This window comes from Mercenaria mercenaria, chromosome 5 (genome assembly GCF_021730395.1).
Source record: "Mercenaria mercenaria strain notata chromosome 5, MADL_Memer_1, whole genome shotgun sequence".
NCBI lineage: Eukaryota > Metazoa > Mollusca > Bivalvia > Venerida > Veneridae > Mercenaria > Mercenaria mercenaria.
Window position 1 is genome coordinate 39,290,936 of NC_069365.1, and position 60,948 is coordinate 39,351,883.

At 34.8% G+C, this 60,948-nt stretch overlaps 3 protein-coding genes and 1 non-coding gene across 4 annotated transcripts; 2 read left to right on the forward strand and 2 right to left on the reverse strand.

The window, feature by feature from the left end:
- Positions 1-9,358: 9,358 nt before the first annotated feature.
- On the forward strand, positions 9,359-28,585 carry LOC123556940 (transmembrane protein 165-like). The gene is given in 8 exon segments (XM_045348040.2): positions 9,359-9,674; positions 13,720-13,960; positions 15,555-15,653; positions 16,837-16,913; positions 17,882-18,000; positions 18,002-18,047; positions 23,621-23,726; positions 24,873-28,585. Coding segments are annotated over 8 exon segments (873 nt in total). The 5' UTR covers positions 9,359-9,557; the 3' UTR covers positions 24,941-28,585.
- Positions 20,965-21,084, reverse strand: LOC123559271 (U6atac minor spliceosomal RNA). Its single transcript, XR_006687928.2, has one exon. It is a non-coding gene; the product is annotated as a U6atac minor spliceosomal RNA (small nuclear RNA).
- A 7,299-nt stretch (positions 28,586-35,884) lies between the features above and the next one.
- LOC123556941 (uncharacterized) lies at positions 35,885-40,777 on the reverse strand. The gene is made up of 6 exons (XM_045348041.2): positions 40,636-40,777; positions 40,189-40,292; positions 39,496-39,633; positions 38,040-38,159; positions 37,256-37,385; positions 35,885-37,053 (listed from the first exon to the last, which is right to left on the reverse strand). Exons 2-6 carry the CDS (start codon positions 40,276-40,278, stop codon positions 36,941-36,943), a joined length of 591 nt encoding a protein of 196 aa, XP_045203976.2. The 5' UTR covers positions 40,279-40,292; positions 40,636-40,777; the 3' UTR covers positions 35,885-36,940.
- Positions 40,778-54,078: 13,301 nt separating this feature from the next.
- On the forward strand, positions 54,079-58,871 carry LOC123556942 (calcium-binding protein P-like). The gene is made up of 2 exons (XM_053543272.1): positions 54,079-54,232; positions 58,555-58,871. Exons 1-2 carry the CDS (start codon positions 54,217-54,219, stop codon positions 58,854-58,856), a joined length of 318 nt encoding a protein of 105 aa, XP_053399247.1. The 5' UTR covers positions 54,079-54,216; the 3' UTR covers positions 58,857-58,871.
- Positions 58,872-60,948: the final 2,077 nt, after the last annotated feature.

Consider the following 60,948-nt stretch of genomic DNA (forward strand, 5'->3'; position numbering starts at 1 on the left):
TTATCTACATCACTGAAGATATTCACCCAATATTTGCCTGTTCGTTGAAGTAACATTTTAAACCTAATACACAATACTGATTACACACCCAAACATGTTATTTTTATGTATTCTGTAAAACTATTTTGATTTTGATTTCTATTATTCATTTTAGCAATACATAAAGATGATTGCCAAGAAAGGGACATGGCACTATATGTAAAATATCAAATTCAATGTAAAATTTAACCTTTATGTCGATATTTCACAAGTATTATCTATACAGTCCTGCTAAATTCCTTATCATTCATACCAATTCTTTACTGTACAATTAAAAACCACTTTTTGTAAATAAACCCTGTACACAAATCACTGCCTGACTTTATTTTTAACATAATCAGCAAATAAAAAATACTTCCCACATCAAGTAAATAATAAATTTGCAGGCATGTCCCTTTAACATTTATTGAATGGTCTCCAAATAAACAGCAGAAAACATAAAACAGACAACAGGTGAGTTAGATTTTACAGCCATTTGAAAACAAGAAGTCAATTTATCCCTGAGAAGAAGCAAAATTGTAAAACATTAATGTGACTGTTAAGAAATCCTCTTTATTTTCACAACCTTCCTTAAACAAGAGCTGTCGGAGGACAGCAACGCTTGACTATTTAACAGCCTTGTCGCTTGAATGAATAAGAAAGTCGAAAAAGGGGCATAATTTAGTAAAAAAGTGAAACAGGGTTATGGAACCTGCATAGTGCTTATCAGCTCATGACAGTGGACAAGTGTATGAAGTTTCAATCCATTCCCATTAGTGGGTACTGAGATACCAGCTTACATATAAGAATTTAACCCAAAAACTAAAGTTCAAAAAGGGGCATAATTTTGTAAAATGCAAAGTTGAGTTATTGACCCTTTGCACTGCATGTCATATCATGACAGTGAACTAGTGTGTGAAGTTTCAATCCTTTCCCATTAGTGGATACTGAGATACCAGCTTACATACAAAAACTTAACCAAAAATTTCTATGCTGAAAAAGGGGCATAATTTTGTAAAAAAGCAAAATAAAGTTATGGGACCTGCTTTGTGCATGTCAGATCATGACAGTGAACAAGTGTGTGAAGTTTCAATCCATTCCCATTAGTGAGTACTGAGATACCAGCTTACATACAAAACCTTAACCAAAAAATTCTAAATCGAAAAAGGGGCATAATTTTGTAAAAAAGCAAAATAGAGTTATGGAACCTGTGCAATGTAAGTCAGTTTATCACAGTTAATAAGTGTGTGAAGTTTCAATCCATTCCCACAAGTGGTTACTGAGATACCAGCTTACATACAAAACCTTAACCAAAAATTTTTAAGTCAAAAAAGGGGCATAATTTTGTAAAAAAGCAAAACAGAGTTATGGAACCTGTGCAATGTAAGTCAGTTTATCACAGTGAATAAGTGTGTGAAGTTTCAATCCATTCCCACAAGTGGTTGCTGAGATACCAGCTTACATAAAAAACTTAACCAAATCGGGACGCCAATGCGGACGCCGACACATGGGCGAGTCCAATAGCTCTACTATTCTATGAATAGTTGAGCTAAAAATGCCCTGTCTGACCAAATGTCCAATATTGGAACTCTTTTTTTTTTTAATTTGTTATAAATACCAGTCTTTTTCAAGAAAAATAAATGCCGTTTCAAACAATTCTTTAAAGGCACTGACCTCCAGATTTGGCTAAAAATAATCTTTCTTTCAAATAGAAGTTTGGTCATATTATGAACATAAGAATACGAGCTTTTGTTTCTAAAATTTTTTAAAAATTCCAAATCAAAAAAAAAAGATGACCACATTGGGAATCGAACCCCGGACTGCTGCGGCAATAAAGACATTTTCCTGTCGTCGTAATCAATAGCGGAATTAGTGAGTTATGACTTCAAAATATAGATATTTATAATCGAGACAGATTACCTGGAGTAAAGCGTTACAAATGCTTTTCGATTTTCATCGTAAAAAGTAGAAAAACAGCAAATTCTCATGAGATTCCGTAACATATAGTTTGTCAGTAATTTTAAAAGTTTTAAAGCCTTCTTAAGAAATATAGCATTTATTTCCAGATATCTAATTTTTTTTTTTTTGTTGTTGTTGTCGAATGCTCTGAGGCCAGTCCCTTTAAAGACAGGACTTTAAAATATGTCTACCGCACTGTGGAGCAAATTTAGTTAATGCAGTCAATTAAAGTATGCAATAATAAATGTAGTAAGTGGTGCTAGGTATACATCTGATTGGGTGTCCAAGCAAGTAAGCATGTCACATTATAATCAAGAATTGCATATTTATGCTTCAGTTTCTACACTTAGTTCAAAATGTTGCAGAGAGCAGACAGAAGTAGTTCATCCAATCAGAAAATTTGATACATGTCTTTTTCATCCACTCAAAGAACTTGATACATGTCTTTCATCCAATCAGAAGACTTGATACATGTCTTTTTCATCCAACCAAAGAACATGATAGTTATGCTCATCTCATCCAATCATGGGTGGATTTACAACCTTTTTGTCTTCATTGATAAAGATACGCACACGATCTTCTCTGTAATCCATTGTAACCATGGAGTTTTCAGGCAACACTTGTATCTGTTAGAAAAAGGTAATGGTAAAACAATTTGTATACATAAAATACCTTTAGCAATAACTTACTGTATCTATTGGTCCCCACAAATGTCAGATGGTCCAAGTATTGTCTAAACTTTCGCAATAAAAGCATAGGGTTTTCTATTCAGTTTTAAAGATGTAATACAGATGTGTTTACTTTCATGGTGCTACTGGATTTTAACTTTGAAACTGCTTCATAGAGTTACTCCAGTATTTCAACTATCACATCCTCAATTATGGAGTTTCAGGATTTACTGTTCTCCTAAAAATCTACAATGGAAAACTGTTAAGTGCTACCCCATGACGTGTACTCGTGCATCATACTGATATAAATGAGGGAGTGTTGTAACTTCTAATTATATCTATTATTAAATGGAAGTTGGTTAAACAAACAGCATTCCTACATTTTATTTCTGCTGTCTGTGTTTTAAGTGTTTAAATGGTATTTTCAAAAATTTATCTCATTCTGCCCTTACCATGATATTTTTAAAGTCCTGCCTTATTTTATCCTCTGCTTCCTTCACTGGCTGAAATATAAAACAGGAGAAATACACTATCAAGTCCTAAAATACTGTGCTAACGAAAGTCAGTGGCACAGAGAGGTTAGCAGGCTGGACTACAATGCTAGTGATCCAGGTTCAATTCCTGGCAATGTCCAGTACTGTGTAATTTACTGAAATGTGTACTGTTTCCAGCAGTATCGACCTAGACTGATCTGTAGAGGTGACACATGCCACAGACAATTTAAATCAAAACTGTACGTTAAAGTGAGATATTTCACTTATTACATGTATGCATAGACAAAACTATAATAGGAGAATTTCAGACAGGTTGGATCACTTTGAATTTTTAACATTTTCTGAAAATTCAGTCATCAAATTTGACAGAACATCACAAATAACCTTCATTTATGCAAGCAGTCTTAAAATCTTCAAGCTGAAACCTGCATTTTTCATTTAAATCATAATTTTAACAGATTTCATATACCCAGCCTGTAAATTTATTGACAGAAAAATCTTTAAATTCATGAATTGTCCATAATTATATTTACAGAATGTCTGTTAAAAACACTGAAATCCTAGACCTGATAATGAAATAACTTCATTGAAAAATAATTAATTCTTAAAAAAATTTATTACCAGATGGCTAGAAAAAAACCCTGTATAATCAGGCGCATCGCGAGGCATCAGGTAATTGGGGTGGGGTGAGACATTGGCGCGGTAGGTATGGGAGGGGTATCCCCTCGCAGGGTGTGGGATTTTGTTTTTGCAAATTGACCATAAATGACACAATTTCCTAGATTTAGATACCATATAATCAATTATATCAAGACATTATTTTAGTAGCTCTATTTTAGCATTGCTTGAAGTAATTCTGAAAGTCACTGAAATTTCAAAATGTTTCATTGTCTTGCAAACTGTAGACATTACAACTCAACACATAGTCACAAGCCTGCTTTAGTCCCAATACAGAGAGACACGTTTGGTTTGATTTTATTAATTTGTTTGCTACTTTTGTCTAAGTCCACATTGTCTGTGTGTTCTCTGTGTACACTGAGACGCTCTTGGACATGTTAGCTCTCAGTCATGTCTTCAGATGACGCAGAGCTGAAAAAGAACACTCACTGGATGCGTTGGTAGCTGGCATCACCAGTATCAACTGAAGCTCTGTTAAATGACGAGCAGCCATCCCACTACTAAAAAAGATAATCCCCAAAGTAACTTATTGATCCACGATTTTTGACACTTGGCGATTCCCCTTATTGACAATACATGTGTCCCTGGTAACGCTCTATCAATTTCCGCCACTTCGCATCTCCAATTTTGCATGAGCGTAGAAAGTTGATAAAAAAATCTGGACATTTTCAAAATAACTGAAACACTGCCCTGCCGTTACTGGCTGAATTATTGGGGCGGCAACTGCCGCCCCTGCCGCCCCAGTCACGACCTCTCTGATAATATGCTTGGCATCTGGTTACCGGACAGCCTACACTAGAGGGCTTTAATGCTGGTCTAAGAAATATATACATATTCTAAATGCCAGTCTTTGTTTTATCAGTTTTTTAAAACTGTGTATAAAGAGACTTTTAGTCTTTTAGAAGTAAATAGTTGTCTCTTGCAAGTGAACTCTAGTGAGGCGTTTACTGAAGACGATGATGATGGCTAGAATGCAGGCTAGGCATCTGTGGTTACTAGGCGGCTTGAGACACTTCGAAGTGTAGCTAAAAAATTTCAGCCTCAGAGATGTTTATATGGCTGTTATCTCTGATGGACACGACTGTCAGAAAATAAAAATAGTGCCAGTTAAGTTATGGTAGCCAGGCAGAACTATTTGTAGTGAAAAGTAATGAAAATAGGTTGGCTAGTTCTGGCTACCATAACTTAACTGACACTATTTTTATATATTTTTATATTCTGATGGTCGTGTCCATTAAGTTATGACGTAACACCATTTGTTTACCTAACCAGGTCGAACTGCAACATTGGCGCACTGACTCTCATGAGAAACTGATGACGTCATGCGAAGTTCATAGCACATGGTTATTTTTGAATTTCAGAATCAAAACTTTTATATTTAATGAATTTATTTTACTCAAAAATGTAAGAATTTTTAACAAAATTCATAAAATCATACCATAGAATATTTGAATTCACAAAAATTCCCATCAATAATGATTCTTTACTGTTAGATTTGTTTTCAAAATGAAGAGTAACTCGATCACGTGACAACTGCCATTGGTGGGCAAAATATTGCAGACAGTGGTACCAATTTGAAACTTTTGGGTATTACTTGTTTTCAAATGGTGTTGCATGGTTCATTTTACGCCAAATCAAAAGAAAAATGGATTAAATATAATTATATTAAACTAGAAAATGCTTTTGTAAAAAAGCGCATGTCTCCCCCAATGCAAAGTCCTATAGGCAAGAAGTCAATAGGGGTCAGGAGTGAAAGTCAAAGAGACACTGATGGTTGGCTGCAATAGGGATCATCTACTTGGCATGTCCAGTCATCCCGCTAAATTTCAACACTCGTGGCCTAGTGGTTCTCAAGTCACTGTTCAGGCTCCTGTGACCTTGACCTTTGATCAAGTGACCTCAAAATAAATAGGGGTCATCTACTCTGCATGTCCAATCATCCTATTAAGTTTCAACATTGTAGGTCAAGTGGTTCTCAAGTTATTTCCAAAAAATGATTTTACATGAACAGGCCACTGTGACCTTGACCTTTAATAGACTGACCCCAAAATCAATAAGGGTCATCTACTCTGCATGTTCAATCATCCTATGAAGTTTCAACATTCTGGGTCAAGTGGTTCTCAAGTTATTGATCGGAACTGGTTATCAATGTTCAGGCCCCTGTGACCTTGACCTTTAACGGAGTGACCCCAAAAACAATAAGGGTCATTTACTCTGCATGGACAATCATCCTATGCAGTTTCAACATTCTGGGTCGAGAGGTTCTCAAGTTATTGATTGGAAATGGTTTTCCATGTTCAGGCCCCTGTGGCCTTGACCTTTAACAGAGTGACCCTAAAATCGTTAGGGTTCATCTACTCTGCATGACCAATCATCCTACGAAGTTTCATCATTCTGGGTCAAGTGGTTCTCAAGTTACTGACCGGAAATGGTTTTCAATGTCCAGGCCCCTATGACCTTGACCTTTCACAGAGTGACCCCAAATATTTAGGGGTCATCTACTCTTTACGACCAATCATCCTATTAAGTTTCAACATTCTGGGTCAAGTGGTTCTCAAGTTACTGACCGGAAATGGTTTTCAATGTTCAGGCCCCTGTGACCTTGACCTTTAATGGTGTGACCCCAAAATCGATAGGGGTCATCTACTTTGCATGTACAATCATCCTATGAAGTTTCAACATTCTGAGTCAAGAGGTTCTCTAGTTATTGATCAGAAATGGTTTTCAATGTTCAGACCCCTGTGACCTTGACCTTTGATGGAGTGACCCCAAAAACAATAGGGGTCGTCTACTCCAGCAGCCCTACAACCCTATGAAGTTTGAAGGTTCTAGGTCAAATGGTTCTCCAGTTATTGCTCGGAAATGAAGTGTGACGTACGGACGGACGGAAGGATGGACGGACGGACGGACAGGGCAAAAACAATATGTCTCCTGGAGGAGACATAATTAAAAGGTGAGTCTGTGGCATTTGATTTGATGAAATTATAGCGTGACACACTTCTGGCACAATATCTGGTTAGGTTTCAATACGGGGTTCATTTCAGCTCAGAGATCCACAACAGCATATAACATCTCTGAAGCTGAATTATTTTAGCTACAATCTACTCGGGTATTCCGAATCAGTCTAAAATGCGGGCCACTCTAAACGTTTTACAGCTGATGACAATAATTACTTCAGCAAAATTAAGAAAATGGTTATGTTTGTAATCTGAAAGCATCTGCGCATATTAAACAACATTAGGTTATATCATTTACCTATTTTTCAAGCGATAAACACAGTTTAAGTATGTTGTATATTGACTCGAGATGCTAATTTTTGCTGATAAAATATAGTCTGCTCTCATCAAGAGACTTACTTAATTGTCAGGTGATGTACACAGATAAATAACACATAGACATGGTGTACAATATATACCTATCACACTATAGATATATAAATATTTTAACATTACATATAAAAAAGTTGTTTATATTAAACAAAAGTCATAAAATATTGGTTATTCCGAATCACTGTACTTATGTCTGTTCTATTCTATACCAAATAATTGTTTATATATAATATTTATACCTCACATCCCTTTCATCACCGTTAAATATTTACTAGTGTTACCCTATTCATTTAAAAATGCCTTGAACTCAGTCTAAACCATTTTACATAATACTATGTGTTACACAGAATGGCGGTTTATCTCCATGTTCAAACTGTAACAATAGATATATATATACAGCTTTCATGGTCTTATTTCCTAATTCAAAATAATTATTTTGTGTGATCTACCGATCATGAAGTTTTTCTAACATTCCGAAGAGCATTTCATTTTAAAACTAGTATCCGTCAGTAAACATCTAAAGGTAGAAATCAGTAAAATAGTGATTCCGAATACCTGGAAATGACTTGATCGAATAGCTTAGGTCATGGAGTTCAGAAAATTGAAATATTATGCAAAGTAAGTGATATTTCAGAATTTTGATAAAAGTTTTTTGTTGGCAAATAAATGGTGTATTCATGAATATGTATAAATGGTAGTGTACATGTTGAAGTTAGACTGGCATCAGTCGTTAGAGTCATTAAATGTAAAGCACTCGGCCATAAAGTCAATCTTCTTTGATAGCACTTTCTGAAAAAATTTACAATATCTCTAACCTCTGACTCTAACAGTTGAGATGAGCCTAGAGAGAAAATGGTTTTCTTAGAAAATATTAGTGTCAGTATGAAGAAAGAATAATCTTTATTACAGATAATTTGATCTCAACAGACTTTGTAAGTCTAATGTTTTAAGGCAGTGGCTACGATTACTGTACCGTAATCCTAGCCTCCGATTCTAGGATTACGGAAGTTCCGTATTCCTAGACACATCTATGAGAATAGGCTAGGATTACGGAAGTATTTAAGAGGCATCAAATATATGTGTTAAGACATGCATAAATGATGTTGTAAACTTACTTTTTTCACTTGAAATGGCGAAAACGAAATACTAAAACGGATACGGATGTTGATTTCGCCCGATTCTTTATGCGAGGAAATCTAAAGTGACTGGCAAAATCAAATCATAAACTTTTAAGGAATAAATATTTAAAAAAAAATATTTTTGAGCTATTATTAAGAATATATATAGATCTAATAATATATAATATACGGATGTTGATTTCGCCTGTTTCTTTAAGATTATACGAACCCGAAATGGCTGATCGATAGCACGAAATAATAGGGCATGCATGAAAAGATAAACACGATATTTTTAGTGAAAAAAGTAAGTTTACAATAACATTTATGCACGCCTAACATACATTTGATGCCTCTTAAGTACTTCCATAATCCTAGCCTATCCTCATAGCTGTGTCTAGGAATACGGAACTTCCGTAATCCTAGAATCGGAGGCTAGGATTACGGTACCGTAATCGTAGCCACTGCCATGTTTTAATTTTTATGAAAACTGGTTCGGATATCGAGTAGACTGTATGTTGGTATATCTACGGGGCATCCCAAATAGCCAAACTGAAAAATCACAGTGCAAATTTAGCATGCTGATCTAGTGGTCGGAATAGCCTGGTATAATATGAATCGAACCCACCTAAGGTCTCCAACTGGGCAATTCAAGAGGGGTATCGATAATGCCACGCCCACTTTTGAAACAGTCATATGTTGACTAGCAGTTTAAGAAATAAAAGTGTTTCTAACCTAATGTTACACTATTTTATTAATGCCTTTCATCTGAAACAAACCTACCATGCCTACAACTTCAGGCCAACTTGTTCGTTCCGAACTTTTTTTTGACATTGTTGTCGTTGTCGTTGTCGTCGTGTAGTGTTGTCCCCCTTGATGCTAATGGGAGAAAGTATTATTTAGTATTAAAATAACCGATTGATGATGGTCAAGTTACAATGTACAAAATAGTTTTCTGTAAGTTATTATCATCTTATATTGTTTAAAGCTATTTGATAGACAAATCGGGGAACAATTAAACTAAAAAAGAAAAAAATATAGTTTTTGTATTGCATTTCAATTAAAGATCCCTCACCGGAAATTCCGGCTAAGGGAAGCAACTCTTGCTGGAAATGTCCACCTTGTCAAAAAGCAAAATTGTGACTTACATTCTCAGTTTAACCTAGATTAATCCGTTTTATCAAGCTAGATTATTTATTCAGTTAGATTATTTGGATAGGTTTGTAATTGTGAAAGTACAGAATTGTTTAGCGTATATAAAAAAATTATTTTTTCCGAACTAGATAAGTTTGAGTCATGGGTGACAGGAAAATTCTGTACGTGTCTCTGTTTATTGTCATATTAGCATCATTTCAACTGGACGTTTGTGGAAGCGAGCATGACCAGAGTGATCATTCTAAAGAAAAGAATAAGGTAAGTTGCGAATTCTTTTCTTTCTTGCTTAGGCCTAAAAAAAGAATAGCTGTGTTTCTGGTGGCCCGACCAACTGTAAATTTTAACTGCTGACCGTAATTTTTTTTTAGCTGAGATTGATTAATGCATGACCACGATAGCGCATTGTTTTGACTTTAAGATCAAACAAAACCTCTGTGCTATTATACCTGCCGTGTCACTAGAATTTACTTGATAATTAAGTCACGCTTAAATGCGTTTGCTCGTGACACGTGTCACTACCTCAAGGATGACAAATACATATAAGGCCCAAAATGTGCACCTATGCACAACTGTGTCCATTTGTAACCTACTATATGCATTTGGTTACTGGGGTTACTTAGTCTACTGCTTTGGTTACTATACTCTTTTTTTCAAAATTTTAATGTCAGTGCACAACAGCACAAGTGTCCATTTACAACCCATTATATTCCTTTGGTTACCAAGGTTACTTACTCTATGACTTTGGTTACTGCAGTTTATTGCAATTAATTATTGCAAAAGACTCCACTGAATATTTTAACTTTTTTCAGGCAGCAACCAAAAATAGCCACCCCAACCCCAGATATAATTCTTTAAATGGTTGAATTTAACGTCGCACTGATACATGATAGGTCATATGGCGACTTTTCTTTAAATGGTGGGCAATGATGACAAATATGTTGCTTTTTCACCAATGAATCTTTCCATTGTATTTTTACACTGCCTGGACGTTTTCTTTGATGCATATTTAACTATTTAAAAGGGTCTTAAGTAAGGTGAGTTGCTTTTTGAATTTGTGAATTTATATATATGAATTCTTCAAAGACTGATTGTCTTTAAAAAGTCTTCTTCAAATAGAACAGAACAGAACAGTTTTGAACCTGTGCTTATGTATACTAACTAATTAGTAATATCCAAAGTATTATTACATAATCTTATGTCATATTGCTCTTATCAATCAGAGGATTGTGATTTATGGATGTTTGATCTGCAGCTGCACTACCTTGGGGCAAACTTTGGTGCTTTATGACTGATTGGTCCTAGCTAACAGCCAATCAAAATAGACTAGAGCATCAAAACTTTTGTGCCATATCTAGACAAATACACAGCAGACTGACTGTTTATGATTGCATTAATTTTATATTAAGCTTACAAAATATAATTTGCACCAAATGCTTGCAAACACGAAAGCTGATGCACGCGACTTTTTAGGCAAGAAATGAACTCTACAGAATACTTTGCGATTTACTTAAAACTTAACTAGATTTACGTCCAACCACGGCTGTATTTTGATCACCTATCTATGTAAATACTATGCTTTTCAGCCTAAAACACTTAAAGTAAACGATGCAAAAACAATTTAAGGCAGACGACATTACGCGCAAGATGGTTCCAGTTCTCTAGAAGACCGGTAGTATGTCATTTACTTGGCTTAAAAATTTAAATAGCGTCATTTTTTACACAATATTACCGATGTTTATCCAACTGCTATAATGATATGCCACTTCCTATCGTGTATTCCATTTGACAAGTGTCATTTTACTCAGTTTGACACGAGTCAGTTCTGCGACTTTGGACTTTCAATACGCGATGTAATACCTTATCGGGCCCCTGTTATAGTTCTATACAGTATTCCGTTTGACAAGTGTCATTTTACTCCGTTTGACACGCGTCAGTTCTGTGACTTTGGGCTTTCAATACGCGATGTAATACCTTATCGGGTCCCTGTTTTAGTTCTATACAGTTTTAATAAATGTTTCGAGTGTTTCCAATATTCAAATATATTAATTTACATAGGTAAATATTTCAATATTAAAATGACAAAAATTTTCCGAAAATTGGGGTTGCAAAACTATGTGACTTACGAACAAAATTCAAAGCTAGCCTTTTGTTTTTGATAAAGTAACAATTTCTGACCTATATTTATGATAAAAGTTATTTTTTTACCAATGATTTATGCTTGTTCGTTGCAGTTTTTCATTGGCATTTCTTAAAATAAATCTACGACCATGTCAGATTTCAAAATTCTTGGTAATAACCGCGAATGTCTAGACTCACCGCGAAATTCGTCGGTCCGACGGACAAGACCGGAAGATTTTGACGCGGACCGCCGTTTTCCGAGTCAAGGCCGGACCGACTGTCCGGTATTTGTGTAAAATTTCACTTGCCCGCCATATTGGCGAGTTAAAGAGCGGACCCCTCTGTGCACTTGGCCGATCGGGCGTATGGTTTTTACGTCATAACTTTACCAAACTAAGAAATTTATCGACACGTACACAAAAAACGCGTGTAGTGCATTCATCTTTAAATAAAATCGCTTCAAATTTTCAACACCATTTATGAAATAATACAGTTCCAATTCTATAATGATTTTAATAAGGTGTCGACAGAAATGTAGGCAAAATTCTATAAAAACGATCGAATTTTCATACAATTATTTGTAAACTTTCAAACAGCGCGATCTTAATTATATATTTATTTTTAAAAGTAAATAAATAATACATGCTATGATCATAAAAATAAGACTTTTGACAAGAAAGTACAAAAAACAGCATTAAAAAAATCTTAAACAATGAAAAAACGACAGCAATTTAAATACGTCGAGTAAAACGATTTTTAGCAAACAGATTACTGTAAGTACGGCAGAATAGGTTACGTGACCTCGCGAATGTAAATAGAGTTGTGGTTTTGAAATAAAGCAGTATGATGTCACTGTGGTTTTTGATAATTTTAATAAGTAAATGAATCTTTGTACATGTATTTTTGACACGACACTAGATAATATATTCTTGTCAAACAATAATGTAGATTCAGTGAAAGCAAATCGGTCACCAAGGTAGGATATCCACTATTATCGTTTAACATATTTACCTATCAGTTTATACGGGTTATTGCACATTCGCATAAAAAACAATAAAGAAGAAACCTTTTTCACTGATTTCTTCTCAGCAATTTAAAGAACCGAGGCGGTAAAATCAGACAGTGATGTGTCACATGGCGCGAAAACATGACGTAATGCCATGACAATCTCGGGCAATTATACTGCTTTGATCTCCACTTCAGATGTCAAGATACTTACACACTTCTTTTAGCTCTTAGACAGAGTGTTGAATACGATCGAACTAACTGGCTTATATTATCAGGTTGCTTTTATGACATGTCGTTTCGACAATTATAGTTAGGGATGGCGAATACACAGCTCAAAGCCTGGCTGTGGGCTACATTTACTTGGTAATAATGCTTCACCAAAAAAAAAAAAAAAAAAAAATACCGACCTACCGACCCTACATTTTTTGGCCATGCCACCAGAAACTCAGCTAATTTTTTTTAGGACTTAAGAGGTAAGCATGCATTATTACATCTTACCTTTAGAAATTAGAGTCACAGCTGATCACCACCATCTAAGGTATCGCCAGCATGCTGATGTCGTTCTGCTTGATTTTTCTAAGGTGTTTGACAAGGTCCCCCATCAGCGAATACTACATAAGCTTGATTACTATGGGGTGAGAGGACCGAATCTTCTGATCTACTTTATCAGTGGAATCCTTAAAGTATTAGTGTATTAGTATCCAGTTTTATTGCAGACTCTGTCGTCTTTAGCCTTAGGTTGAGCTTCTGTTTTTCATATAGCTTGATGATTCATTAGATTTCCTGCCATTTTGACATTTCCTATTAATACATAGCAACAATGTTATATCATCACTTCAGATTTTTAAGTATCCACTTAAATGACATTAAGTTTAGTAACACACTGTTACAATTTCATGATGTGGCATAAATTCCCATTCTGTAAAATATGTCCATGATATTTTCATAGTTCCATAAATAAATCTGTGACTTTCCACGTTTTTGTGCATAATAGGTAGAATATCCGTGAGTTACATGATTTCCATGTTTTATCAACCTCCAACAACGAAAGGTCATTTTTCTGAAATATATGAGTTACAAAAAGCAAACATAAATATAGCTTTCATTTGTTATCACTTAATAGAATTGTGATGCAAAATTAAATGAAAATACATGATGGATTTTATTGATATTTCAGTCGATGCATGGACACAAGGAAGAAGAGTCTTCAGATGATAGGTCATATATTACATACATCAAATACAAGGTGGCTCATTCCGAGTTCCTTCATGGATTTATAGCTTCATTGTCGATGATAATCGTGTCCGAACTTGGCGATAAAACATTCTTTATTGCAGCCATTATGGCTATGAGACATTCTAGAGCAGTTGTGCTTGCTGGAGCTTTAGGAGCACTTGTTGCTATGACAGTTCTTTCAGGTATGAGATAATTACTTTGGTTGTTTTTTCAGGTATAATGATTTTTTTTGGAAATGAAGAAATAAACTTATTATTTCAAGCAATGTGCATTAGGCTTCCTGATAGTGATACTAAATTTGATTTTCGCTTAACACAAAATAGGTACTATGAAGTCATAGATTTACGTGGAAGGGGATGGAGTGGAGTAACTTTCATGGATTTTATTATTAATTATGTCTCCCCCCACACATTGGTGTGGGAGACATATTGATTTACTCCAGTCTGTGTGCGTGTGTGTGTGTCTGTCTGTCTGTCACAAAGCTTGTCCGCACTCTAAGTCGAACATTTCTCATCCAATTTTCACCAAACTTAAACAAAATGTATTTGACCATAAGACCTCAGCCAAGTTCGATAACTAGCCAAATCGGTCCAGGCATATTGGAGTTATGGCCCTTGAATTACCAAAAATCAGCCTTTTTACTCTTGTCCGCAGTCTTTAAGTCGAACATTTCTCATCCGATCTTCACCAAACTTGAACAAAATGTGTTTGACCATGAGACCTTGCCCAAGTTCGATAAATAGCCAAATCGGTTTAGGCATTTTGGAGTTACGGCTTTTGAATTACCAAAAATCAGCCTTTTTACTCTTGTCTGCACTCTAAGTCAAACATTTCTCATTCGATCTTCACCAAACTTAAACAAAATGTGTTTAACCATGATACCTCGGCCAAGTTCGATAACTAGCCAAATCGGTCCAGGCATTTTGAAGTTACAGCCCTTGAATTACCGAAAAATCTGCGTTTTTACTCTTGTCTGCTCTCTAAGTCGAACATTTCTCATCCGATCTTCACCGAACTTAAACAAAATGTGTTTGACCATAAGACCTCAGCCAAGTTCGATAACTAGCCAAATCCGCCAAGGCACTTTTGAATTATGGCCCTTAAATTACTGATTGGATCCACTCGTCCAGACCATCTAATTGGATCCACTCGTCTAAACCATCTAGAGAAACTAGACATTTTTCATAGGGGCAGCTGTGGGAGACATGCGCTTTTCTCAAAAGCATCTCTAGTTAATTTATTGTTTCATCAATGCCCTAAATTAAATCTAAACAAATAGGCAGATCATCTATCTATCTGTCTTCCATATAGTCAAACCCCTGCTGCTGGGGACCTAGACTTTGCGCGTCAACTAGCAAGAATGTTAAACAAGTAAAAAAGTAGTAGTAAAAAGCAAGAAGGAGAATGGTTAAAAACAGGTTAAAAACTATCTTTAAAATTTTAAATCCACAAATTCATGTTCTGACAAAATAACGGTAGTTGTATTTGACAAAACTATGAAATTCAGTACCCATGAAATAACTTGATTATACAGTAGTTTACCAATAAAGATTTAAGTTTAGGAACCTTGATCTGTATTGAAGGTGAAATATACGTCGGTTCTTAAGAATTATTTTTAGTACAAATTCATAGGTAAATAAGAAGTAACTATACATAGTATATACCTACAAAACTAAAGCAAATGTTTCTATACTTATAACCTAAAACTGTGTAGACGTTTTGAGTCAATGTGTTTCTTGTAAATGTTAACTGACATGTTTTTGTTGTTTTTTTCAGCCATGCTTGGGTATGCCACAACAATTATTCCAAGACAAGTTACATACTATGCCTCTTCTATATTGTTTCTTGTGTTCGGAGTGAAGATGATCAAAGATGGTTTGTAACTTTATTTCACACTGAAAATTTTGTAAGGATGCTGCATTGATAATATTTATTTATTAGCTGGTGAAGAGTTATAATTTATGCCTGTACAACTATGCATCAAACACTATGTTGAATTATTCCCCAGTTAACGAAGTTTCGAAGTGTGTATGTTGGTGCATGTGTCCACTCATCGGTGTACTTGTGATAACACATGAAAGATGGCTGGATTGAGTTTATTTTTGTTATTAATGTTTATGATCATAAGATACAGGTCGAGGGTGAGTTTTGTAATAGTCCACTAATTTTTGCCCAAGTTATGACCCTTTTAGACTTAAAATTTAGCAAGATGTCGAAGAATTCATGATGTTAGAATTCAGTTTTGGTGGAAAGGTATATGATTACAAGTTGTATATGGCCACATTCCACCAGTTTTTGGCCGAGTTAAAGCTCCTTTCTTGACTTAAAATTTCGCAAAATGTTGACATATGCTCTGTACTTCTTTTGAGGATGATTGATGGAATTAAGTTTTGGTAGACAAATATCAGATTATAATATACAGTTCAAAAACAACCCACCAATATTTGGTGGAGTTATGGCCCCTTTTGACTTAAAGTTTGATTGTTTGATAACTCTTGAAGTGCTGAATGGATTACATGATTTTTGTTGCACAGGTGAGCATTATATACATGAAAAGTTCAGTTTTAGTGATAGTCCACAAATTTTTGGTGGAGTTATGGCCCTTTTCTGATGTAAGAATTTGCACAGTGTTGGTGTCCATTTGATTATTTTTGAAAGGAGGTGCACAGGTTTATGATTGTAAAATACTAGTACAAGCTTATTGTGATTGACAATCCACCAATCTTTTGCAGGGTTATGAGTCTTTTTTTACTTTAAATTTGATTATCTGTTCAGCAACTTGAATGGATGAACAGATTGAATATATTGTAGATAAATCTTTTACACAGGCATGTTCTTCTAAAAGCCAGGTTCTTTACAGACCTTTTTACATCTGTAAAGAGGTAATTATTTCAATGGGAAGGAGGATGACAGGTTTTATTTAGTCTGCCTGCAGACGGACAGTTCTAGATATTAACTGACATTTACTGAGTTCCTTATGATATTGATCTGGTCCTTTTCTTGTGGTGGATTTTAGAAATTTTTCAGGAGAAGAACTTACAAACATCATATTTTACAGGCTGGTATATGTCCCCTGATGAGGCCCAAGAGGAATATGAAGAAGCCCAAGCAGAAATAAAGAAAAAAGAGGATGAGGTAAAAATTATGGCTTGGGGGCTTCCATGGCCAAGTGGTTAAGGTTGCTGACTTCAAACCGCTTGCACCTCGCCGATTCAGGTTTGAGTCTCACTCAAGATGTTCAATCCTTCATGTGAGGAAACCATCCAGCTGGCTTATGGAAGATCAGTGGTTCTCACCTGCCAACTTGTGATGAAATAATGCATGTAGGGTCAAATGTGGTCTTCCTCCGCTATCAAAGCTGGAAAGTTGCCATATGACCTATAATTGTATTGGTGCAACGTTAAACACAACAAACACAAACAAAAAATTATGGTTTGGTTTTTGAGTACTTGTTCAATACATACATTTATGCTTGTATGTTGAATATATGTTTTTTTTAATACACTACTGAAGAGCATGTATTCATTTTAGCAGGTAAAGTCTCTTGAGTGGCCACTTAGAACTGTCAATGAAAATGTGAAAGTGAAGAAATATCCTAGTAAAATTTAACTGAAACATCCGTTAATTTGATTTTTTTAATGAGGTAAAAATTAGTTTTTTTTAATAATTTGATTGAGTCAGTATGATCATATCTCTTTAACCCTTAGCCTGCTTGTGGCAAGTGATTCTGCCTTTGCGACCAGTGCAGACAATGATCAGCCTGCACATCCGTGCAGGCTGATCATGGTCTGCACTGTTCGCTATTCAGTCAGTAAATTTTAGTGAACTCCCCTTCAAATAATAAATGGTATTGCCCAAATGGTATTACCCGAATGATGGACCCGTCCATTTTAGAAATTTAGCAGGGTAAGGGTTAAAAAACAAAGGATAAATCAAACGAGTTGCTGTTCTGAAATTTTAGCTTATGCTAATTCATTCCCATTAGAAAAAATTTCTTGTTTGTGTATTATGCAGTTATGTAGGATAAGCTCTGCATTTCAATAATATAATTAGCTTGTATTGTCCATGTTTCTAATAAACTGTTTTTCTCTTCTTTTTTTCAGCTTTTTTCCTCCACACAGGATATAGAAACTGGTATCATAAGAGGACCAAAAAGGAACATACTGAATTTGTTATTTAGTGCTATATTCATTGAAGCATTTGTTTTAACATTTCTCGCAGAAGGGGGATAGATCTCAGATTGCAACTATTATTCTCGCAGCTCGTGAGGTAAGACTTGAAATCATTCTTTTTGACCCTTGTGTTTGAACTGTCTTTTTAGTGGATCCCGACGTCTGTCTAATGCTTTTGTACTCGACTGCAGTTTTCCAATCAAGCATTTTCAGGGGTCGTTTGTCATACTGCGTTTAAATCACTCTTGATTTTAAGAGCTCTATAAAATACCATAAAATAAGTTATTTTCGTTGCTGTGAAAGTTCGCAGATTACAAGTAAAAACAGGTCATCTGATATTACATGATACTTTTATATAGCTCACTTGAGCACAAAGTGCTCATTTTGAGCTTTTAGGATCGTTTGATGTTGGTCTTCCACAATTTCTTTAAAAAACATCTCCTAAACGGCTATGCCAATTTTAACAAAACTTCAAAGGGATGTTCCTTGTATGGCTTTCAAATTTAAATCATCCATGCAGAATTCTGGTTGCCATTGGCAACCAAAAAGATTTTTTTTTAATCTCCTCAGCAGCTGCTGATCTGCAAAATGCTCCATAGGTGACCTTTAAAAATTCCTTCAAATCATTTTTGAGTGGCTAAGGCTGAAAGCTTTGACGAGTCCTGCTATCAACATTCTCTAAACGACCAATAACACATGAAGGGATGTAGTTCATTAGATTCTCAACTTCAAACAGTTCATGCATGATGAGTAAGTTGTGTCATTTCCTTTGCTATGCATAACGATGTAATCTTCAATTATACTTGTATTGTGCAATCTCGAATGTACATTAGCATAAATGTGCATTTTAAGATTGCGCAGGCTACAAGCTTGGGACACCAGCGAAAGACAAAATAGTTCAGCAGGGCTCCAGATAGATGGTATTAGCGTAATTACGTATAGAATAAGCAATACGCATGTCTATAATTTCTAGGTATAAACGTCATAAATTACAGAACGCACACATGTTTTTAAAAAACAAATCTGATCTCTGATGCGTTAGGTAACATAGCCAATCAGCCTAATTCTCCACATTGAACGTAAACACGCATCGTGGTTTCTATAAACTTGCCTGGGTGAATTTGCAGTCAGTTAACGGATAATTATCGGAAAGAGCTTTACGTTTGTTTAGTTATACTGATATTAAAATGATTTTATTCTTATTTTTTCGAGAAATAAACATCGCGAAACATTAATTGTATTTTCTTGTAGTTTTGAACGAAGTAGAGCGTCTATGTTTCTAGACTCAACTCATGTTGGCGAACGAAAAACTTTTTTATGAAATTTAATAAGAGGTAATTTACCGTAAACTTCATGTCAGATACTGCCAATGCTGCTAAATGCTTCGTCATCACATTTGTAAAATATATTGTTCAAACTGGAGAAAAGTGTAATCGTATCGGATATAATTTTTGGGTAAATATCGGCTGTGTTATGAATTTAAAAAAATAAACAACTGAACTGTAGACTATATGTCATACTCAATCATTAGCGACTCAGGCCATTCAGGCCTTTGATTTTTTTACTTTAAAACATGACTGTTTGGAAAACTTTAAAATCTTCTTCTCTGAAATTGTTGGCCCAATTTTAAAATAATTTCACAGCAATGTACCTTAAATGACCTTCTACCAAATTCCTTCTAATTATTCTTTTTTATTAGAAAACATGGCCGCCAGTGGGGGAACTTGTTTTCCCTGTATGGCTATATGAAAACAGGATTTAAAAATGATTTGACAGCAGTGTTCTTTGGATGACCCTCTGCCAAATTCCTTCAGGTTATTCTGTTTTGTTAAGTGCATAGGCGCAAAGGGGATAGGCTAGTTTTCCATATATTGCTATATAGAAAACTTAGAAAATCTATATTCTAACCATTTTTTTCCTGATTTCAGAATGATTTGACAACAATGTTCCTATGTTGACCCTCTACCAGAATTCCGTTTTTTAATTTTTTTTTACTTTTAGTTTATTTGTCTTTCTTTCTTTTTTTTAGTATTACATCATTCCCCAACCCTTCTCCATCCCCATACCCCTCAAACACATGCAGATGTTACACCTATTCAGTTAGTGGAAACTTAAAATCTTCTTGTCAAGAAAGACTTGCACTGTTTCAAAATAATTTCACAGATATGTTACTTGCAACTCACTACCAACACTGTTCAAGCGAGCTGTGAAACTCCAGGGCCGTCATGGCCCTCTTGTATTATGAATTCATGGAGAGGAGTAAAAAAAAAATGATTTTATGTGATATCTTTGAGAAAAATTGTGAGGTAAGGCTGCTTTAAAAGATGTTAAATTTTTGACCTTTACAAATACTTCAACAGCATGCTATTAAAATATAAAGTAGCCTTTGGGGCATTCCTCCAGGTTTTTGGTATGTTTTTCAAAATTAAGATTTCAATTTCTTATTAATTGCAATGTAAAATAAAGGGAAAAAAAGTGATTCTATGTAAGAGTCTGTGGAGTGATTTATTGATGAAATAGAACAGAACAGAACATACATTTTATATCTATATAGTCACAGATTACAAAATATGAGTATTCTGCAGTAACATATAATGTTGTCTGTAGAATATTTAGACGCTCATAAAATTTTGACTTTTAAATTTTCAACTTAAAAATGCATCAAAATATTCACAATGTAAGTAAATTGGGATATAGTTTAGTGTGCAAATATATTTCTTTTGATAAACCAATATATCAGATATAGTCTTTTGGCATTTGTTTTCATAAAACACTCTGGGCTTAAGCTGCAATTTGCAACCTGAGCCATTTGCAAGTGTCTTTTGAAATGAATCTTTTTGAAATGGCGGAATCTATCATTTTATTCTTTACATTTTTGTCATTGTAGTGTAAAAGTTATCTGATCAATATGAAAACTATGTACTGGAAATTGCTCAAACTAAATCTTTTACGGTGTTACAAATTCCTATACAGGTTAAAGGAGGGACTTTTGTTTTTGTACGAATAGGTGGTTTGAAAAATATAAGCTGCCCTCAAAGTAAGAGGGACATGCCTCATATGTGTTATAAAGACCATGAAGGTCTCTTCCGTCCTTATCAAGGGGAGTGCTAACCTTCTCTCCTTTCTTATAACACACTTGATATTGCTGACCCAAGAGGTTATATATGGTTAAAATATTGATATAGCTTTGGGCCATATTTAATATTTGCATACCATTGTAAGGCATACATATTAATTTATAAAAAATATTTTCATTAATTTATTTATGCTTGAGGGAAGTTTTGGTTATTATGCAATTCAATTTTACAAAAAAAATGATAGTTTATATAGATATTTACAAAAAAATCTGCAAAATCTAAAATGTTGTGTTATTCAAGGGAAGTAACTCATTTAGGTATTTGTTATTTGTTTTGGATAGTTGCATACCTTATTGCTGAAGGCAGATTAAAGAAATTTGCTTTGTTTATCTTCTGCTTGTTTCAGAGGAAAAAGGGTACACAATCCAGGGTTGTAGCTTTAAGGTCAAGGTCACTATCTGAAGTCAAAAGTGTACATAACCTATTTTCTGTCAGGCCAACACTTTGGCTATTTGTCGAGAGGTTGTAATATTACTTGGCACAAGTTTACTCATTGATGAGATTGTGTTGAGTGCAAGACCCAGGCCTGAAGCTTCAAGGTCAAGGTCACTTTTTGATGGTTCAGAACCTTATCATTAATTTAACTGCCATCAATCAAGGGATTTTAATATCACTTAGTACAGATGTTCTCAATAACCCTTCATGTCCAAGACCTGTAACACTAAGGTCAAGGTCGCATTTAAAGATCAAAGATATACCTGGTCATCCATCTAAGGATTATGATCTTTTTTTTTTAGCTAACCTGAGCACGAAGTGTCAAGGTGAGCTTTTGTGATCGCCCTGTGTCGTGTCGTCGTCGTGTCAACAATTTGACTGTTAAACTCTAGAGGTCACAATTTTGGCTAATCTTAATGAACTGGTCAGAGTGTTGCCCACATAAAAATCTTGGACGAGTTCGATATTGGGTCAATGGTCAAAAAACTAGGTCAAATGGTCAAATCAAAGGAAAAGCTTGTTAACACTTAGAGGTCACAATTTTGACCGTCTTAATGAAACTTGGTCAGATGTTACCTCATAAAATCTTGGACGAGTTCGATATTGGGTATCTGGGTCAAAAAACTAGGTCATAGGTCAAATCAAAGGAAAAGCTTGTTAACACTCTAGAGGTCACAATTTTGGCCCAATCCTAATGAAACTTGGTCAGAATGTTACCCGTAATCAAATCTTGGTGAATTGATATTGGGTCATCTGGGTTCAAAAACTAGGTCACTGGTCAATTAAAGGAAAAGCTTGTTAACACTCTAGAGGTCACAATTTGACCGATCTAATGAACTTGGTCAGAATGTTACCCTCAATAAAAATCTTGGACGAGTTTGATATTGGGTCATCTGGGATCAAAAACTAGGTCACTGGGTCAAATCAAAGGAAAAGCTTGTTAACACTCTAGAGGTCACAATTTTGGCCCAATCTTAATGACTTGGTCAATGTTACCCTCAATAAAATCTTGGATGAGTTCGATATTGGGTCATCTGGATCAAAACTAGGTCACCAGGGTTCAAATCAAAGGAAAAGCTTGTTAACACTGTATAGTTCACATTTATGACTATATCTTCATGAAACTTTGTCAGAATGTTACTCATGGTGATCTTAAAGTCCAGTTTGAATCAGGGTTATGTAGGGTCAAAAACTAGGTCGCCAGGTCAAATCAAAGGAAAAGCTAGTTAACACTCTAGAGGCCACATTTATGACCATATCTTAATGAAACTTGGTCAGAATGTTAGTCTTGACGATCTATAGTCATGTATAAATCTGGGTCAGGTGGGGTCAAAAACTAGGTCACTGGGTCAAATCAAAGGAAAAGCTTGTTAACACTCTAGAGGCCACATTTATGATTTATGACTGTATCTTCAAGAACCTTAGTCAGAATGTTAATCTTGATGATCTTTGGGTCAAGTTTGAATCTGGGTCATGTGGGGTCAAAAACTAGGTCACTGGGTCAAATCAAAGGAAAAGCTTGTTAACACTCTAGAGGCCACATTTATGTCTGTATCTTCATGATATTTAGTCAGAATGTTAATCTTGATGATTTTAGGTCAATTTCGAATCTGAGTCATATGGGGTCAAAAACTAGGTCACCAGGTCAAATCAAAGGAAAAGTTAGTTAACACTTTAGAGGCCATATTTATGATCATATCTTAATGAAACTATCTTGATGATCTTTAGGTCAATAGGTCAGGTGAGCGATACAGGGCCTTCATGGCCCTCTTGTTTTTGCAAATAACAAGATGAGAGTCCCTGGCCAGACTGCAGTAGCTCCAAGGTCAAGGTTACCTTGACCAGTTCTGAACTCTGCCATATATGAATGGATTTTCATATAACTTTTGATAAAATTCTCTGTAATAATCCATTGTTGCACACAGGGTCCAGGCCCAAAGTTCAATGTTTCCAAATTAAAAAAGATGAAATTTACCCTGTTACAAGTTTTTGTTCACATGAGTTTTAATATTTTAAAACAGAGTAACCATATTCATTTAGCAGGTCCCGATAAGTTCTGCTGTGTTTCTATTAATAACTTTTCTGCTCACTTTTACAGGATGTGATTGGTGTAATTATAGGGGGGTGTCTAGGACACGCCCTCTGCACAGGTCTAGCTGTTTTAGGTGGTAGAATTGTAGCACAGAAAATTTCAGCAAGAACAGGTTTGTTTGCTTTCTTGATATCTGTTGAATATTTGTACATTATATGTACTTTCATATTGGACTAGGTTTCAAATGGAGGGAAAGTTGTGGTCAAATTCTACCAATGATGTGATTTGACCCAGTAAAATAATTGAGTCAGAAGCATTTTCCTTGTACCACTGGGCCCAAGGTTATAAAAACATACTTCTGAGACAATTTTCTTAATGCTTCTTTGTCATTGGTCAATCTCAAAAAAATGACTTTCGAATTGACCAATAAGAACCCATGGTTATCAAGCTGAGCATGAAGAAAAACTATGAGTTATAAATTAAATCAAAGTCATCATTTTAGAAAAAGAGCAAGGCAGTAACTGTGAAATCACTACTATTTGTAAAAGACTAATGTCTGATGTGTAATTTTTGTATATTTCTATGTCCGTGAAGGGAGGCATATTAGTTTTCAACTGTCTGTCCGTTCGTTAGTTTGTTCGTTCGTCACAACGTTAACTTTTTGCATGAAGGCACTTTACTCACGAACCACTGCACCAGGGCCTTCAGACTTCACATGTTGATAGTACTTATTGAGTACACGACCCCTACTGACTTTGGGGTCACCAGGTCAAAGGTCAAGGCGCTGTGGGAGCATTTGTCACCACTAGTGACAGCTCTTGTTTAATCTTTAGCACAAAATTTCTATTTATTTTCTTTCCTATTTAAAGTTGAAATCCATGTGAAATAGCAGTAGCCTAGAGCACAAAATTTTATGTTTAACTAATTATTTCACAGTGTTTTGTATAAATGACAAATTTATGTGTATATGTTCATATGTGTGCCCCTTGGCAGAATTAGATTATACATCCATTCTTTATATTTGCAGTTACAGGCTTGTGTTTAATGTTTAGGTTAATATGCAATGTTTGTTGACTTGTCTTTACAGTAATTTTAATTGAAAATTTAGTATTACATCTGTGCAGGCTGATCTTGGTCTGCACTGTTCGCCATTCAGTTAGTATCTTTTTTGGTAAGTATGGTAATGTCCAGACTGAAAGATGGACAAGTTCATTATAGACATTTAGCAGGGTAAGGGTTGAATAGGCATATTTCAGCCAGATATAGAATATTTTATTGTTTTCAGTTTGATTTGATCAATATTATTTTATTATTTCAGTTACTCTGGCAGGAGGTGTAGTATTTATCCTGTTTGCAGTGACAGCGTTTCTAATGGGTCCCGACTAGCGTGGCTTACCTCGGCAGTCTTACAGATATACAAGTTTACATACACATGAGATTGATACTGTGATAGTGCAGTGTTTTAATATATTTATAGAAAAAATCGGCCTTCGTTAGCTCAGAAAGTCTATATTTTCAGGTTGCCTTCCTCTACTGTTTAGTGTAAAATCAGAAGTATTTAGTTTTCACAATTTTTACCTTTTTCCAGTTTTTTCTCGAACACTGATTCACAGGTTAATGTTAATTGTAAGCAGAAAATAAAATTTAGCAGTATTTAGTAGAAAGTCTTCTAATCTTCTTGCAAAGTCAATGTTTATTTCAGTGTGTGAATAATTTACTCTTAACACACCCTGAAGTAATGCAGCAGTTTGTAGTTTCAAATAAAAATAAAGAGCCAAAATTTGAACCATATTATGAGAATTTTTTTCTGAAAACTGAAAGATAGTTATTACTCTTTAATCAGTTTATTGACAGGGTGTTTCTGTATTCTTGTAATATAGTGAACTGGTTGTATTTATTCATGTTCAAAAATGAATGCTGTTTGGACCTGTTAACCTTAGAAAAAATAAATTAACCTTTCTTAGAATGAATACATTAATCTTTCTTAGAATGAATAAATTAACTATTGTTTGAATGAATAAATTAACCTTTGTCTAAGGGTCATATACTGTGTAAGTTGAACTTCACAGCTAGTAACTGCAGTTCGATTCAGAGGAAATTCATCTTTGACAAAATCCTTCTCACTTATTTTTGATGAAATGGACAAAACAACTCTTTAAAATTTCAAGGTGGACAGAACTACTTCCTATAAATATTCGAAGGCAACAAAACCCCTCCAGTTATGTTTATAAGGTAGGACAAACCCCCTCCCATCAATAATAACTCCACAGCTTAATGATAGAGAATTTGTCATACTTGTTCAAAGTCTTAGAAGGGGTTTGTCCACCTAGAGTTTTAGCAAGAGCGTTTGTTCAAATTGACATTTTGACAGACCTGTTAAAGAAATGGAAGGGGTTTTGTCCATTTCATCAAATATTAATGGGAGGGGTTTTGTCTAGAAGGGGTTTTGTCTACTTAGTGTAAAATTTCTTACACATAATTTTGAGATACTGTATACCGGTATGTAAATGTTACGCTATCAGAATATTTCTTAACAGATTATATTTGATTCAATAAACATTTAATTTGACTTTATATTGAAAGAGATTTTAGATTGGTATGTCTCAGACTTTTTATTACCATGTTGTACAGTGTGTATCATATGTTAGAACAGCTACAGAATCAGTTAGTGAGGTACAAATAATTCCATTGACATCGGCACTTTATAATATATTTTTTACATGACCATAGATGTCCCTGCACTTTACACAGAAATATTAACTATGTTTTAGTAGGTTTTCATTTTTGCTATCACAATTTTTATTACACTTCCTCGCCACTAAAGAGCTTATGCACAAATCATTTTGGTGTAGTTGGCTTACCATATTGAAAATTTATTACATTTTCTGTTTATGTCAGCTTAACATTATCTAACTTCAAAAGGTACAGAGAAAAAAGCTTATAAATCTCAAATTATGTATTTATGCATAAATTACATTGCATTCAAACTACATTAAGAGAATTTTTATTATGCAGGTAGCTGTGCATCATAAATTGTACTTGCAGAATTAAGGCCATATTACTAATACCAGAGTTCAACCACTGTTTGTAGATAGTGTCACAGGATTATGTCAAACTTTTGATGAAACATTAATGCATTGAAAACAATAACTGTATTACCTGACCTACATGTCACTTTGTCCGCCTCAGTATCAAAACACTTTCTTAACATTCCATAGCCTTTGACCATTGGTACAGTTCATCTGATCTCTGTGAAAACTGATTAAATAATGTGTACTGTGTATGCCTTTCACATTTTTAGCTCATCTGATTTTTTGAAAAAAAATGATGAGTTATTGTCATCACTTGAGCGGTTGTCGGCGTCGGCGTCGGCTGGTTAAGTTTTATGTTTAGGTCAGCTTTTCTCCTAAACTATCAAAGCTATTGCTTTGAAACTTGGAATACTTGTTCACCATCATAAGCTGACCCTGTATAGCAAGAAACATAACTCCATCTTGCTTTTTGCAAGATTTATGGCCCCTTTTGTACTTAGAAAATATCAGATTTCTTGGTTAAGTTTTATGTTTAGGTCAACTTTTCTCCTAAACTATCAAAGCTATTGCTTTGAAACTTGGAATACTTGTTAACCATCATAAGCAGACCATGTACATCAAGAAACATAACTCCATCTTGCTTTTTGCAAGAATTATTGCCCCTTTTGGACTTAGAAAATCAGTTTTCTTGGTTAAGTTTTATGTTTAGGTCAGCTTTTATCCTAAACTATCAAAGCTTTTGCTTTAAAACTTGCAACACTTGTTCACCATCATAAGCTGACCCTGTACATCAAGAAACATAACTCCATCCTGCTTTTTGCAAGATTTATGGCCCCTTTTGGACTTAGAAAATATCAGATTTCTTGGTTAAGTTTTATGTTTAGGTGAACTTTTTCTCTTAAACTATCAAAGCTATTGCTTTGAAACTTGCAACACTTGTTCACCATCATAAGCTGACCCTGTACAGCAAGCAACATAACTCCATCCTGCTTTTTGCAATAATTATTGCCCCTTTTGGACTTAGAAAATCATTTTCTTGGTTGAGTTTTATGTTTAAGTATACTTTTCTCATAAACTATCAAAGCTATTGCTTTAAAACTTGCAACAGTTTTTCACCATCATAAGTGGACACTGTACATCAAGAAACATAACTCTATCCTGCTTTTTGCAAGAATGATGGCCCTTTTTAGACTTAGAAAATCATAGGTAGGACAATATTTCTATTATACAAAAAAAATCAGATGAGCGTCAGCACCCGCAAGGCGGTGCTCTTGTTGTTTGCATTTTGATTGGAGAATAGGCTTAAAATTGCCTTTTGTCTTTATATTGAAACTTATGTTGACAAGAAATTTAATGTTCTTAATTTTTTGTGTGTGAAAATATATATCATATTCTTAGTTTTTCTGCAGCATATTTAAGTTGTGTCCTGTTTAGCTTGTTAAGTTAAAGTTGTGATAATGTGAGCTTAACTCTGTCATTCACTCCACATTTATGTTACGATTTACTGCGGTTGATAGTTTGGTGTCTAACACAAATGTGATATTGTATACATGATAATATAACATTCATCAAATCGTGATGTGTGTTATGCTGTATGTAGCTGAACAGATATTGTATGTTATGATTTTATATCATGTGTTATGTGTTTGGTGTGGGACAAAATTCCCATACCCAATTTAAAAGCAGTACAAAATCCTTTCTTTTTAATGAAAATAGGGGTCTGTCTGGTGTAGTGATTCACTTTGCTGACTTCAGATCTCTTTTCCCTCACCACTGTGGGTTTGAAACCCCACAAGGAATGTAGCTTTCGTTTGGCAAGCAGAAGGTTATTGGCTCTACCCAGGTGTCTGTCTGTGCCTTAAATAATACAAGAAGAGCACATTGGGTCTTCCTCCACCACGTGCAGCTGAAAAATCAAAATATATCCAAAATTGTCTTGATGGTACTAAAATTCCAACAAACATTTACTACAAACACCAACACAAGTAAAAAAATAAAATTGATTGAAATTGAAGCTTAACAATTTATTTGTCCATTTTTGACTTTAATTGCTCAAACCTAGTAATCATTTGCAAAAAGATAAGGATTAAGGGAGCATTATTTTCTCTGCTTAACGGGGATTTTTTCGGAATATCAGATGAATGTTTAGCTATATATTATATATTTGGTGCCTTTTGTTATAGCAAAACTTTGACAAATACAACATCATTTAACTGTATATTTGTACTTTGTTTTTCTATAATGAAGTGATATTATTTTTTTTTCAACAGTTACACCTTTAAAGGTCCATTACTAAGGGAAAGTGAGTTGGCAATTTTTTTCATAGCCAGTGCATAGACTTCTGCAAGACACTAAATAATGAAGATTGGCAGGTCAAAATTTACAGAAGGTCTTTGGAACTCAAAGAAATTTATGTGTATTATGTTGAAATTTCAATGAATCGACAGAATGACCCCCCAGGTCTTTTTAACTTTCTTCATACTTAATAGAAAAATAATTGTACATATACTGCGATTTATTTCGAATTTCTACATACCAACTTTTATTTTCCAATAAAATGAAATAGTTTCTGTGCTTTTTAAAAGAAATTAAAATGTTCACTTTCCTTAGTATTGGACCTTTAATTTCTTCAGGTCAAGTTTAATGTTTCTAGCTCCTGTTTAAAGTATTTTCTCATAGATATGATGTTTGTTTTGAATATTATGTAAGATATTATCATTATATTTAGTTTTGTAGTTGTCTTAGGTTCATATATACATAGATTTCACATAAGTGATAGCTTACTTTAATATTTTACCGGAGATGACTAAACAATGAAGATTGTTTATTGTTTGTATGGAATAATGGAGGTTTCTTCTGCGGAAAAAATTGAAAGTTACTACTATAGAATGATTTTTATTGTTAGAGATTTATATTTTGCTTTTATCTGAAATTGTTGGTGTTTGCAGAAATAAATACTCACGAAAATGTTGTTAGTGCTATAATAAGTCTTGCATGTTTCACAAGCTGACCACTTCTTGCAAATACTAAGTAAGCACACTAATTCTACTCTGGAAAATAGTCAACTTAGAAGCTTACAAAAATATCTGATTTTATAGTATGTTACATGGGTAATGCAATCACTTTGCATGTTTTGAAGTAATTTAACATCAACATTTTATTGGTTAAAGACAAAAAGGATAAAAATACCCATCATGTGAAATTTATCTCAGTTAATTAAGTGTTTTTCCCGCCCTTAATTTATTGTATAAGATATGATCTCTGCAAAATGTTGAATACATTTTGAGGTACTTTTAGGCATTATTTATGTTACAGTGTAATCAATTCCTCATAGAAATATTGAAAACATTTTATCAATGTATATTCCACTATTTTGTTATGTTACATATGAAGTACTTGTTGTTTGAACCACCTAATTCATAACAGGGTTTTCGTTTAATGAGGCTTTATTCTGCAAGGTCCAGGCCCCATTACCATGAAAAAAAAAACTTAAATAATTACTTTTCCTCATTCTAAAAGTCTCCAAGAGTGGTAGTGGGATGTCCTTGAATTTTTTTTTTTTTTGCCAAAAACGGATTTTCAAAAATCAAAATTTCAAAAAAAATATTTCTGTTTAGAAACTTTACAGAATTCTTGCCTTGAAGTATTGCTGGTATGCTAACTAAAATATCCTGAAAGTTTATAACAATCTATCAGAATTAAATTATAAAAAACAACAACATCTGTGTACTAAATGGCTGAAATTTACAGAATGTGGAAATAGCCTTGCACAGAAATCTATAATTTTGAAAATTTAACACAGCATCACTGTGTTCTTCTCTGCCTGTGAACAGTTTCATTTAAAATGAAGTTTTAAAATGATTAATATATTATGATAAAGAGAAGTTGGGGCAAAACCTTGTTATGAAAAAGGTAGATCAAACAAGCATATAGGTTCTCTAATTTTTTTCATTTTTTCCCCATTAAGTTATTATTTTTTTCCCTCAATTAAGTTATTCCAATAGTGCTAAAGTAAAGTGATGAGAGAATTTGATATTACTTATGTGTTGAAATTGTGTTAGGGTTTATTTATCATGTGTGGTTCTGTAACAAGTAGTAGTATATGAAAATTTTTAGGTTTGATACAAATTTATCTCCCTTTGCCTCGCTAAAGTTTATATTTTATTGTTTGAGACATCATTTCGTTAATCATCTTTATTTTGTGCCCCGAGGATAGCTCATGTTGCTGAAATGTTGGTAATAAATAAAAGTGACCGGTTGTTAATACCTGTATGTTTTATTGCTGTAAACAACATATATATAATAGATATAGATAAAAAATAAAGGCCTTTGAAAAAGAGTTTTGACATTTTGCTTCACTGGGTTTTCAAATATGGCACTTAAGGTTTTGTATGTTTTATGTCCATTACATTTGTAGATTTGAAAGTCACCAGCTTTCTCAAAAATGTACACTTTACATCTTTATATATTTTTAGGCGATAAATTTGTTTTAGAATTCATAAGTCACACTGTTTGAGAAAATATGTGAAAATATAGCCATGCAGTTTATACTATTGCTCTCCTTGTTAGTTTTTTGTATTAAGAAAAGCTTATATGATTTTAGATGCTGTTTCATAATTGATATGAAGTCAAATTTGCACTTGATAGTGTTTCAATTGCTTATAAAGCTTTGCAGAAAGTTTAGCTTACGTGTTACATTAATTATTTTTCATTTTATTTTAATGTAAACATTATGTTTGAAATTATTGTTACCGTATGTAAAGTTTACCATTATAAAGCATGTCACATTTAATGAAATCAAATCTATTGTCACCGCCATTCCATGTCAGCTCAAGTTTTTGTCCTAACTACTTCATGTTTATTTCATACTGTACATTATTGAGGAATCATTTTCAGAATTAAGTATTTTGTCTGTTTTTGCCATCAACAGTTACTGCACATGTTATTTGTGTGGGTTTTTTTTTCTGATTTTCTACAGCTGTTTCTATGGCAACAACAATTTACTTTTCATTATATTCATTTCATTGCAATTTTCATCAAAAACTTACATATTTCATTTTACTTAAATCATTCTCCTGTAATTGTATAATTTAGACTGTTACAAGGATCTTTATATGAAGAAAATTAAAGAATCTTAAAGGTTTTAGTAAAATAGAATTTGTAGGTTATGGCAATGGTGAAAAAATGGTGTATGAGTGTTAATGATAAGTATTTTTAGCAAATATTTTTATGTAAGAAGTGACAGTATTGTGTCTCAGCATTTCAATTTTATTATGTGAGAAATACTCAAAACATACACACTTTTTTCTGGTGATGTCACTTATGTCCTTTCTATTTGATGTTAATATATACAATAAACTATGGAAAAAGGGACAAAATCCACCTCAGTCTGACCAAGGCTGAAAAAATCCATATTTTTTAAACATATCAAGTTAGTTTTTCAGATTAAAAGTTTAAAAACAGATTTAAAGTGATTTCAAACAAATAAGGGGAAGGAGGGTTGTTAGCCTTGGGTCAAATTGGAAAGGGTAGACATTTGTCCAGTATTCACTGTAATCAAACATGAATGAATGGATTTTTTTCTTGTACATGTATGGGACAAAAGTCTTCTACTGGTACTCTTCACTGAGGAAAAGCAGATACAATGCAGTGGACTTATAGTAAGTGAATGTTTATGTGTGATTTTGTCACTGCAGAATATAAGAATATAATGTGCCATGTATAGTAATAGTAGTTTCTTTTTGTAAAACAGATACATTGTCAATAGTTACACAGACTAAACACAGATAGATTGATTGTTAAGATGAGATCCATTTAGAATTTGCTTGCATTTTGAGACACCATAATTCCGAATTTATAAGGCATATTTTTGAGAGGACCCTAAGCTTTTTCAGCTATAACTATCAAACAATCCAAATATAAAAAAATGTAAAGGCTTATGAGATTTGTCACAATCAGGAGATGATTCTCTGGTCTATACTGTAAGGGTCATAGGTTAGGATCGTAAGGGTCATAGGTTAGGATCCTTATCTACAGGAAAGGGCACTTGGTTTTGGTTGGGATGGGGGTGGACTTAATCACTTATTAGTGGCACCACTTGTGAAAGGAATACTTGAGAAATAAAAGATTCCTTTAATTGTGAAGCTCGTAGATTTCATCTTGACATTTTATTTTAGGTACTCAATAGTAATTGTGCGCATAAACATATGAAGAAGCAGAAATTTAAATGAATATATTTTTGGCCGGGTTTTCGAATCCGGCTTGTAGATTAGATCTGTCCGGGCGGATGAGCAGTTAATAAGTCTCATGTTAACCTTTTTTTTTTTTCACTCAATACCTGGACAAGTATTTCACCAAGGAACTTGAAACTTCATAGGTATGTTGGTCTTGATGTGTACATGACTCCTATTGATTTTGGGGTCACTGGGTCAAAGGTCAAGGTCACATTGACCAGAACATTGAAAATTGTTTCCGCTCAATATCTGAACAAGTATTTCACCTAGGACCTTGAAACTTCATAGGTATGCTGGTCTCGATGAGTACATGACTGCTATTGATTTAAGGGTCACTTGGTCAAAGGTCACAGGGAGCTGATCACTGAAAATTGTTTCCGCTCAATATCTGGACAAGTATTTCACCTAGGACCTTGAAACTTCATAGGTATGTTGGTCTTGATGTGTACATGACCCCTACTGATTTCAGGGTCACTGGGTCAAAGGTCAATGTCAGAGGGACCTGAACATTGAAAATTGTTTCCGCTCAATATGTGGACAAGTATTTCACCTAGGACCTTGAAACTTGTATGTTGGTCTTGACCTTTGACCCCTATTGATTTTGGGGTCAAAGGTCAAGGTCACAGGGATATAAACATTGAAAATGGTGTTTTTCTTACTTTTATTTTTAGCTCACCTGTCACGTAGTGACAGGGTGAGCTTTTGTGATCGCCCTCCGTCCGTCTGTCGTCCGTACGTCGTCCCTCCACAATTTCTCGTGAACAAGATAGAGACCACATTTTGCAAGCAATTTTGATCAAACTTGTACAAAACTTGTATTGGCATGATATCTCAGTTTCTTTCGAAAACTGGCCAGATCCCATAATGGGTTCTAGAGTTATTGCCCCTTAAAGGGCCAGAATTTGCTATTTTTGTGCGTCAACAATTTCTTGTCTGCACGATAGTGGTTTCATTTATGATTTTATTTTAACCAAACTTGCACACAACTTGTATCACCATAAGATCTTGGTTCCTTTCTTGAACTGGCCAGATCCCATTATGGGTTCCAGAGTTATGGCCCCTGAAGAGCCAGAATGAGCTATTTTGACCCTGTCTGCACAATAGCAGCTTTATTTATGATTTGATTTTTACCAAACTTGCACACAACTTGTATCACCATAAGATCTTAGTTCCTTTCTTGAACTGCCCAGGTTAAATTACGGGTTCCAGAGTTATGGCCCCTGAAAGGGCCGGAACTAGCTATTTTGACCTTGTCTGCACAATAGCAGCTTCATTTATGATTTGAATTTAATCAGTCTTGCACAAAACTTGTGTCACCATAAGATCTTGGTTCCTTTGTTGAACCAACCAGATCCCGTAATGGGTTCCAGAGTTATGGCCCCTGAAAGGGCCAAAATTAGCTTTTTTGACCTTGTCTGCACAATAACAGCTTCATTTATGATTTGATTTTAACCAAACTTGCACACAACTTGTATCACCACAAGATCTTGGTTCCTTTCTTCAACTGGCCAGATTCCATCATGGGTTCCAGAGTTATGGCCCCTTGAAGGTCCAAAATTGGCTATTTTGGCTTTTGCAGCCATATTGAGACTTCATTTATGGTTCTATTTGATACAAACTTCCAAAATATCTTCAACAACAATAAATCTTGGATTCCATGACAAATCAGATCCAATCGTAGGTTCCAGAGTTATTTTATATCTGATTACCTCCCCTGATTGTAGTCAAAATGGATTTATATCAGTAAGTACTGATAGGACTTATTTGAAATTTCATTATTATCATTAGTTGGACTGAGTCAATCAGGGTAGATAACTATGGACTGATTTTATGTCAAATTACCTCCCTTTATTTCAAATTAAAATGGGTATATCTCCGTAACTAATGAAGATACTGATCTGAAATATCATTTATGTCAACAGATTTATTTGGCAGGACCTTCTTTTGTTCACTTACAATAATTTTCTTTTTAATTACTTCCCTTTTACGTTAATATAAATAGCTTATTTTTAGTAACTTTTTTATTATTGGCCGTAGGGAAAAACGGAGACCACTTTTCTGTGGTACAACATGGATGGTACCTCCAATTTTTAGGGTTTTTTTGACATATCAGTACCTTGTAAGAATTTTTTTTTCTTTTTGGTTAAATTTCTTTCTTTTGTTGTTCCTGTCCTTTGGACTTAGATATTTTTTCTGAGGACCTTCTTGTCCTCAAGTGCAATGATAACAGGTGAGCGATATAGGGCCATCATGGCCCTCTTGTTTCCCTTTTTCCTTCAATAGTGCTTATTAATTTGGGGGTTATTGTATGCCTGTATTGGAACTTGAACTCATTATCACCTTATTCAGAAAACCCGGCCAAAATGCTGTTAGGCGTTAGCTGCTTGTTGTTATTCAGTGTAGTTGCACAAGGAATGTAATGGTTAAGGCAACTTCTGTTCTTTATCAAGAAGTCTTGACCCCAATGACTGTTCATTACAAACCTTAGAAATATAAGATTATTTATAACTTAGTTTTAATTGAAAAATTGCAAGTTATAAATGTTTTTGAAAATCTTTGTCATGTTACTTATCTATTTCATATTTAGCAGAATTTCAAAAATAAGAGGGGAAGGGGTGAAGATTTGTCTGCTAATGCATAAAAAGAATAAACGTGTTGGGGAGGGGGTCGTGTTGTCCGAATTCAATTAAGGAATTCAGACATCTGGATATTGACATGTAATATAATAAATATTGAAAAAAGTTTGAAGTATTACAAAATATTTAGAGAATTTTATGAAAAAAATAATCATGTTGAATAAATGTTGTGAGAAGAACCAAGGATTACCTTTCAGTTCTTTGTGTGATGAAGACAAAGCTAATTTGACTTCAGTGTAGTTTTTACTGATAGGCCTCCCAGATTTAGATATTTAGTGACCAAGTTTAATCTATGTCTGGTTTGTACGAAAATGGTTCATTTAATTTTTGTATTTACTTTATGATTAATTGAGGTAATGTATATTTTGCGGTTTCGATAAAAGTGAAAATGTACAATCTAAATTTGCAATAAAATGAAAGAAAAGAAGATAAGTCTGTATTCTTTTATTATGATACTTTATATACATGCTAAATTGTTAATTATTGCACCATTAACACAATCATATGTTTATTATTATGCTGCATGTACATTATTTCAACACATATACAAAGTCACTTAATTGACAGCACATATAACTTACCATTTGTTTATTATGACACCTTTATCACTTTTGATAAATTTGTTTCTCTATTATGACACCACTTAGTTATACAATATGTTAACACAAATAGACCATTAAACATGTACACAGTATGTTAATACATACACACAGTTGCTTCTTTATTATGACATTACACATATTATGTATGCATTCAAGTTATGCTAATACTTGTACACAAGTGTTTGTTTATTATGGCACCACAGAATCATACATCATGTTAACAAATATAAAATGACTTCATTCATATTATGGTAACACATATCAAATAATATATATCCACTTATATGTTTATTATGTCTCCACATGTTCATAGTCATTTGTTAATTATGACACCATATTTATATTGTCTTAATTATTTATATGACACCACACATACAGATACTAGTCATACAAGGTCAATTTCAGTGGATGGATATGCACATTGTATGAGTAATAACCCATTAAAGTTGTACGCTGTACACAATATATATTGCAGCCATGCATTCAATCAGACTCATAGGAGTAAAATAAGTTCGCCCAAAATTAATTAACATGCCACCTACATTTGATTATCTGCATTTGAAAATAGTGTTGACAAGAAAGTTACACACAATACCTGTGTATCAAAACAAATAATTGGTTGATATTAGTTACAGCATATTCATTAAAATATATTTTTCTACTTGGTTAAGTTTAGCTGATTATTATTTATTTAATAACTATACTAGTAAAAATATTCCTTTAACTCAAAAATGGTAAAACTTTGTGTTTTTTTTTTTTTCAAAAATGGTGTCCCCTTTTCATGTGAGGTTACAATTACTATCAATTAAGTTTTAACTCAGTTAAGTTGAAATATCTCTCTTCATAAATGCAGCAGACGACACTTCTAAAGCAGACTACACTACTAGAGGAGAATGATGCAGACGACCACTATCAACGCGAATTCTCCCCAGCCCATCTCGCGTTTCGGTCTCAATGGTCGTCGGTGTGCTAAAGATAATGCTGTGATTGGAGCTTCTGAAATAATATTCATTAAGAAATTTACATTCATGCTTGTATAAAATGATTTTATTAAGTACATTATAACACATCCTGAAGACCAAAAACTTACAGCGCAGTTGGCCAGTCTAAGAAAATTACAAACAAATACATTTGTTGAAGAATAATGACTTGTTAAAACATTGTTTTGTGTATACACATTCTTAAGAGAAAAACTTACCAGGTTTTGGTTCAAGCACCTGTACTTCCAGTCCTCCACATAGCTGAGCTGACAGGGGCGACAACTCTGGTTGAGTTTGGTCTTTAGCCAGCTGGACGTTCAGCGTGATAGTTTTAGTTGGCATTTTAAACTGAAAATTAAGATACTACGATCATAAATTTGTCTTCATTATCAGCAAGTTCAATAATCTTATTTACATTTAAAATTGTATTTAGGGCCAAGTAATATCGCACTGAGTGGGGGTGGTTTTCTTTTTAGCTCGACCATTCAAAGAATAGTTTGAACTATTCTACAGACCCTGGCGTCGGCGTCACACCTTGGGTTAAAGTTTTGCATGCAAGTACGTATAGATATCATTTAAAGGCATATAGCTTTGAAACTTTTTTTTTCTTTTTCTAGGTCAATTACCAACCTCACTGGGTCAAGTCCCATAACTCTGACATGTATTTTGGGCAAATTATGCCCCTTTTTGGACTAAGAAAATCTGCATGCAAATTACTGTCTTTAAAACAAATGCAAATATTGAATTGAAACTTCACACACGTTTGTAAAACTATATCATAGCATCAAGTCCCATAACTGTATTTTGCAAAATGTCCCCATTTGAACCTAACGACATCTGGTTAAATTTTTGCATGGAAGTTACTTTTTCCAAAACATGCAGATAGGTTAATATTCCTGTTTCTGAGACAACAATTCGAATAGTCGAGGATTGGCTGCCTTTAGGAAGCTCTTGTTGAATATTCAGTTAAGACAGCTTCACCTTTGTAACGATAATAATTACCTCCTTTTGATTTTGAAGCGCGTCTTTAATTTCCTGAAATGTGACTGGCACTAATTTTTCATCGAACGTCATAGATCTGCAAACTTTTCCATTCTGTGAGTTTTTTACAGTCATCAACATCTGCAGAAGTATACATAGAATTTTACTGTATCTGTCTGAATATACCACATCCCTAAAACCTGTCCCACTCAAACTAGCAATAACTTACATAGATGTGTGCTAGTGTTACTGTAATTTACATAACGGGTGCGTTTTTGAAAAAAAAAAAAACCTGGTTAAAATGCCAAGCTATTATTGTACAGTATTGTGGGGCTCTTTCAGAGTAACAGATTTTCACAGAATGTATTATTTCGCATGGAATGATATAAATATTGTAATCAGTATTAACTTTTTAGTAAAAATTTCCAAATCTGTAAGAATTTATAATATCTGCTGCATTTCTTAACTTACGCCATTTGGAGCGTTGATCAATGAGAATATAAAGTATCGGGAAGCCCTAAAGCATTATATGAGCCGCACCATGAGAAAACCAACATAGTGCGTTTACGGCCAGCATGGATCTATGCTATTCACTTTCAAAGCCTATTGCAATCAGAGAAACAGTTAGAGACAGCGTGAATCCTGACCAGACTGCGCTGATGCGCGGGCTGGTCTGGATCCATGGTGTTCGTAAACGCACTATGTTGGTTTTCTCCGCACGGCGCGGCTCATATGCTGACTTAACTCCTCATCTACGTTAAACAGGCTGGTAACATTGCCCGATCGGGCTTATGACACAAAAAGTAATATTTCTTGACAAATAATGAAGATATTTCTTTCAAACTTGGTCCATTTATTAAGCATTACATATAATGCTTATCAAGATAGAAATAACATTGTTGCCTTCAGTTTAGTTAGAATTACTTCCCTTTTTCAGATTTTTATGATGCATAATTTTTGAAGTCCAAAAATATTATGTTTTAATGCAATGTTTAAAACAGAAAAGGGTTCAATGGCTTTCTAGTGCTCCAAACTTGTGCGCCAATACCTTTATTCTATATATTTAGGGTAAATACTTTGTTTCTAGTGCAAATGTATGAGCAATTTTTTTAGGACTAACATTTCTCTATAATGTTGTAAGTGAAAGCAGAATAAAATGTTTACATTCATGTACTAGCGCAATAATTTAGAGCATTAGAAAGCCATTTAACCCTTTTTTGTTTTAAACTTAGCATTAGAACATTGTTTTTTTGGACTTCAAAGATTATGCGTCATAAAAATCTGAAAAGGGGAAATAATTCTACCAAAACTGAAGGCAACCAAGTTATTTTTATTCTAATTTGTATCATTTGTTATGCTTAATAAATGGACCAAGTTTGAAAGAAATATCTTCATTATTTGTCAAGAAATATTACTTTTTGTGTCATAAGCCCGATCGGGCAATGTTACCAGCCTGTTAAAAGTCTGAATAAATTACCTTTTCAAAGTCCAGCACAGCAGACATGCCACCTGTGGTTTCGAACTGCACCTCCTTCTTGCGTATTGTTATGGTCTGGGCAGACTTTGCTCCATTGGCCGATCTGCCATTTGTACTTACATAATTAATGAAATATTCCTGAAAATATAAGAGATAAACACTCTTTGAATTATTTACAACTCGCCACTAAATGCACGAGAATTTCGTGCAGATTTGTTACGAACATTCATGTGTCAAGGACACACCAGTAATGTTTAAAACTCATATACTGGTAATCCGCTTCTAAAATGCTAATAAATATGTCCGAAACACGGACTTGAGGGCGGCAAATATTTAATATGCCCCAATATGAATGAAAGGTATTTATCGGGAAGTCTAGCTGCGAGATGTACATTCATGCAATGTTTTATTAAATATGGGCTAGTATTACATTGACATGCACGTCATAAGTTCACGCCCGTGTTCGTCAACGTTCAAACATTCAAATGCTAAACTGACTTTTTGCGCTATAGGACTTTTAATGAAACTCCGCACGGATATGGTAAATACAACAAAAATATATTTGCAATTGTTCAACAAGATAGATATATTACAAGGCTCTGAAAGAAATTTGAATTTTTAGAGGTTTAAAGTCTCAACAATAGAATATTTACAGTGCTTCAGAAATAAAATAATTTACGGACAGTCACTTACTTGATCTGATCTTTTTTCCCTCTGTTCTAAATGGAAACCCGATGCCATAGATACACAGCATAATAACGCACAAATTATTGGAGCATTCATCTTCCAGATATATCCTGAAAAAGTGAAAAGACATGAGAAAAGCCTTAAAAGCTAGCGACATTCAATGTTGAAAAACTTAGATATTTTGTAGAATGGTTGCTAGTGATAACGGCGAAATCGTAACTTGTAAAGAAAAAAAAAACACTTTAAAAAAGAATCCACGAAGTAGAGACCGTGGTTTTATTTAACATCAACATAGTAGTATTCATTGACATGAAGTTAATGGATTCCATAGTAACTCTCGATTTTTTTAAGCTTTTGTCATAATTAGTTTTCCCTTTCTTTGTTTCAATATTAAATCTAATAAACAAACACAAAAATGTGTGTATATCAGAAAAAATAGTTAATGCGACTTACCTTTATTCTTTCTCCTCTTAAATGATAGAAAATGTTAAAACTTTTGCTGATTGAACTTTAATTTTCTAGGTTTGTCTGTGGTCTTATATACGTTCAAAGAGGCTGTGTACTTAATAAAATGATTTACTTTTAACCAATCAGCTTGTAGAAATACTAGGTTAAGACGCAAGTTAGTAATCCGTACTATTTAACCTTATCAAAATACATTTATACAGTATAGGTACTAAAATAATATTCGTCATTTTAAAGGTGGTTAATAAAAACAAAATTATCCGCCGTATAAACCAATTACATGTATCCTGTTTTGATAAAATCTGTCCGCGATTTAGTCTTTAAGCTTCAACGGATTGACGTCAAATCGGAACAATTAGTTAGTTTAAGCTTCACTTTTCGAAGTTTTAAAAACATCATAATAATATGTTTACAAAAATTGCACAAATTTCGCTGTTTTAGGGAGTAATTTTGTGATGCGTTCAGCCAATCGGAGAGTACTAACACGGTATCTGCTTAGTTTTCTCAATTTTATTTATATATAAAAGCTGTTATATCAATACATATACATTTTTGCAACATCAATGTCGTTCGTTTCTAAGTACACATACAGGACTATACAAATAAGACAGCTTTTGTACATGCGAGGCATTTCTATGTACCCAGGCCCGGGAGATTTGGTAATATCTGTAAGTAGTCGCAAAATAGTTTGAATCCACTAGTTTCTGAAAAACTCTCCTATATTTTTGATAGAAAAAAAAAATCATTTCGTTTTCATGAATATGAGAAAATTTCCTTCAAGTCATTTGTCACTTTAAGTTTTGTATGGGGCAACACTCACCAAAACAGTTTAAAAAAAATAAGTGTTTTATGGGACTACACAAAAAAATGAAAAAGTTTGAAAAAAAAAACGCGCGCGCGTACCCTCCTTTCCAACTCTACCACCACCAGTTTAGGATGTTTGAGTTCATACCTAATCTTATTGTTTGGTGCAAGAAATGGCAAAGCTTTCAGTTTTGTATGGGGCAATACACCAAAAAATGAAAAAACTTTTAAGTTTTATATGGGGCAAAACACAAAAAATGAAACACTTTAAGTATTGTATGGGGCAACCCACACTGGAAAACTCGTAAGTATTGTATGGGGTAACACAAACAAAAAAAATAAAAAGTTTAAGTTTTGTATGGGACAACACACATAAAAATGAAAAAAAAAAATAAGAATTGTATGGGACGACACATACTGGAAAACTCACATAAACAAATGAAAAAGTTGGAAAAAATCGCGCGCGCATACCATCAGAAACTTTTTTTTTTTTTTGAAAATCTTTAAGTTTTGTATGGGGCAACACACAAAAAAATGAAAAAAAAAAAGGATTGTAAAGGCAACACACACTGGAAAACTCTTAAGTATTGTATAGGGGCAACACACACCAAAAAAATGGAAAAAGTGTAGGTTTTGTATGGGACAACACACATAAAAATGAAAAACGTTCAGTTTTGTATGGGGCAACACAATTATAGATGAAAAACTTTAAGTTTTGTATGGAGCAACACATACTGGAAAACTCACATAAACAAATGAAAAGGTTAGAAAATAATCACGTCCGCGTACCCGGTACGCCTTTCCAACCTCTGCAGTAACGTTCCATTTCTGTGTGACCCATTTTCTTACTGTAGTCGTTCTCGACTAAAAGCCCGTCAGCACTTATGGCCGGATCTATTCGCACTTTGAGTAGTTTGTCCTGTAATTTCATATGACACATGTACACTTGTTGCCCACTGCTTGCTGTGTTGGGATAGGTTGATCCACAGGATGTTGGAGGAGGCATGCTGGAGGAAGTGTTCTGATTGGTTGATTTACAGCTGGTGGGTGGAGCTTGCTTAGGGGAGGGATACTGGTTGTTTGTCCTGAAATAGATATCAGATTCGTGATATTGAACTTTGTTGTACTACTTTGACGAAGGAAACAAAACAGTCAGTCAGTTTTGTTTCAATATGGATTTGAATGAGGCAACACACAAAATAGCATAATTGGATAGATCTTTTTTCAAGTTAGTTCGAATGGTGTTCTATGTCCCTTTAAAGGGGCCAACACAGCTGCATAGAAAAACAAACCGCTTGTTCTCAATAACCTCCAAATAGATCTTTCATCACCAAACTTGGTGCATAGCATCCTTAAAATTCTCCGTTCAAATGGTTCTGCTTGAACATTTTTAGGGTGAATGGACAAAAACCCTTTGAATAGCGTCTTCTCATAGCTCATTTGAGAGATCGTCACCAAATGTGGTCTATAGTGTTCTTACATGAACTTATCTATGTTCTGCTTGACAGATATATCATATGTAACTGTATACTCTTGTGTCACTTTGTGATTTGAGTTTAATAAAGGTAATGTTGTTGTTGTTGTTGACAACTTTTAGGGGCAGCCAGAACTCAAAATAGTAAAAGTAACTTCGTCTTAGCATGAACCTCTCATTGGATCAGCAGCAAGGTCAAATGTTTAGGTCAGGTGAGTGACTACGGACCTTGTGGCGCTCTTGTTATTGTTTTATTTTACTCCCCCTTTCACGAACAACTGTATATTTGTTTGCTCATTATCGACATCTTTCCAACTATAGAGAATGCTTTGACCTATCATCAAACTTCATTGAAGGGTTACCTGTGTTCAGCAGATGACCTCTATCATGTTAGGGGTTAGTATGTCAAATGTCACAATGACGTTGAAACTGAAAGTGGTGTCCTTTCAATATCTGGAATGGTCGAAGCTGTTGCCAAACGTTACAGGCTGATTCTCTGAGGATTACCCCTATTGTTTTTGGAGTCATATAGGTCAAAGGACAAAGAACCAGTATCCTAGAGACTGAGAACAGTTTCTGCCCAAGAACCAGAGAATGCTTATCCAGAGAAACATCATTTTAAGTCAACAAATAAGCATTTTTAGTCATCAAGTTAAATTAATATTGGTAGTTTCTGGCGTCATTGTCTGAAACAGCAATTCTATTGACGACAAGGCTACTTAGCAACGCTATATTTTCCATTTATACCGACATTTGCTCGTAAGAAGCATTATTTTGCCGCAGTCAACAAGTATACCTAGAGTTGGTACCGTCACTTGCATGTAAGAAACGGCTATCCAGAATGGGATTTCCTGGACCTGTCGGCTCGGGTGTTAACACATTTTTCGGGTTGACAATATCAGTCGGCTCGGGTGTTAATACATTTTTCGATATCAATAACACCCTCACTGACATGTACGTACGTGTTATTTATATAATACAAATTTTAACTAAAGTCGCTTAATATAATTATGATGGTAAATAATTATGATCAGCAGCAAGGTCGAATGTTTAGGTCAAGTGAGTGACTACGGACCTTGCGGCGCTCTTGTTATTGTTTTATTTTACTCCCCCTTTCACGAACAACTGTATATTTGTTTGCTCATTATCGACATCTTTCCAACTATAGAGAATGTTCTGACCTATCATCAAACTTCATTGAAGGGTTACCTGTGTTCAGCAGATGACCTCTATCATGTTAGGGGTTAGTATGTCAAATGTCACAATGACGTTGAAACTGAAAGTGGTGTCCTTTCAATATCTGGAATGGTCGAAGCTGTTGCCAAACGTTACAGGCTGATTCTCTGAGGATTACCCCTATTGTTTTTGGAGTCATATAGGTCAAAGGACAAAGAACCAGTATCCTACAGACTGAGAACAGTTTCTGCCCAAGAACCAGAGAATGCTTATCCAGAGAAACATCATTTTAAGTCAACAAATAAGCATTTTTAGTCATCAAGTTAAATTAATATTGGTAGTTTCTGGCGTCATTGTCTGAAACAGCAATTTTATTGACGACAAGGCTACTTAGCAACGCTATATTTTCCATTTATACCGACATTTGCTCGTAAGAAGCATTATTTTGCCGCAGTCAACAAGTATACCTAGAGTTGGTACCGTCACTTGCATGTAAGAAACGGCTATCCAGAATGGGATTTCCTGGACCTGTCGGCTCGGGTGTTAATACATTTTTCGGGTTGACAATATCAGTCGGCTCGGGTGTTAATACATTTTTCGATATCAATAACACCCTCACTGACATGTACGTACGTGTTATTTATATAATACAAATTTTAACTAAAGTCGCTTAATATAATTATGATGGTAAAGACGACAGTACGTTGGCGAAGCGCGACAGTACGATGGTGAAACTACAATGGTGAAGCGCGACAGTACGATGGTAACACTACGATGGTGAAACGCGATAGTGCGATGGCGAAGCGCGACAGTATGATGGCGAAGCGCGACAATACGATGGCGAAGCGCAACAGTAAGGTGGACTGTCACCATCGTACTGTCGCGCTTACAGTCCACCTTACTGTCGCGCTTTGACATCGTACTGTCGTGTTACCGCCATCGTACTGTCGCGCTCCGCCATCGTACTGTCGCGCTTCGTATCGCGCTTCGTATCGTACTGTCGCGCTTCGCTGTTGCACCGTCGTACCTCCGCGCTCAAATGGAGCAGGCGTTGGCCCTAACGGAATACTATACGAAGGCGTTTTAACATTTGGCAGTGCTTCATAGTTCACTGTACTGGTAACTTCATCCACTCGAAGAAGATCACTGACACACAGACTGCTGTTATCAGTAGAAATTCTTTAACTCAGGTTAGTATACTTCAGTAGAAAACTTGCTTTTTCTTACGTCATTATCATCATTGCCTGGCGAGGACGGAATGGTGTGTTCAGGGGACCCAAATCTACAAGCATCCCCACCCCCGGGCGTTTTGAGCAATATGCAGTATGTCTGCTTGACTTTTGACAATGTTAGAAAGTTCTTCATCAGGTGATGGAAGGTAAGTGTCCACAAATTTACAATTGTCATCAGTCGCATCAGTGGGCTGAGGTGCATTTTCAACCCTCAGTTTAGTATGAACGTCAGGCGACCCATGGTTCTGAAACTCATCACGACAGATGTCTTTGGTGACTTTCCCAAGGGAAAACAAGCTAGAGACATAACTGCATCTACAAGTGAAGATTGTTGCCTGTGAAAATCCCTTGTATTTGCCATAGACTTTGATCGTAATAAGGAGCACCTTTCTGCTCAAGTCATCTCGTATATTTTCCACTGTATCTTCTGCCGCATTACTGTCAGTAGTAGATTTAGGTTTTTCACTATTTACCAGTTAACCATCAAGTGCCCTTACCATATCTGGAGTTTCAAAACATTCTGAAAAGGTGTTTTTTTTTTTGGTTACAAATAATTATTTCTTTACAGTAACAATGACGATAGGTAGCAACTTTTAAAAATCAATAATAAATAAAACGACAGAACATCTAAATAAAAAAAAATACGAAATTTGATTGCTCTTTAATATTTGAGTTGTCGTAATTTATCGAATGCTATGCCGAAAAAAGCATGCAATTGATTAATCTGACTAGAATGTTCTTATATCTACTTCTGTATAAAAACAGACATGCCTGTGTGTAAGTCAACGTACTTGTGGAAAGCCGTGAAACAATTTCCCTCTTTGTTTAGGCATAGATGAATGTCACATTTTAGACATTTCACAAATGAAAATCCATTACAGCCACTGAATTAACATCTTAAGCGTTTCGTGTCATGTCCCATATTCGAAAATGACCGACAGCATCTTCACGGGTGTCACCAATTCTGGCATTTCCGGAGGTGGAGATAGCATTTGGTCTCCCAATCTTGGCTTTGCACTCAGTCAAGCCAGTGGCAATGTCAATCCACCTATGAACATATTGTAAATCTTGGTAATCATAATATATCGCTTGGTAACTTGCCCCATCTTCGTAATTCTCCGATTGGTGCATACCAACAAAGAGCAATAACATTCGAATTCTGATCAATTATGTAAGCAATGCTTCCACATCCTTTTTTCAGCATTTTCACTGACTTAAGCTTGCAGTCTTTCAAACGATTTGTCCGAACTGTTCCGACATACCAGACTCTTTTCTTTGTTAAAACATTAAACAACGGCATTCAAGAAAAGGAGTTACCTGCAAAGAGTTCATAGTTTTTGTTAAGATCAATGGTAGAAATCAAATTCAAAACAACGTCTCTACCGACACCAAGAGAATCACTTAACTTTCTGCAAGAAAAGGAACTTAAAACATTTCAAAATTGTTTTAAAATGCCCGCACGACCCCATAATTTAAAACCCAAGCCTCCCTCGTATGAACTGCTTTAAGCCAGATAACCACTATATCTGATCAACAAAACTGTGTTCCTCAGGTGATATTCACGAGAAATTGTCACGTAATGAACTTATAGTCTAGTCCAGATTTCAATAAATGTGAGAGGTACAGGCATTTTGTTAGTATTTGGTCCCATATACTTTTTTAGTATAATTTGGGTATGCTGAATTCAAAAATATATGTTGGCCATCTGACAAATGATTTTTTGTAGGTCAAAATGGCGGAAAACAAAATGGCCGCCAAATTAAGATATTTCTAATATAAATATGTAAAAGTACTACAATTATCCAAAAATATGTGGGGTTCTTTATCAAAGTTATGTGTAACATAGTAACAGATTAAATTAACAACACTTTTTTCAAAGATAAATAACTTTTAATCCAAATGTGTGCTCCGTTAGGAGAAAAAAAGCACTTAAAAACCCACAATAACTTGACTATTTCGCCAAAAAGATGTTTATTAAATAATTCACGTTGGTTATAATTGCAAAGCTATTGCTGAATACAGTACACTAATTTTATATTTGGAATGATTTTATAGGACAGAAGCTAAACTGTTTATCATATAATTATTTCAAAATAATATAGATTGAAATATTTGCTTTCACAGTTCCATTTCATGTTAATGTCATGTTCATTTCATGCCTCGAGTTCATACAGGTGGTAATGCTTTTATCGCATATATATAATTTATATCTGTGCTTAAGAGCCCAGTCTTTTACATTTACATCTGAGGGTCCTACATCCAGGTGTACACTTGCAAGCAATGAACTCAATACAAGCTTGAGGAATTGGATCACGGGTAATAAGGACTGACTTAAGTGTGTCATCTGCCACCTTCCATCCCATGTCGGAAGGTGCAGGCAGGTCTGCATTGAGGACAGTTGATTGGTTCCATACCAGGGCTTGATAATGGGCTCTTCTAATGTGAAATGAGCAAGCATCACTGGTTGGAGGTATGTGTTCAGGACTTATAGACCTGCCAAACATTAACATTTTGAGCACTGTCAGTACTTACAGCATCTTGGCCGTACATTTTGCAAATAAAATATTCAGTTTTTCATTACTTCATCAGACAGTTGTCCATATCCAAGACCTATCAGTTTTGCACTGGCTGTAAACACTTCAAATACAGATCTTTAGAGATTCCACAGAAATTTGATGTTGTGTCTCAGCCAGTGAGTGCATGAAAGGCAAGTAAATTTCTACGCAACTCTTCAGTTATTGAGGATTTATTTAACACTGTGTTCACTTGAATGTATTTTCGTTTTTGTTTCACTGTTCCAGCCATCATCCATACTGTTGCATTTATTTCCTGCAAGTGGCATAGTTAGAGCAAATACGTCAGTATCTCTGGCAGAAACAACAACATTGTTACAATTTGATCGTTTACTGCAGCGAACAGCATGGAGAATGATTCTTGTGTCAGCTTCCTCGCGTTTAGCCTTTGATTCATCCAAATTAAGTTCAATGGCAGTGGTTTCAACAGTTTCTTCTTCTTAAAAGCCGACGCCAACAACCAACGTCCTTTCTGTAGGCGATTGCATGATCAGCTTCTGATAAAAATCTACTACGTCAATTTTATTTGCAGGAAGTGCTAAAAAAGTTACACCAGATTTCAACTAATTCATTGAAACCACCCATTCCAGGGCACTGCCCATTTCAAATCCACAAGCTTAAAGTAAAGAGCCTGGTCAACAGTTATAACTGAATGTGACTGTCCCAGTCTTCCTGATATATGCATACATTTTTGAACAACAGTGTTTAATGTGTCGATATCTCATTCTCAGTAAGGTTCAGCGGAATATCATAACAAGTTTCAGGATCCATTGATTCCAGGTTTTTTTTCAGCTAAAGATGTGTCTACTCTTAATATGTCTCCGTAGCTCTATGTGTGTCCTGCACTATAAAATAGGTTAACTGAATGTTTTAACCTAGTCATCTAGTGCAATGTACTTGCAAGATCTATGTGTTTAGGGTTCCATTTTTTACCATCACTCACTCCATAAACAATATCTTGTGCTACACTTAATATTTTTGTTTGCCTATCAGATTCAGGATCTTTGTGGTCAAATTCTTCATCTAGAAGCTCTTGGCCACCATACGTTAAATACAGAAACATGAACAGACATTCCGGAACACAGTTTACTGAATCATTTTCAGTCACACTCAGTCCAGAATGTCCTTCCAGAGACAACAAATTAGCCCTTAATTTAAGTGCTACGTGTACTAATGACAAGACGTCATCACTGGAATTATATTTCTGTACTGTCAGCCGTTCATCACTATTACCAGTAATATTATGATTGACATCTCTAAGCGTTGACGCAGCACATTCATATAGAACAAGAAGTGCATTCCTTTCATCAGAATATATATGTAGTGGAGTTACAAACTAAAACTGGTTTCTCAGTTTACGTTGTAGGGCTTCATTGAAAGATAATATTCTAGATTTAAATGACAAAGAATTGTTGAAGAAGTCTCTTCAGTACGTATGCGGTATCTGTTCCAACTGTCTGAAAGCTGCAGTATTTGCGATTTCATTGCAGCATACCCACGTTCATGTATAAGAAACATTATGGCAAGATCTGTATTTGAGTTGTCCGACTTGGTTTTGCGAACTCCGTATCTAAAAGAATTTAAATATTTTTATGTTGTTTGCCCTCTGTTGACATCAGAAAGTCATAATCGCATCCTTTAAAATACTTTCACTGACTAGTTATGTTTTGTTGTTGTTGTTGTTTTTTGTTTTGTTTTGTTTTGTTTTTTGTCCCAATAGAACGTATCCATTTCCCAATTTAGTAGGAGTATATGATAAGTTTTATGAGGATGCAGCTTTATCTGATGTTTGTTCTATATTAAACTTAGCTTTGACTAAATAGTATGTAATAGTTCTTTGTGAACAAAATTAGAATAACACTTTCTATGACAACGTATTTTGTCATTTTCATCTATTTTTTCAATTCTACTAATGGCTTCATATTTAGAAAAAAAATCTTTAAAAGAAATCTTGATTCAGCAAACTCTTTTAGAGATGTTATGCCTTGAGGCTGTTTAATTTCAAGTTTTGTCAGATTTTGCCTCCTGACAAATGATGCACCATTCTGAGATATCTTGAAATGGTCTCTTAAAATGCAAAGTCTTGTCCATTCTTACTTTGGAATATTTTAACACCTATGAAAACAAAATAATATTTATTACTTATCATTCACAAGCAATTATAGTATATAGAAAGCTAGCTTTAACAGATTTTTATAAATGAACTTATCACAGATACTGAAAGTTAAAATAAATACAATTTCACCAAATTTTAAAATATAACGAAGTATATAAAGCAAAGCATCTCTAAAAAAATTTAGAAATAAAATATACATGTAAATTTGTCCTACCTGTAAAATATCCTTCGAAAAGTCCTGATTTCATGAAGTATTCTTGACACCTCTAAAACCTTAATGATTATGAAAGAGTGTCTTCTTGTCAGAGTTAATTTGCATTGAAGAAAAGGTAAAACACAAGAGTTTAGATAAGGACTTTAACAAAACATGATTTGACTCAGATTGTTATTGTGATAGAGACCTGGATTGTTTATACTAATTAAGTTCACATTAGCCTTAATCTTAATCCCTGTCACACTTAATTTTCATCAATTATTATGATGCTAAGGTATTAAAAAGTTGATTATTAAATAAAATGATCTTACAAGGATAAAATACGTTCTACATGGTATTTTGTTCATTACAGACAATGTCATGTTAATTAAGTTTTAACTTCCCCATTGTTTATTTTTTCTTAAATGACTATTTTAAAACTGCAAAACCATTTCATCAAAAATATCATTTTCTTTTTGACATCAAAATTCCAGCGGAAGTTTTCAATCTAATACTTAGTCTAATTTTTTTATTCTATAAATGATGTAGACGGTTATTTTTTATATTTTTTTTTTCTAAATTGTCTTCAAATTCCCCTTTTTGAACCCCGTAAAGTTCACATTTTTAATTTGTGATATATTTTATTGAAAAATGTTTACTCAATCTTATTAATAACATGAAATAATTTGTTTAAACATATCTAAAGATAAAGATTTGTGTTATAAAGTAATATTGACGGAATTTTTTTTGTTAAAAACAGTGGTCATTTTTGCCCCCATTTTAACCCTTTCAGAGGCATTTGCCAGATGGCCAACATATATTTTTGGATTCAGCATACCCAAAACATGTTTAAAAAAATATGTTGGACCAAATACTAACAAAATGCTTGTAACTTCTTAAATAAGCTTATATCTGCAAAATCGGACTAGACTATTAGCCATGGTCTTAGCTTTTATATTTTGTCCTGCTTTTGATCGTTTTTGACTTAAAATTACGCTATCTAAGAAGCGAGTGTAAGACAGGTTTTCAAACCTGCTTTTGATCGTTTATGACTTTTACACTATCTAAGAAGTGAGTGTAAGACATTAGTTTTTTAAACCTATTGCGCAACATGTAGTCAGCGATAGTGTCATAACGTGATTCTGACTTCCAGTAAGCCCGAACTCTTGGCACTTTCACGAGCCCCATTCGTAAATAGGTCACAATCATGATTTCAATTTCTTTCAATATAACAACAATGCTCAGACCAACCTCAGTTACAGCCAAAAATATTAATTATCAAACATTCTAACATAGCTGGAATTGATTGCCAGTTAATTAAACAAAGAAGAAGCTCAAGCTCTATATGTTCTGCAATAAACAACGGTTGACGCGCGGACCGATAGCAGAATATTATGGCGTCATTTATGACGCCAATTTTCCGCATGGCGTCCGTTTTTGGTTGCGGGTTTACCCCGCTACCAAAGTTATAAGTGTAGTTACAGTAGTGTATTATCAAATTTATGTAATGGCTTTATATCGCTCCCATAACGTCAAACATGTGATAATACTCGGATAAATAAACCCAGCATACATTTTTATCAAAATATTTCAATCAACATGTAAGAATGAAATCAAAATCAATCAAGGTCTTCTTGTGGTTTGTCGTCTAATTTACCACGGTTCATCGTTCAGATGCTTAGATCTTAAACAACTCGGGCTACGCCCTTGTGGTTCAATACCTGCGCATCTGAACTCTGAATCGTGATAAATTAGACGACAAACAATTCGAACCTTGATTATTTGTTAAACAAACTTCCACTGACAATACAAAAATAATAATTTTAAATCCTGTACTGCAGGCCTTTGCGAGCGCAGCTAAGACCCAGACCAGCCTGTCCACAACCGTACCTTTTGATCAGGGTCTGCGCTGTTCGTTGCTTGGAAACAGATACCTTATCTACCAGGCAGCAAACTGTTTAGACCCTGATCAACTGGCATATTCATTTCCGACTACAATTCTTCCGTTTGCCCTCTCTTTCGTCTAATTGTAACAGTCTTAAGTTTGTCAGAACAAGACATATCCATGCATTTTTTTTCAATAGTTATAACATAAATACTGCCGCCCCAACACCCCCGCTTTACCCCACACCCACAACTTGCTGCGCATGCGCATTGTAAACTTCCGGTGACCACTAAAGTACATTCTACCCTGTCTGGGACTTGTTTCACATTCCTGTTAGTTTTATATATTTATAAATGTGACATAATTTGAAATAAAAATATCTGATTTACTTTAATCATTATCTGTATAGAGATAAAAATACATATAGCAATTCGAGGGTTCAACGCAATAAGGGCGTATCTACATATGATTATTACATGTAGATACGCCCTTATTGCGTTGAACCCTCGAATTGGGACATGATGTTTGACTTTGCCGAGGGAAGTTAAATGCGTCGAAATGCACTTTATCTAGTGCTCTGTGGTGAAAGTCTTCCTCTTGAGTAAGAGGAAGGTTATTCACTATTATAAGGTCTGAATATTTATGTATCTCAGTATGACTCATTGTCTTATGATGATTTACAAAGCCGGGACAAAAAAAAATATTCTTCAAAACAAAGGAGATATAGCTGAATATATATTAAACTTGTGAACAACTGCCACAGCTGTTTCACTCGTGTAACGGTTTCTTTTCTCAAATTTAAATCATATTTCAATATTGCGACATTTTGGACAACTGGACAGTATAAGAAAAGCAAAACACCAACATTAAGCTCACATAGGCGGTGCATTTTAAAAAAGTGGGCATACTAAGATTTGCTAAAATATCTAAATATTATTGAGTCATAATTATTTCGACGATCGCTTTTCATCTAGTATTAAATCACTCGATACCCATTCTCTTTGTTGACAACAAGTTAGCTTCATTTACTCTTGCTCTGTCCCGTCGAACATCTAAGATCCCCTTTCATCAGAGCAATCTGTATGCGTGATATCGTCTTTAACATTTTTTCTTCTGTGTTGGATGAAAAAAAAAAAGCCCTGAGAACAGAAATAAATAGTAGCATATCATTAAACGTCTTTCAACAAACACGAATTGGATGCTCAATTCAGTATGTTTTAAGAAACAACAAATAAAACGGTACTTAATTAAAGCTTTTTTATGCATGATATTGTCAACTCATGTTCTTATTTATCTAAACTAAACTTAAGAATCAACACAATAACTGAGCCGCGCCATGAGAAAACCAACATAGTGCGTTTGCGACCAGCATGGATCCAGACCAGCTGCACAGTCTGGTCAGGATCCATGCTGTTCGCTAACAGTTTCTCTAATTCCAACAGGCTTTGAAAGCGAACAACATGGATCCTGATCAGACTATTGCAAAAATAAGGCTGACTTGCAGAATGTCGTAAATATACGAGTTTATTAAAGGTTTCCAAGAAAAAACTATTAAAACTTTCTATTTTAATACTTGGTTTACCGTAATGATGTAATGAAGTCAGACTTCAACTACTCATTTTTTCCTTTTTTGCGACTGAGATAAATTTATAGTTTTATGAAAACTTTTTTTTTCGAAAATTCCGCCGCGTATGAAAAATATTTGAACAGACTTGTACGGTATATCATCACCTTTTAGTATAAACATATAAACTGATTAAGAATTGCGAAATAGCTAGCGGCATCGGAATTATTTTCAAAATATAAGTCTGTACGGAAGCTGGTTACGAAATATACTATTATTTTGCAACTAGGTCTGAAGATAAAAAGTGCATAAGTAGGCCTATAAAACAATTCCGGGTTTATTACTTTAGACAAGCCTTTTTCTGAACTGTAATGGAATGTTAAGGAAAACGAGGAACACAGTAATCTCGTTATTACATTCGTTCGGCCTAGGCGAGAACAACTTATTTATAAAACATCAGGAGCATGCGCGATGACCTCCTATAAACAAGAAAATCATTAAATAGTTGATAAACATACATGTTCGTGATAAGCGTTGGTTAAGATATCGATTATGTCGGAAAAGCAAGGTAAGTGCGTTTTTTTATATGCTGACATGAACGACGTTAAAATAATCCTGATAAACATTGTTTTCGGCTTCATTGATTTCTAGCAGTTAATCATATGTGTGAGAAAATCTCCGACATTTTTTGTATAGTTGAAGATTATGGCCGGCCGCCTACGATGCAAGATAAAATATGATATTCGGTTAATAAGTTTAGTGTCTATCTCACCTGTAATACTTGTTTTATGCAGGTGGCTGCACTCGTTCAAAAAAAAAATCGTTCCTCTCCGGTGCGTCTCTGTCGGGTGAGGTCTTGCGTTTAGGATTTACATGTGTAATGAACAAATACTCTGTCAACCAATTTTTTTCTCATATGTAGAGTTGTCAGTGAAATTATACCAGAGTATATTTCTCTGTCATATTTCAATCGTTAATGCTTTAACAGTGCTAAGGACATAGCAAAGTACGCACTTGTCTGATATCCTGTTTTATGCCAAAGAGCTATAAAAATAAATATTTTATACTTCTTGTTTATGCTGATTATTGTTTTATGAGTAAGAATGTAGGCTAATTTCCACACTGCATGTAACAATCACTTATTTTGCGGTTAATAGTTTATCTAAGCCTTTGGCCTAACTGCATTGGTTGAAATTGTAACAGATATTGGTGCAAATATTGGATCAAGGTCAACTGTACAATTTTTTTACTTGGCCTAAAGTGGTCAAAATTTGCTTGTGGTCAGTATAGATGACCTCTTTTGCTTTGCGGTTAGTATGTCAGAAGTCAAAGGCTGGGTGACATTGATGCTGTAAATGGTTTTCCGATCAATAAACTCTTGGATCTGTAGTGACCAAACCTATTGTTCTGGCGGACCAACAGATCAATGTGTTAGTCCACGAATGATGTGTTATTAAACTATAATAGCAGAGAATGCAAAATGATGTCACACATTGTCTTAAATCTGATTCAACATAAATATATCTACTTAATTCTAATGTACAATAATGTATTGTGATTGTGTGGAATAGACATGGTATCAGTCTCATGACTAGTCCTCCGTGTTAAGATAATGAGCCGCACCATGAGAAAAACAACATAGTGCGTTTGCGGCCAGCATGGATCCAGACCAACCTGTGCATCCGCGCAGTCTGGTCAGGACCCATGCTGTTCGCTTTGAAAGCCTATTGCAATTAGAGAAACCGTCAGCGAACAGCATGGATTCTGACCAGACTGCGCGGATGCGTAGGCTGGTCTGGATCCATGCTGGTCGCAAACGCACTATGTTGGTTTTCTCATGGCGCGGCTCAATTGTATTCTTTTCGCGGAAGTATTTTATGTCGATTTGTCAGGTTTGTAAAAATATCGTAATTTCTAAAATACTTCCCGTCGATGATAAACCCGGCGATCCGATGCATGACATATCTAAACTCCAGTTTATCGCTTATCATAATAATCTTACAAAAACAGTTATTGTAAACGAGTTTTGTCTCCTTGAAAAATGCATAAATGACAGGAAATCTTTACAAACAATATTGCCGCTGTGGTGTAAATGTTAGCTCGAACAATGACAGTGTCTACTTCAGCCGTGCAGTGATGCGCCCTACTTATGTATGGCCTGTGTTCTATCGTGACTGCACCCATCCTTGTAGTCTGCCTACCGACTAGATAATCTTTTTTTTTTTAGAAAAAAAAATCTTTTATACATTCTGACTTCATCAGTCTTTGCTCTGATATCTTATATGTTTTGAGAAGAAAAGGGACATATTTATACAAAATTTGAATAGCCTCAGGAGTTCTCTCCTGTGAACAAAACATAGGGTCTGAACACAGACTACCATCCTTGCTAAAATAACGTCTGGAAGGGTGGGGGTGTGGCCCCTTAACTAAAATGTCATGCCTGTATGTCGGACAAAGCAAATAAAAGTTATATGAGCCAAGCGTAAAATTGGACCTGTCATATCTGTATTCGCCTAAGAAAGTTAAAATTCAAACATAATTTGTTTTTAGGGTATTTAGCCCTTTGTTATATATATATATATGTGTATTATGATAATTCGTATTATACGTACATATATTTGGGGATCATGCGTTAGGCGTCCATCGTCAATATTTTTGTACGACTTTGCCCAACAGATTATCCCAGTCCTAAAGCGTTCACTTTCGACCACTGTACAGTCAAGAGGTCCGAATGACTGAAGGATAATAGTTGTGACTAATGACCGGGAAGCAGTTCTTAAAGTGTTTTACATAATATCAGGAGAAATTCCTTTTTTTTCAGCTTTTTTACAAGCCCAGCAAATCTGTGTTAAACTATAAACCAATAAGTAGGTCAAACTATGGATCTTTCCAGTTTGAAGTCGACGCTAAATATAGAAGCTGAAAGCGGAACATGAATTATCGGAAATTCGCATATTTTTCAGTGTGTCATCTTAAGGTATTAGATCACTAATAGAGAACCTCCTTTCTGAAGAGTATTCAATTCTTACTATGAACCTACTTTTACTGCAATTCCTAGGGGGGGTGGGGGGGGGGGGGGCGTAGGTTCAAGCCCTACTGGGACCAAATTTTTTTTTCCTTATTTTCCTTTTTTCTAGTAAGTTTTTATTTCTTTCAAGACTTATTACTGATTTCTTGTACAAAAGTGGAAAAAGATGAATCTTATAAGCGATTTCTTGGTGTTCAAAGAGAATTTACTACTTAAACAGATGGGGTAGAGTTATAAATCTTTAAAAATATTGAGTTACAAGCGGTGAAAGTTCTCTATTTTGCTTTCACTCTTAAATTATATATTGTGGAAGAAATTTAGGTAGGTTTTAGGTCTGCCCTAAGATTATTTTTAAATGGAGTAAAAAAATTCAAAACAGAAAAACATCATTTGACCTTATTTTTTCAATGTTGAAGTTTGAATTCTGTCTCATTAAATCCGTTTACTTGAGGCACCATAGAAAAAATGATACTGACATTTTTATTTTATGTTTTATAATCGTTTACCAATAGTGTGATGCTTCTTTTATTACAATTAATGGTAAAATGAGTTCTCTACAAACGTTTTGGATAGTGGCTATCACTTTGAAATTTGTCTCTACTTGAGCTTGAGGAGATAACATAAGTTATACAAAATTTATAAAAAACGGCACGGTAAAACTTGTTTAAAACTTGCAAAATAGTGCAAAACATGGTTACCTTTCAGAACATACCAAGCAAAGGCCATTTTGTAAACATTACTATCAGTGATCTAATACCTTAATTTAACATATAATTTTAATGTGACATGAATTTGCTATGGATAGTTCCAAGTAAAGCAGAAAGTTGCGTAAATGGTTACGAAAGACCATGTCGGAAAATTCCAGTAAGCATTTCGCTGTTTATTGAAAACTAAAACATTAGACTATACGCAAACCCGGTCATAAATCATCTGAAATAAGCATACAACTTGACATCAACAATTAGAATACATGTATAAGGAATCCATGGTAGATGGCATATATTATTTGGAAAAGGGCTCATACTTCACAACATATTTTTCATTTTAGATTGATTAAGGATAAAAAGAGATTTTTTTATCTGGCTGGTCGTATTTTTGCCATCCCGTGTCCGATAGTCATGTCCTGTGTAAGACAGGGTTTTTTCAAAACCAAGGGGCAGCGTGGAATTGAAAAACGAGCGCAAGCGAGATTTTTTTTATCCACGGTGTCTATAAGGTTGGGAAAACATAAGTCAAAATAATAGGACGTTTCGGGACAGCATGATAACTTTAGAGGGATGACAGCTATAAATTATCAGATTATAAACTAGAAAAACATATGCCTTACTTAGGCAGTTTTCTTGCCTACTGTTGGATTAGGCACCTGTCAATATTTTCCGCCAGGGGCGGGGCCGACCGGGAATTGACATTAAAAAATTGTTGTCTAAATCCCCACCTGGGGACAACCTTTTTGTCTAATTCCCACCCTAAGCCTGGTTGTACATCAAATGTTTGTCAATTCCCGTCGGAATGGTTTCAAAGTCCCGTATGCCGCCGCTCCCCGGCGGCAAATATTGACAGGCATTATGCAACATTTAAGTCATAACCTTTGACGTCATGTTATAGACGGTAGGCATGAAAAATGTTATACCATTGGCGATTGGCTTTCCATTCAACGTTGTCCCTCGGGCATGGGAAAACCTTGTCTTACGCAGGCAGGCATGTAAGATCCTTTATAATCTTTCCTTGCGGTGTAAGCAAGAAGTTCCGATTTATTGAGAAATGGTATTTGTATGTATTCGGTATAAAAAGAACTTTTTTCGGAAATACATATACCTTAACATAAGAGCTGACAATAAGACCATCTTACTACAATATTTCAGGTTTTAACCAGGGACCGCCACCTTATGAGCATGCGGCCGGCGGATACCCACCTGGCGGCTACCAACCAGTTCAACAGTCGGAAAAACCTTATCCCGGACAGACTCCGTACGGCCAACCAGGACAACCGCCGTACGGTCAACCTGGACAGCCACCATACGGTCAATCCGGACAGCCACCATACGTCCAACCTGGGCAACCTCCCTATGGTCAACCCGGACAACCTCCCTATGGTCAACCTCCTTATGGTCAACCCGGACAGCCATACACTACACAACAAGTAGTAAGTTTTACTGTGCAGTAGCAGACCTAAGTTATTGAATGTAACATGTAAACTAAATGGAAAAAGCATCTTCCCCGTGGAAAACGGACTTAAATTCTAACCGTAAGGCCAACATCAAATTTAAAACTATATTTAGTCCCTACGGCACTTTATCGGTACTTTCTACCATACATCAGTAGTAACAGTACTAACACAACAGACGTGAAAGGATTTTTTAAAAATTAATATGTCTGTATAAAAAAATTTACAGTTTTTTTTTTATTTTATTTTTTTTATTTTATTTATTTATTTTGTTGGGTAATTGGGGAAGGGGAATAACAACAGATATTTTTATCTGGGCCCTAAGGGGGCGTGTGTCATGTACTGAAACCTTTTTTGTCGAAATAAAATAATAGTTCATACCTTAAATACTGTACTACCGAGGTAAAATGTTTTTTATTTTAAGCTGCATGTATTTTTAAACAGTTAAAAAAATTTGTATTGTGTTGTTAACAGAAACCCAATGTTCATGTACTTATCAAATAAAGAGCACAAGAAAAGACATTAAGGGTAATTCGGCGATTGAAAAATAGCTTTATTGTCAGCTTATTGAATAATATATACATGTGTACATACAACTTGATGAACTAAAGTTGTTTTGTTGATGTTGAGGAATACATCGTAAATTTTTGGGGAGTTTTTTTTACAAGACTTAAAACTCGGAAACCAGTTCCTGTGTCAGACTTTTAGCGCGGAATTGCAGAACATTACCGTTGTATCTTCAGTTTCGTTTTTAAAAAATTTTTCAAGGTTTTATTTCTTGATTAAAGTGCCGTCCCTACGGAAAATGTTAAAATTTTTGGGGACTTGTTGTTTAAATTTTTTGCAGCAAATAAGGGCCGGTTGTGCTGTATGAAGGCCATGTTTTTCAAGTGTTATTGATTCCGTATTTCATATTTTCTTAATACCGAAATGTCTGATTATAAATTTTTCCTTAACAAATTGTTTTCTCAAAAACGGTTGCAGGCTTATTAAGCGAATTACTGATACCAATTGGAGAGGGGAAAAAAAATCGCAGGGAAAAGGCCCCTTCGAATTTGCTTGTTTGGGGACAATTGCCTATTTCTTCAAGGGGGTTATGAAAAAATACAAAAAACAAATGTGAAAGATATAAAATTTCTGGAAGCAACCCCTTTTGAGTCGAAATACATTTCCCGGAAACGTCACCCCTTTCTCTATCGGCGTTCGAAAAAAGGGGTTTTATTGTAACTTTTTTTAAAACTGTTAAAAATGCTGTGTAATTTTTTTTTTTCGGTTTTCCCCACGTCAAACTGTTATTAGGTTTTTTAAATAAAAATTGAAACAAAAAGAAAATACAAAGTGATTATAAATCGAGGGTTCAACGCAATAAGGGCGTATCAACATATAATTATTATATGCAAATACGCCCTTATTGCGTTTAACCCTCGAAATGTTATCGTAATTAAAGCAGTCGATGACTACAGATAATCGTAATCGAAGCACAATTACAGATTCACTGTAATACCCATAGCTGCCAAGAAAACATTAACATTTTGAAATCTGACAAAATAAGCCGTAGTTCCAGTTAAGTTGTAACTCAACAAAAACCAAAAAGAACAGACATTACCTGTGGACATTGCTTTTTCCCCATTTCACTGTATAGGCTAACCATCCACAACTTTTTTTAGCAAAAAAAAACAGGCCTATTGATAAACATAGATTTCCCTTTAATTTTTTGTTAAACCCCTTAAGCTATGTAATTTGTTTTAGCTCGTTGTGATGAAAGCCTGGAGCGTATTTGACTCTGGAGTCAACTTCCTGGAAAACTCAGTACTTATGTCTGATGAGAAGGCTTGGTCGCGCTCCAGCGGGGTCTGAAGTCATGACCTTCGGACTGAGCGGTCACACCTGAACCACTGGACAGCCGCTCCTTCTAGAATTGTTATTACCTTTCTGCACTGGACACACAAGAACGCGATTATTTTCTATCCAACTCCCATAATTTACATACCCAATTTGTTTACAAATTTGTTTTTTTAGCTCGTTTTGTGTGGAAATTCAAGCTTATTGTAACCACTCTCGGTCCCTTCCGGGAAAAAAAAACCAGTTGGTG

Bases quoted from the DNA above. Each gene is read 5' to 3' on its own strand.
- LOC123556941 (XM_045348041.2), bottom strand. From the start codon at position 40,278: ATGAATGCTCCAATAATTTGTGCGTTATTATGCTGTGTATCTATGGCA. The intron at 39,634-40,188 runs GTAAGTGACTGT...TTATATTTTCAG, and splicing joins GGGAAAAAAGATCAGATCAA to GAATATTTCATTAATTATGT. The intron at 37,386-38,039 runs GTAATTATTATC...CTTAATTTTCAG, and splicing joins CGCTTCAAAATCAAAAGGAG to TTTAAAATGCCAACTAAAAC.